At 40.7% G+C, this 72,089-nt stretch overlaps 4 protein-coding genes across 4 annotated transcripts; 2 read left to right on the forward strand and 2 right to left on the reverse strand.

Annotated features, from left to right (window-relative positions):
• Positions 1-5,191: 5,191 nt before the first annotated feature.
• Positions 5,192-6,274, reverse strand: LOC128094925 (speckle-type POZ protein-like). Its single transcript, XM_052713534.1, has one exon. It carries the CDS (start codon positions 6,272-6,274, stop codon positions 5,192-5,194), a length of 1,083 nt encoding a protein of 360 aa, XP_052569494.1.
• Positions 6,275-10,444: 4,170 nt separating this feature from the next.
• Positions 10,445-11,527, forward strand: LOC128094863 (speckle-type POZ protein-like). The gene has a single exon (XM_052713449.1). The coding sequence runs from the start codon at positions 10,445-10,447 to the stop codon at positions 11,525-11,527; it is 1,083 nt and encodes a 360-aa protein (XP_052569409.1).
• A 12,308-nt stretch (positions 11,528-23,835) lies between these two features.
• Positions 23,836-24,918, reverse strand: LOC128094911 (speckle-type POZ protein-like). The gene has a single exon (XM_052713514.1). The coding sequence runs from the start codon at positions 24,916-24,918 to the stop codon at positions 23,836-23,838; it is 1,083 nt and encodes a 360-aa protein (XP_052569474.1).
• A 4,132-nt stretch (positions 24,919-29,050) lies between these two features.
• Positions 29,051-30,133, forward strand: LOC128124047 (speckle-type POZ protein-like). The gene has a single exon (XM_052760283.1). The coding sequence runs from the start codon at positions 29,051-29,053 to the stop codon at positions 30,131-30,133; it is 1,083 nt and encodes a 360-aa protein (XP_052616243.1).
• Positions 30,134-72,089: the final 41,956 nt, after the last annotated feature.

Consider the following 72,089-nt stretch of genomic DNA (forward strand, 5'->3'; position numbering starts at 1 on the left):
TGTAGAACAGTAGAAATGTGAGAGAATTTCAAAACAGCCACCTAGTGTCTGAGGTATGAATCCAGAGAGAAAGAGAGAGAGAGAGAGAGAGAGAGGGAGAGACAGAGACAGAGACAGAGACAGAGAGAGACAGAGAGAGAGAGAGAGAGAGAGAGAGAGAGAGAGAGAGAGAGAGAGAGAGAGAGAGAGAGAGAGAGAGAGAGAGAGAATGCACGAAAGCATAGCCAGACGTTCTGGCCAAAACTTAAATCCAGCCACGTGTTCCATATTGAGCCGAGTCAAGCCTTGGCTCTGGTTCCCTTAAGCTCCCACCACGTGCATTTTTCTTACAGGCAGGGGCCCTGTTTGGCAGGGCAGGCCTGAGTTGTTTGTAGCACAGGCTTTAAGCAAGTAGCTCGAGCTACAGCTAACCGCTTGGGGCTGCGGTCAGTCTGGCCTGAGGCCAAGCCAACCTGGGTACCATGAAAGTTGGGCATAAGATGGAGCATGAATCTTAAATGGTCTTATTAATAAAATCAAACCTAGAGCAATGTATTCGGGTGAATGCTGGAAGATCAGAGAAGCAGAACAAGCCACAGCCACCTCACCTTGCCAATTCCTCAGCTGATCCTGTTTCCTCAGACTGGAAGCCTCTCAGTCCTCATCCAGAATAAATCTCAGCTGAACTGTGCTGCTCAAAGACTAAAAGCTTAACCAATCAAATGCTTCTAGTTTCTGGTCTTCACACTGTAGCATGAGTCTTAAAAGTTCTTATTAATAAAATCAAACCTGGGGCCAGTTATTGGGGTGAAATGCTGGATGGTCAGAGAGACAGAACAAGCCACAGCTAACCTCACCTGGCCAACTTCTCAGCTGGTCTTGTTTCCTCAGACTGGAAGCTTCTGTGTCTTCATCCCAATAGCTCTCAGCTGAACTGTGCTGCTAGAAGCCTGAAAGCTTAACCAGCCAAATGCTTAACCAGGCAAAATGCTTAACCAGCCAAATGCTTCTAGTTTCTGGTCCTCAACGCCTTATAAACCTTTCTGCTTTCTACCACCACTCCCTGGGATTAAAGGCTGCTTTCTGGGATTAAAGGCGTGAGTCACCATGCCTGGCTGTTTCCAATGCGGCCTTGAACTCACACAGATCCAGAGGGATTTCTGTCTCTGGAATGCTAGGATTAAAGGCGTGTGCTAACATTTTCTAGCCTAAGTATCTTGTGGCTTTTCTGTTCTCTGACTTCAGATAAGTTTATTAAGGTACACAATATATTGGGGAACACAATACCACCATATCACGCCTTATATATCTTTCTGCCTTCGACCTGTCTCAACTTAATCTACCAGGCTGGGCTGACTCCCCAGGGAAGAGCTTGCCTTGGAGGAGGTGGCAATGGGGGGTGGGTTGGGGGGTAAGTGTGGGGGGTGAGAGGAGGGAGGACAGGGGAATCCCTAGATGATATTTAAAATTAAATTATAAAATAAAAATATTTATCATGGAAAAGAAAAGAAAATACAAAAGCTTTGGATAGCTAAAACATTCCTGAACAATAAAAGAACTGCTGTAGGTCTCACCATTCCTGATTTCATATTGTACTTCAAAGCAATGGTAATAAAAGAGCATGGTATTGGCATGAACTGAATGGAAGAAACAGACATAAATCTACATACAGGGGCCATGCCATTGTAAGGGGCCTGTGCTGCCATCCAGGTCCATGGGGACATCTGAGCTCTGACTGCTGCTAAAGGCTATCTAGGTCCATGGCCCCTCTGAAGCCTGAGTCTTTGTTCAAACTTGGATCATTGGACAGCTGAGCAACACTAAGTAAACTGACTGGTAATGTGTGCTTTCTGCATGGACCTGGTCTGTACCACGAATCCTAAATAGTCTTATTAATGAATCAAACCTGAAGCCAGTTATTGGGGTGAATGCTGGAAGGTCAGAGAAGCAGAACAAGCCACAGGCAACCTCACCTCGCTAGTTCCTCAGCTGATCCTGTTTCCTCAAACGGGATGCCACTCAGCTGAACGGTGCTGCTCAAAAACCAAAAGCTTAACCAGCTGAAAGCTGGTGTTTCTGGTCATCTCGCGTTATATACCTTTCTGCCTTCTGCCATCACTCCCTGGGATTAGAGGCTCACTCTCTGGGATTAAAGGCGAGAGTCACCCTGCCTGGCTGTTTCTAGTGTAGCCTTGAACTCACAGAGATCCCAGATGGATTTCTGCCTCTGGAATGCAAGGATTAAAGGCTACCTCTGTCTGTCCTCTATGTTTAATATTGTGGCTGTCCTGTTCTCTGATCCCAGATAAGTTTATTAGAGTGCACAATATTTCAGGGAACGCAATACCACAACACTGGTCAGATCCTCTCAAACAACATTTCTATTTGTCATTGGCTCCTGGTGAGAAAGTTCAGCCTAGTTCCTACATTACCAAATTCCTCCGGAACCCCCAACCTTTAGACACCCTTACTCCTGCATTTTTTGGGTTATACAAACCACACTCCTCCTATATTCCTGGCTATCCTCTCAAGCCTGAGATTAGGGAGAAAACCTATCATGGCAGAAAATAAAGCTTATTTAATTTGACTCAAAATATATTGATTGGTGGTTTACTTTCTTTCAGTGGAAATATCATTACAGATCTTGACCACTTTTATGGATTTTTGATATGTTTCCTCATTCCTGGTGTTTCTGTACTTTTTGTCATCTGTCTGCATAGGATGTGACAGTCTCCCATCATATTTAGTCACAGGAAAATGTGGCACCATGAGGACGTCTAAAGGATTTCTTTCCTAAAAGCCATAATCTTTCTTACCTCCATTGTGGAGAAGCCATGCAATTTCCTAATGTTTATCTTGGTCGTTCACCCCTCCTAACACTGTTATTTCCTTCTTGGCCTTGGATTAAGGACATCTGAAGCTCAAAGTGGCTTGGGAGAAGTCTGAGCTTCCAGTTCAATGATCTGTTTGTTGTAGCTCCAGAAGGAACACTGCCCCAAACCACCAATCACAGTGGAATCAAAATTTCCAAGCAAAAAACTTAAGGTCATGTAAAGAGAAAGCAAACTTTTTCCCCAAGAGGTCACTAGGGGTGAGAGTGAGTGGTCCTATTTCCTTTTCTAACACCTGGTTCCTGGGAGCCTTGGATCTGGGTTATGGAGAAATGTGCCTCCTGGAGAATATTACTCCAGCCCTCCAGGTTGCTGTTACTTCATTGGCTACATAACAGTGTCTTATAAACATCATGAGAGAAGTTTCAGGACGTTGGTGAACCTGCACAAACCAGTGCATTCCATGATGGTGGGCCACAGGTTCACCTATCTGTCTGTGAATTTAATCTTGGTCAGAAGCTATACTGTGTGGAATAACATGATGGTTGAAAGACATTCTGTTAGTTCCTGTGTGGTAGTTTTGGTAAAATCATTACAGGTGGGAAATGCAAATCTTTATCTAGAATAAGAATCTGCTCCAGTAAGGATGAAGTATTGTCCATTGCACCGAGAAAGAGGTCCAATGTAGTCATCCTGTCATGACTTTTTTGGATGCTTATCCTGGGGAATGTGACATCTCTGGGTCTCTGTGTTGGTCTTTGCTGTTGGCAGATCTGGCATTCAGCAGCAGCTCTAATCAGGTCAGTCTTGATGAGTGGATATCTATGTTGTTGATCTCAAGGATAACCCCCACCTCAGGTAGAACAGCTACTATGATCATGGGCCCATGGGGTAATACCAAAACTGACTTGGGAAAGAGTCTGACAGTCCATGGTATGGGTCATCACATCTAATTAATTATTGGCCTACTCCTCTGCCTAAAGCACCTTTCATGGCAATTGACAGAGGACAAAGATCTTCACATTCTTTTCTCCTTTTCAGATCTTTCCAAATACTTCTTCCCCAAATATCTTTCTAATTTGTCCTTATTTCCTTATTTGTTGTTATGTTTTCTTCCCTCATACAATGCCATCTGTCCATAGTCTCCCATCCTTCCCTCCACAGAGATGTACTACTTCCCAATTTCCCTTCAGAACAGCACAGGTTTCCTGGGGTTATCAACTGAACACAACATACTAAGATGTAACAATAGTAGTCAGAAACCCTCATATCAAGGCTAGAGAAGCCAACCCAGAAGGAAGAAAAAGTTCCCAAATCAGACAAACATGTCAGAGACTCCTCATACTTCCCCTCTTAGGATTCCCACTAACCACCGAGCTAAACAACCACAGCCTGTATGCAGAGGACTTAATGCAGACCCATGCAGGCTGTGTGATTGCCTCTTCGGTCTCTAGGAGACAAAATGAGCTCTGTTTAGATGAATGTGTGGGCTCTGTTCACCTGATGTCTTTGATCACTCCTACAATCCTGGCTTCCCCTGTTCCCGGAGATTCCCTGAGCTCTGCCTAGTGTTTGGCTGTGAATCTCAGTATCTGCTCCCATCAGCTGCTAGAGAAAGCATAACTGATGTCCATTGGACTAGACAGCAATCTATGAGTGTAACAGAATTTCTGTAGGTATTGTCTAATAGGTTTTGTATGAGTGTGTCAGTAAGACCCTGCACAAACTTCCACGGATGAGCAGAGCTGGATGGACTAAAATGGGATTCTTCAAACAGAAACACCACTGGAATCCACAAACTGAAATTGTTATTCATTTGATATTTTATTTGGGTAGGTATTGTCTACAGAGATGGATGTGACCATGGACACAAGAAGAGGACTGAACAAAGGCTCCTCTGCAAGAGCAAAAATTGCTATTGAAACTGAGTCATCTCTTTAGTCCCACACACTGAGTTAGGAGAAAAAATGTCTTCATTCTCTTCCACTTCTCTTGTAAGCAAATATTCATGATTGTTTTCTCCTTTCCAGAGTCCTTGACCATAAGTTCTGCTCAGTCCAATGCAGAGAGGTTTCTCCAAACAAACCCTGCTGTATCGTGCTTGGGGCCAGCAACTAAAATGAATTCCAGTTTCCAACTCATTGACAAAAATCAAAGGAGAACAGTAACAGGATCGTGTACAACATAGTTCAGCGCTTCTCCTCCCTTAACCTGACAATCAACTCATTTACTGCGGTATTATAATACCCCGAGCCACCATGCTGTCTTTCCCCAGTTCCACTGGAAATGCACCACACATCCCAGAGTCTACCCAGGTGTCATTGGTAACAACACTGGCTGCTGCTTCTGGGTTACAAGTATAAGACAAGGCTGACCAGGTCCTAGGATTGCTTCAAGCGTTTGAAAGGGGGCTCCAAGAAAGGGAGATGAGCCGAAGCCAAGGAACGGTATGCTTCAGCCACTAAATGGGGATAGGAGCCCACCATTGCCTTCCAGCCTGAGGTCTCAGAGACCTCAAAAGCATGAGCTGTAATGAAATCCAGTGCCTGGGTTTTCAGCTGTCCTGAGCTGTGGAGGTCAGCCAGGAAGAGAGTGTGGGCAGCATTCTCCACAGAGAGGACCCTGCAGAGGGCATCCTCACACATGACCTTCAAACGCTCCAGGCCATACTTGTCAGCAGCTGCCAGCAATGTATCTGCCATGCTGTCCAGGTCTGGTGCCTTCCCGGTGTAAATGAAGCCCATCATTGCCTTGAAGACTTGAGGCTCCAGGTCAGGGATCTCAACGCGGTTCTTTCTGCTCTCCTCCATGTCATGTTGAAACATGGCTCTGAAAACTGGAGAGCGAGCTGCTAAGATGGCCTTGTGAGCCCGGAATTCCTGACCAGCTACCACTAGGCAGCAGTCTGTGAATTGGGACTTCTCCCACAGCTCTCCTAGCTCATCTGCCAATGTGCATCTGGGAACTTGAATCCCTGGCTTCCTGTTCTGGTGAGAGATTCTAAAGGAGTCCTGGACGACCCTTACACTGCAGAGCAGATGGAGCTTGTCATCTGGGAGAAGACGAGGGGCATTGGAAAAGAGGAAATCTCGAAGGATGTACTTTTTGAATCCACAGCCACGGCCTGGCACGAACCTAATGGCTCTTGGGCTCCTCATAGTTTGTGTTTTCTCTCCTTTGGCAGTTATGATCCAGAACTGGAACTTTGCCCAAACATGACCCTTTAGACAGCTGAGCAAAACTAGGCTAACTGACAGGTAATCTGCACTGACTTCATCAAATCCATTCGGGTATACTGTCAAACACCATTTGTCATTGGCTCCTGTTGGGATAGTTGGGCTTCTTATGATTTTTGTCCTTTCCTCCACAAAAAATCGGAAGTTGTTGATGGTCCACGTGTAGGAGTAATTCTGAAGGCTGATTTGTGTGTGGTCCCATCTCTGGGCTGTCCCGTCTCCTGACATTTCTTCTCCAGGTAGTTTGAAGGTTCAACTGGATTCAAAATGAAGAACTAGCAATTGATTTCCCTTCACCTTGTGAGACACAATAATAGACATGAATTAGATGTTAAGTTTTTGTTTTTCGTCTATTCCCTTTTTGGTGGGTCTGGGAACTTGGATCTCTGAAATTTTCTATACAGATTTCAATACTAGTTTCAGAGAAGACAGTCAAGGCTTACTTGGGACTCTTACATCACTCCATTTTTGGTCTAGATTGAATCTTAATTCAATAGGTCATTGGTTTTGACAATTATACACAGCTGTTTAAAAATTTGGAAAATTCTAAACACTCATATCAAAAAATGTTGTACTATGGTTCTCTAGAGGAACAGAACATATACAAGGAATCTCTCTGTGTATGAAGGAAGGGGATTTATTAGAATGACTTAGGGCTGCAGTCCTGCTGATCTCACATTGGCTAGCTGTGAAGGGAAAGTCCAAGATTCCAGAACTTACTCAGTCCAGGAGGTTGGAAGTGTCCACTGGTCTTCAGTATGTGCTGGTGTTCCAAATAGTCTCTAACACCAGGGAAGGGATGGACTTGCTGCAAGGCGAGGGCAAGCAGGCATATAGCAAGAGCTTCCTGCTTCCATGTCCTTTTATATGCTTCCAGCAGAGGGTGTGGCCCAACTTAGGGTGTGTCTTCTAGCCTCAAGATCTGGATTAAAGGTGTGTGTCCTCAGGCCCTGAGATCCAGATTAAATGTTTGTGTCTTTCTACACTCCAAGTCTGTCCTTGAAATGAATCTACCCACTTCAACTGAAGCATAACACTTCTCACTGTTGTGTCCTGTTAAATTGGGAATCAAGAATAACCACCACAAGTGTATTTTTCTTATTGTGGCTCATCTTAAATAAATTAGGGATGGTGTCTATTCTTACACAGCTGTCATTTCCTCTTCTCAGGGATTTACACTAAATCCTTCCACTAACATGATCCAGGAAGAGGTATTCCTTTCCCAGTCAGGGTTCTCAGTGTTCACAACTTGGGGATCAGGATGGAAGAATTCATCTATGGTGGTCATGAAGCAGAGACAGCGAGGAACCTGTGAAAGTGGCAGTCCTCTTTCCATCCAGACTCACAGTCTCTGGGATGTCTCCACCAACTTTCATTGGTGGTCTTGCCCCTCCCCATGCCCCGCCCAGATAATCCTCCTTAGAAACACTCTTCCAGATTCTCTTAAGGGTGTGTTATGAGGAGATCCTAAGTACTTCTCAATTTCATCATGCTGACTGCCAAGATTCAGCTTCTCAATACCTCATAATTTTCATGCTTCACTGGTGAGTTCTGTCCTCTTTAAGCTTTGAACTTCCATGCTTACTCTGCTGGGCCTTAAAAGTGAGACACTATTCTGGTTTTCAAAAGGTGCAGAATATGTTCAACGGTTACCAACAATGGGCTTTTGAGACCGTTCCCTTTTTTCTGTAATCAGTAAAACGCTCCCCATATCTCTCTCTCTCCAGTTCATCATGTCTGTAGGGACTCACTAAGCTTATAGTACTTGACAACACCTTCAGTGATTCAATCCACTCAGCAATTCCCAGCTGGTGGCTCTGATGCTGCTCTTCCTTAAATCCAGGATAAATCAATCAACTGGTTTTGATCTCTGAAAGTTTGGTCCCTCATTTAGGAATCTTTGGCAGGTGGCTAACTAGTAGCCTCAGTGCCTCTTCTTTATGTGTTTAGGATCAGGGGAGCAGGTGGAGCTTTTATTTCAGGTAGGTTGTTCTCTGGGAGACCTGGCACAGACAAAAGGACTCCAGTCCCCAACAGGAGAAGGCATGAGTCTTAAACAGCTTGGGTGTCCACACAACAGAGAAAACCAGTGGTCAATACAGCACAATGAGACTGACAGTAACACTGAGAAAGCTTGGAGACACACACACACACACACACACACACACACACACACACAGAGACAGAGAGAGAGAGAGAGAGAGAGAGAGAGAGAGAGAGAGAGAGAGAGACAGACAGACAGAGAGATAGAGAGACAGAGAGACAGAGAGACAGAGAGACAGAGAGAAGAAACAGCTTGAACATGGACTTAAGGTAATATAAAGTTTTTCTAGCCAGCTGGCAACCACAGGAGGTATTCTGGATTCCGATCCAGCAACCAGCCTTTCTCAGGGTGAGCTTTGAAGCACAAAACCATATTCTGGGTTGAGAAACTTCAGTTAACAAGAACATTTAGCCAGAAGTCACACTACAGAAGCCATCATGTTACTGTGTTTCAAGCAAGATTAAAACATTTAGAGGTATTCCCAGACTATGGACTTAGGTGGATTCCTCCTTCGTTTTAGGTGTGGCAGGGTTTTGCTGTGTTTTACAGAAATGCTGATTCTTTCACCTTGAATAGTACTTCTGTCATGGAGACAGTTGTGCTTAGGTATGGGGGCCTGCTAATGCCTGGGCCTTGTTACACAGGAGGGTCTGTGCACCATGTGCATATAGTGTCCTCAGAGGTCAGAAGAGGCTGTTGGATTCCCTGGATAACTGGATAACTGGATAACGGGAGTTACCAACGGTTGTCTGGTACCCTTGAATGCAGTAAATTGGATGCCAGTCTTCTGGAAAGATATTCAGCACCTTTTACTGCTGAACCATTTCTCCAACTCATCACAGTTACTTTCTTAAAGAGGATGGAACTGATCTGAAATACTAGTTCGTAACCTAATGCTTTGGCATCTGAAACGTTTTAGCAGGAATTCAAGAGGTAATCATGATTTCATTTCTACATCTTTCTTTCATTTTTGATGTTTTCCACTCTGCGTGTCTGGCTCTCTTAGAATTTATTCTATGGACCAAGATAGCCTTAGACTGCCATCAGACTACTCTGATCAATGCCATAGACTATCACATCATGCCTGGATCATGAATTTATTCAATCACAGTAACTACACTGGTAGTCTTAGACAAATGATATTGAATGGTTGCCTTTCACATAAATATAATGACTAGCAAGACCGTTTCCTTGTCTCAAAATTAAATAATCTGACTCAAATGCTTTGAGTGGAATTAAATAAGTGTTATTTCCTGCCATGATAAGTTTTCTCCTTAATCCTTGGACTGAGAGAATAGCCAGGAGCATAGGAGAACTGGAATTTTAAAATGAAAGGGTAAGGGTTTTCTGAGGGATGGGGAGAGTGTTTTAGTGTAAAACCCTGAGAAGAGGAAATAACAGCTGGGTAGGAATGGACACCATCCCTATTTTATTTAAGATGAACCACAATAAGCAAAATACACTTGTGGTTGCTATTCTTGGTTCCCAATTTAAGGAGACAAAGAATTAACTAAAACCCTAACATGGAGGGCACAACAGTGAGAAGTGTTATGCTTCAGTTGAAGTGGGTAGATTCATTTCAAGGACAGACTTGGAGTGTAGAAAGACACAAACATTTAATCTGGATCTCAGGGCCTGAGGACAAACACCTTTAATCCATATTTTGAGACTAGAAGACACACCCTAAATTGGGCCACACCCTCTGCTGGAAGCATATAAAAGGACATGGAAGCAGGAAGCCCTTGCTATTTGCCTGCTTGCCCTCACCTTGCAGCAAGTCCATCCCTTCCCTGGTGTTAGAGACTATTTGGAACACCAGCACATACTGAAGACCAGTGGACACTTCCAACCTCCTGGACTGAGTAAGTGCTGGAATCTTGGACTTTCCCTTCACAGCTAGCCAATGTGAGATCAGCAGGACTGCAGCCCTAAGTCATTCTAATAAATCCCCTTCCTTCATACACAGAGAGATTCCTTGTATGTGTTCTGTTCCTCTAGAGAACCATAGTGCAACGTTTTTTGATATGAGTATATAGAATTTTCCAAATTTTTAAACAGCTGTGTATAATTGTCCAAACCAATGACCTATTGAATTAAGATTCAATCTAGACCAAAAATGGAGTGATGTAAGAGTCCCAAGTAAGCCTTGACTGTCTTCTCTGAAACTAGTATTGAAATCTGTATAGAAAATTTCAGAGATCCAAGTTCACAGACCCACCAAAAAGGGAATAGACGAAAAACAAAAACTTAACATCTAATTCATGTCTATTATTGCGTCTCACAAAGTGAAGATAAAACAATTGCTAGTTCTTCATTTTGAATCCAGTTGAACCTTCAAACTACCTGGAGAAGAAATGTCAGGAGACGGGACAGCCCAGAGATGGGACCACACACAAATCTGCCTTCAGAATTACTCCTACATGTGGAACATCAACATGTTGCGTTTTTTTGTGGACGAAAAACCAGAAATCATTAGAAGCCCAACTTTCTCAACAGAAGCCAATGACAAATGGTGTTTGACAGTATACCCGAATGGATTTGATGAAGTCAGTGCAGATTACCTGTCAGTTAACCTAGTTTTGCTCAGCTGTCTAAAGGGTCATGTTTGGGCAAAGTTCCAGTTCTGGATCATAACTGCCGAAGGAGAGAAAACACAAACTATGAGGAGCCCAAAGGCCATTAGGTTCGTGCCAGGCCGTGGCTGTGGATTCAAAAAGTACATCCTTCGAGATTTCCTCTTTTCCAATGCCCCTCGTCTTCTCCCAGATGACAAGCTCCATCTGCTCTGCAGTGTGAGGGTCGTCCAGGACTCCTTTAGAATCTCTCACCAGAACAGGAAGCCAGGGATTCAAGTTCCCAGATGCACATTGGCAGATGAGCTAGGAGAGCTGTGGGAGAAGTCCCAATTCACAGACTGCTGCCTAGTGGTAGCTGGTCAGGAATTCCGGGCTCACAAGGCCATCTTAGCAGCTCGCTCTCCAGTTTTCAGAGCCATGTTTCAACATGACATGGAGGAGAGCAGAAAGAACCGCGTTGAGATCCCTGACCTGGAGCCACAAGTCTTCAAGGAAATGATGGGCTTCATTTACACCGGGAAGGCACCAGACCTGGACAGCATGGCAGATACATTGCTAGCAGCTGCTGACAAGTATGGCCTGGAGTGTTTGAAGGTCATGTGTGAGGATGCCCTCTGCAGGGACCTCTCTGTGGAGAATGCTGCCCACACTCTCTTCCTGGCTGACCTCCACAGCTCAGGACAGCTGAAAACCCAGGCACTGGATTTCATTACAGCTCATGCTTCTGAGGTCTCTGAGACCTCAGGCTGGAAGGCAATGGTGGGCTCCTATCCCCATTTAGTGGCTGAAGCATACCGTTCCTTGGCTTCGGCTCATCTCCCTTTCTTGGAGCCCCCTTTCAAACGCTTGAAGCAATCCTAGGACCTGGTCAGCCTCGTCCTATACTTGTAACCCAGAAGCAGCAGCCAGTGTTGTTACCAATGACACCTGGGTAGACTCTGGGATGTGTGGTGCATTTCCAGTGGAACTGGGGAAAGACAGCATGGTGGCTGAGGCTTAATACAGATGTAAAGCAATCAATGTCAGGTGGAGGGAGGGGGAGCCTTGGACTCTGGTCCAATTTACCCAGCCTCTTGCCTGTTGTTATACTGGTTTGATTTTTGTCCAAGGAGTTAGAATCTGGAATTCATTTTAGTTTCTGGCCCCAAGCACATTACATCCGGGTTTCTTGGGAGAAACCTATCTGGATTGGACTGAGCAGAAGATATGGTCAAGGACTCAGAAATGAGAAAACAAAACATGAATGTTTGCCTACAAGAGAAGGGGTAGAGGAAGATAATATTTTTTCTCCAAACTCAGTGTTTGGGCCTGGAGAGATGACTCAGTTGGCTAAAGCAGTTGTTGCCTTTGCAGAGGACCCTTGTTCAGTCCTCCTCTTGTCTCCATGGGCACATCCATCTATGTAGACAATACCGACCCAAATAAAATATCAAATGAATAAAAATGTTAAAGTCAGTTTGTGGATTCCAGTGGTGTTTCTGTTTGAGCAATCCCATGTTTTTCTATCCAACTCTGCTCAGCTTTTCAAGTTTGTGCGGTCTTCACACACACACACACACACACACACACACACACACACACACACTCACACTCACGTCAATGAGACAATACCTACAGAAATTCTGTTACACTGGTAGATTGGTGCCTTGCCCAATTGCCATCAGTTTGGCTTTCTCTTGCAGCTGATGGGAGCAGACACTGAGATCCACAGCCAAACATTAGGCAGAGCTCAGGGAATCTCAAAGACCAGAGAAAGGCAGGATTGTAGGAGGGTTCAAAGACAGCAGGTGAACAGAGCCCACAGATTCATCTAAACAGAGCTCACTGGGGCTCCCAGAGACCTAAGAGGCAATCACACAGCCTGCATGGGTCTGTCCTAATTCCTCTGTATACATGCAGTGGTTGTTTACCTCTGTGGTGGTATTGTGTTCCCCAAAATATTGTGTACCGTAATAAACTTATCTGAGGTCAGAGAACAGAAAAGCCAGTAGATACTTAGGATAGGCAGTGGTAGCACGTGCTTTTAATCCTAAAATCCCAGAGTCAGAAATCCATGTGTTCAAGCATACAGCCAAGCATGGTGACTCACACTTTTAATCACAGAAAGTGAGCCTTTAATACAGGGAGTGGTGGTAGAGTACAGAAAGGTATATAAGGCGTGAGGACCAGAAACTAGAAGCATTTGGCTGGTTAAGCTTTTAGATTTTGAGCATCACAGTTCATCTGAGCACCATTATGATATGAGGACACGGAGGCTTCCAGTCTGACGAAACATGGTCAGCTGGAAATCCGGCGATGTGAGGTAGCTGTGTCCTGTTCTGTCTGTTTGATCTTCCATTTTCACCCCAATAACTGGCCTCAGGTTTGATTTTATTAATAAGAATTTTTAAGATTCATGCTACATAGCTCAGTAGTTTGTGGGACTCCTAAGAAAGTGAGTATTAGGAGTCTCTTACATACTTGTCTGATTTCAGGAATATTTCGTCCTTCTGGGTTGGCTCCTCTAGGCTTGGTATGAGGATTATTCCTACAATTATTACATCTTGGTATGTTGTGTCCAGTTGATATCCCCAGGAGACCTGTGCTTTTCTGTCGGGAAACAGGAGAGTAGTACATCTATGTGGCATGGAAGGAGGGGAGACTATGGACAGATGGCATTGTGTGAGAGAAGAAAACATAAAACCAAAAAAGGATATAAAGAAAAATTGGAAAGACATTTGGTGAAGAAGTATTTGGAAAGATCTGCAAAGGAGAAAAGAATGTGAAGATATTTTGTCCCCTGAAAATGCCCATGAAAATGCATTCAGCAGAGAGTCAATAACTAAGATATGATGACCCATTCCATGGACTGTCAGACTCTTTCCCAAGTGATTTTGGATATTGCCCCATGGGCCCATGATCACAGTAGCCATTGTAGCTGAGATGGGGGTTGTGCATGAGATCAACAACATAGCTATCCACTCATCAAGACTGACCTGGTTATAGCTGCTGCTGAATGCCAGATCTGCCAACAGCAAAGACCAACACAGAGACCCAGAGATGTCACATTCCCCAGGATAAGCATCCAAAAAAGTCATGACAGGATGACTACATTGGACCTCTTTCTCTGTGCAATGGACAATACTTCATCCTTACTGGAGCAGATTCTTATTCTAGATATAGATTTGCATTTCCCACCTGTAATGATTTTACCAAAACTACCACACAGGAACTAACAGAATGTCTTTTCAACCATCATGTTATTCCACATGGTATTGCTTCTGACCAAGATTAAATTCACAGACAGATAGGTGAACCTGTGGCACACCGTCATGGGATCCACTGGTTGAAGCAGGTTCACCAACACCCTGAAAGCAGCTCTCAGGATGTTTTGAAGAAATAGTTATGGAGCCAATGAAGTAAAAGCAACCAGGAGGGCTGGAGTAGTATTCTCCAGGAGGCAGATTTCTCCCTAACCCAGATCCATGTGTCCAGGCACCAGGTGTTAGAAAAGGGAATAGTACCACTCATTATTACCCCTATTGAACTGATGGAAAAAATTTGCTTTCTGTTTCTATGACTTTAATTTTCTTGCTTGGAAATTTTGATTCCAGTGTGATTGGTGGGCAGAGCTCCTGACTGGAGCTACAACAAACAGATCATTGAACTGGAAGCTCAGACTTCTCCCAAGCCACATTGAGCTTCTGATATTGTTATTCCAATAGGCCAAAAAGAAAATAACAGTGTTAGGAGTTTTGGATGACCAAGATAAACATTAGGAAATTGCGTGGCTTCTCCATAATGGAGGTAAGAAAGCAAATGGCTTGCAGGCAGGAAATCCTTTAGGGCTCCTCATGGTGCCACATTTTCCAATGAATAAAGAGGATCGGAGACTGTAACAGACTGATGCAGGCAGATGACAAAAAATACAGACACACCAGGAATGATGAAATATATCACAACTCCCATAAAGTTACTAAGAAGGATAGTGATATTCCCACTGAAAGAAAGTAAACCACCAATCAATATATTTTGAGTCAAATTAAATAAGCTTTAAATTCTGCCATTATACGTTTTCTCCCAAATCTCAGGTTTGAGAGGATAGCCAGTAATATTGAAGAAGTGGGATTTTTATAACCCTAAAAATGAAAGAGTTAGTTAAACCCAAAACCCATTAAAAAGACCAAAAAAAAATTACCCGCCCCACACCACCTCTTTGGGAATGTGGGCGTTGTATTCTTAAAATTGCTTCCTTCTGGGTATGGGCAAAGTTATCTTTATCCTAAAAGAAAAATTTTAGGTTAATTGTCAAATGCTAGGAAAGGTAACTATATCCTTCGTTATCCAGTCTGTGTATAATGCCAAAGTTCAGGGTTTATCTCAAGTCCTTTTTCAAGTAGAATTTTGAGAATGGATCATGTCAGCTAGCCCTCTCAAAATTGCTCTGAGCACTTTGTAGTTCAAAGCTGATCTGTAGATGATGTTTGTCAGCTTAGTGATATTATTATTGTCCATGTGGAATTGTTGTTGTTGTGGGGCCCCATCTTCTTCCTGGAGACTTCAGTGGATGTTAGGCCTGGCTGTGATTTCCTGCAGAAAACTGATAAGAGACTGGAACACAAAGACATATATATGCAGCTAATTGAAGCCTTTTTTCTAGAATTAATTAGTACCCTATATGACCATTCATATCTTAACAAAGTTTAAAATGTATATATATCTATATACATATTAATCTTGTAAATTTTGATACAAAATTTATACTTTCAGAAAAGTTTATAGAATCAAAAAGTTGAGATTAGTAATAAAATAGTCCCTTAATTAATTTGGTTTTTCTCCTGTCCCAGAGCAGAAGATGGCTCTTTTCTTCTGCATGATACAGGGAGTTTGCATTTTCCTTTTAACAACATGCTTGAGTTTAAAGAAGGAGAGAGCCATTCTCCAACTCCAAAGTCAGCTTTAAATTTTAATTGAACTGGGACTATTAGAAGACCAATAGTGTTAGATTTTTAGAGAAGAGCAGAAACAAACATTTAGGAAGACATAACATTTTTTTTTTTTTTTGGGTTTTCGAGACAGGGTTTCTCTGTGTAGCTTTGCGCCTCTCCTGGAACTCACTTGGTAGCCCAGACTGGCCTCGAACTCACAGAGATCCGCCTGGCTCTGCCTCCCGAGTGCTGGGATTAAAGTCGTGCGCCACCACCGCCCGGCGACATAAAATTTTTTAGATGATATACCCATACGCCATTTCACTCTGTTTCCTGGGATAGATGATTTGTCCCTTTTCTTCAGTTGTCTCATTTGTCCAGTGTTCTTCAGATTCCTTAACCTTCATTCTCCTAAAAGACAAAATCAAAACCTTTCCCCAAGACTAATTTTGGGGATGTTCCTTTTGGTAAGTTATTATCTGATTAAATGAAAAGGCATGTGTTACTGGTATAAGTTAGTTTAAATTGGATGTTCATGCTGGTTGATGAACTATCACCTCTTCTAATTAAGAGGTCTCTCTTGTTCAAATCAAACTTTTATCAATTTTTATGGTACCCACAGCTTATCTTCTCTGTAGAAACAAAAGCAAAACCTCGTCCCCAACATAACACATATCCTGGTTTCCATTCTGAGGTCAGCACATCTTTGAAGTATATAGGCTGATTTAATTCTGTAGTTTTTTCTATTATCCAATGTCTCTGTGTAGCTGTTGTTCCTTCCTCATTGGCATTAAGAAAACTCAAAGTGATCTTGCCCCGGACTTCCCTTTTGGAGCACAGGTGAGTGCCCTAGCTGGGCCTGGACCCCATCCCTGGGCACCAGCCACTCTGGGGAAGACCTGCCCAACTTGCCCCAGGTTCTGGCCACCGGGCAGGTTCCCTTGTAGCCCCACCGGGAAGGATCCCCTTCTCCAAGACCCCTGGCAGACATTGCAATCTCCACGCCCTGCCCCCATGCCCATCTGCCCAGACCCCAGCCACTTCCTGAGACTTAGAGGCCAGCCCCCAGCTCCCATCCTGCCCTGGACTTCCCTTCTGGAGCACAGGTGAGTGCCCTAGCTGGGCCTGGACCCCATCCCTGGGCTCCAGCCACTCCGGGGAAGACCTGCCCAATTTGGCCCCAGGTTCTGGCCACTGGGCAGGTTCCCTTCTAGCCCCACCTGGAAGGATCTCCTTATCCAAGACCCCCAGCAGACCCTGCAATCTCCACACCATGCCCCCATGCCCATCCGCCTGAGCCCCCAGCCTCTTCCTGAGACTTAGAGGCCAGCCCCCAGCTCCCATCTTGCCCCGGACTTCCCTTCTGGAGCACAGGTGAGTGCCCTAGCTTGCCCCGGACCCCATCCCTGGGCACCTGCCACTCTGGGGAAGGCCTGCCCAACTTGGCCCCAGGTTCTGGCCACTGGGCAGTTTCCCTTCTAGTCCCACCAGGAAGGATCCCCTTCTCCAAGACCCCCGGCAGACCCTGCAATCTCCACACCCTGCACCCACACCCATCCGCCTGAGCCCCCAGCCTCTTCCTGAGACTTAGAGGCTGACCCCCAGCTCCCATCCTGTCCCGGACTTCCCTTCTGGAGCACAGAGAGAGGGGGGGGGAGGGAGGGAGGGAGGGAGGGAGGGAGAGAGAGAGAGAGAGAGAGAGAGAGAGAGAGAGAGAGAGAGAGAGAGAGAGAAGAGCTCCCATCCTGCCCCGGACTTCCAATTTGGACAAGAGAGCTCCCATCTGGACAAGAGAGAGAGACTTCCTGAATCTGTCAGCTCTGTCTGAACCAAGTGTGCAGATAAGGCCAAGAACGAACCACAAGGAGATGGGCAGACATCAAGGCAGAAACACATACAACAAAATGAATAGCAATACAGCATCACCAGGACCTAGCCCTCCTCCAACACCTAGACCTGAACATCAGAAATTTTAAGAAGCAGAAGAAAACAGCCTTATGAATGACATCATGAAGAAGCTAGAGGCTTGTGTAGAGGAAAAGGCAAAAAAATGTGAAGAACGCTGTAAACAACTAGAGGAAAGGGCAAACAAATTAGAAGAAATCAATAAAGTCCTGGAAGAAAACAATAAAGTACTGAAAGAAAATCAAGAAAAATCAATGAAACAAATGAAGAAAACAGTCCAAGAGCTGAAAAGGGAAATAGAAAAAATGAAGAAGACAAAAAAAGAGGGAATGCTGGAAATAGAAAATGTGAGTAAGCAAACAGGAACTTCAGATGCAAGTATAATCAACAGAATGCAAGAAATGGAAGAGAGGATCTCTGGCGTTGAAGATACAGTAGAAGAAATAGATTCATCAGTCAAAGAAAACACTAAAGCCAACAAAGTCATGAACCAAAATGTCCAGGAAATTTGGGACACCATGAAAAGACCAAACCTATGAATAATAGGGGTAGAAGAAGGAGAAGAATACCTACTCAAGGGCACAGAAAATATATTCAACAAGATCATAGAAGAAAACTTTCCCAACTTAAAGAAGGAAATGCCTATGAAGATACAAGAAGCCTATAGAACACCAAACAGACTAGACCCCCCCCAAAAGTCCCCTTGCCACATAATAATTAAACAACTAAACGTACAGAATAAAGAAAGAATATTAAGAGCAGCAAAGGAAAAAGGCCATCCTGATATCCAGCAAAATAGACTTCAAACTAAAATCAATCAAAAGAGATCAAGAAGGGCATTACATACTCATCAAAGGAAAGATCCACCAAGATGAAGTCTCAATTCTGAATATTTATACCCCAAACAGAAGGGTACCCACATATGTAAAAGAAACATTACTAAAGCTTAAATCACATATAAAACCCCACACATTAATAGTGGGAGACCTCAACACCCCACTTTCACCACTGGACAGATCTCCCAAATTGAAACTTAACAGAGAAATAAAGTTCTTAACTGATGTCATGACTCAAATGGACTTAATCGATATCTACAGAACATTCCATCCTAACAAAAAAGAATATACCAGCACATTTCCTATCAATAATTTATCAATCTCATCATTGCCTTGTGCTAGAGGGCCTGGCAGACCAGTATGGGATCGGATGTGAGTTATATATAAAGGATGACTCCTTTTCCTGATTGTATCTTGTAATTGAACAAATAGTGAAGTAAATTCTGAAGCATCAGGGATAAATTCTGCGGTCTCCATATGTAATACTACTCTTTCAGCATACTGAGAGTCAGTTACTATGTTGAGAGGTTCTGAAAAATCCACTAATACCAACAGAATAGCATACAATTCTGATTTTTGAACTGAATTATAAGGACTTTGAACCACTTTACTTAAATTTTCAGATTTGTAACCTGCCTTTTCTTGTTTGTTGGCATCTGTATAAAATGTATGAACTCCAGATACAGGTTTTTCCTGTACAATTTGAGGCAAGATCCAATCAACTCTCTTTATAAGATCAATTCTATCGCTTTTGGAATATTTGCTGTTAATTTCTCCCAAATAATTACTGCAAACTCTTTGCCAAAGTTCACTTTCTGTCCATAATTTTTCAATGTCCTCCTTAGTTAAAGGTACAACGGTTTCTGCCAGGTCCATTCCTGCTAATTGATGAAGTCTTAATTTTTCTTTCCAAATCAAGTCAGAGATTTTTTCTACATAAGTTTTTAATTTTTTATTTGGTTTATTTGTTAAAAATATCCATTTCAATATAATATCTTCCCTCTGCATTAATATTCCTGTAGGAGAATGCCTAGAATGTAAAATAACCAAAATGCAATGCAGCTTTGGATTTCTTTGATGGCATATTATGGGACTGCCAATTGCACATATGATAGAAATCCTCAAATTGAAGGAAATTCTTTTCCGTCTTGTAAATGGACGAATTCACCAAATTGATTTTGTATTTTGTTGCATTGTACACGTATGAGTTTCTTGACTTTAATCGACAAATTTGTCCACTGAAAAATCACCAGGCCTCTTTCTTCCATTTCTAATGTTCTACATGCAAAGAATGTGCATGTTATGTGAACATGTGTGAGTGCAAAATTCAATGTGAGTATCAAGTGTGTAAGCACATGGGCCTCTTGTGTATGATTGGCCAAAGCACTGATATCAGTGTGTGCTTAGAGAATTGTGTGAGTGAGTATGTGTATAGTTGTAAGTGTGGGCTGCAATATACATTTGTGTAACTTGGAAAAAAAATGCATTGATCTTTTGTGTGTCACTTCAAGTCACAAACATGTGTGTGTGTACCACTGGGCGGAGGTCTGAGGAAACTTTAGGAGCTTTCTCTCCTTCCCCATTACTAAGATGGAACACAAACCCAGCCAAACTGTTCTTTATCAGCCATTTTTTTCCACTCCTTTCTTCCAAAGAATGGTTCTGACACTGCTACCTGGGCTATGAGACATACCTCAACCAGATACTTTGATTACACCTGAAGGAAATGTATTGCCAATGTTGGATAGAATAAGGAGCTTTTACTGAATGGCCATAGCTGCCTGCAGCAGGAATTTCCCAGTTGACACAGAACAAGCCACAGCTAACCTCACCTGGCCAACTTCCTCAGCTGATCTTGTTTCCTCAGACTGGAAGCCTCTGTGTCCTCATCCAGAATGGCTCTCAGCTGAACTGCTGCTGCTAAAAGCCCTAAAAACCAGCCAAAGCTTAACCAGCCAAATGCTTCTAGTTTCTGGTCCTCACGCCTTATATACCTTTCTGCTTTCTACCCCACTCCCTGGGATTAAAGGCTGCTTTCTGGGATTAAAGGCGTGAGTCACCATGCCTGGCTGTTTCCAATGTGGCCTTGAACTCACAGAGATCCATGGATTTCTGCCTCTGGAATGCTAGGATTAAAGGCGTGTGTGCCACCATTTTCTAGCCTAAGTATCTAGTGGCTTTTCTGTTCTCTGACCCCAGATAAGTTTATTAGGGTACACAATATTGGGTGAGCTGGAAGGTCAGAGAAGCAGAACAAGCCACAGGCAACCTCACCTCGCTAGTTCCTCAGCTGATCCTGTTTCCTCAAACGGGATGCCACTCAGCTGAACGGTGCTGCTCAAAAACCAAAAGCTTAACCAGCTGAAAGCTGGTGTTCCTGGTCTTCACGCTTTATATATCTTTCTGCCTTCTGCCATCACTCCCTGGGATTAAAGGCTCACTCTCTGGGATTAAAGGCGAGAGTCACCCTGTCTGGCTGTTTCTAGTGTAGCCTTGAACTCACAGAGATTCCAGATGGATTTCTGCCTCTGGAATGCAAGGATTAAAGGCATGTGCTACCACTGTCTGTCCTCTATGTTTAATATTGTGGCTGTCCTGTTCTCTGATCCCAGATAAGTTTATTAGAGTGCACAATATTTCAGGGAACACAATACCACAACACTGGTCAGATCCTCTCAAACAACATTTCTATTTGTCATTGGCTCCTGGTGAGAAAGTTCAGCCGAGCTCCTACATTACCAAATTCCTCTGGAACCCCCAACCCTTAGAAAACCCTTACTCCTGCATTTTTTGGGTTATACAAACCCCACTCCTCCTATATTCCTGGCTATCCTCTCAAGCCTGAGATTAGGGAGAAAACCTATCATGGCAGAAAATAAAGCTTATTTAATTTGACTCAAAATATATTGATTGGTGGTTTACTTTCTTTCAGTGGAAATATCATTACAGATCTTGACCACTTTTATGGATTTTTGATATGTTTCCTCATTCCTGGTGTTTCTGTACTTTTTGTCATCTGTCTGCATAGGATGTGACAGTCTCCCATCATATTTAGTCACAGGAAAATATGGCACCATGAGGACGTCTAAAGGATTTCTTTTCTAAAAGCCATAATCTTTCTTACCTCCATTGTGGAGAAGCCATGCAATTTCCTAAAGTTTATCTTGGTCGTTCACCCCTCCTAACACTGTTATTTCCTTCTTGGCCTTGGATTAAGGACATCTGAAGCTCAAAGTGGCTTGGGAGAAGTCTGAGCTTCCAGTTCAATGATCTGTTTGTTGTAGCTCCAGTCAGGAACACTGCCCCAAACCACCAATCACAGTGGAATCAAAATTTCCAAGCAAAAAACTTAAGGTCATGTAAAGAGAAAGCAAACTTTTTCCCCAAGAGGTCACTAGGGGTGAGAGTGAGTGGTCCTATTTCCTTTTCTAACACCTGGTGCCTGGGAGCCTTGGATCTGGGTTATGGAAAAATGTGCCTCCTGGAGAATATTAATCCAGCCCTCCAGGTTGCTGTTACTTCATTGGCTACATAACAGTGTCTTCTAAACATCATGAGAGAAGTTTCAGGATGTTGGTGAACCTGCACAAACCAGTGCATTCCATGATTGTGGGCCACAGGTTCACCTATCTGTCTGTGAATTTAATCTTGGTCAGAAGCTATACTGTGTGGAATAACATGATGGTTGAAAAGACATTCTGTTAGTTCCTGTGTGGTAGTTTTGGTAAAATCATTACAGGTGGGAAATGCAAATCTTTATCTAGAATAAGAATCTGCTCCAGTAAGGATGAAGTATTGTCCATTGCACAGAGAAAGAGGTCCAATGTAGTCATCCTGTCATGACTTTTTTGGATGGTTATCCTGGGGAATGTGACATCTCTGGGTCTCTGTGTTGGTCTTTGCTGTTGGCAGATCTGGCATTCAGCAGCAGGTGCAACCAGGTCAGTCTTGATGAGTGGATATCTATGTTGTTGATCTCAAGGATAACCCCCACCTCAGGTAGAACAGCTACTATGATCATGGGCCCATGGGGTAATACCAAAACTGACTTGGGAAAGAGTCTGACAGTCCATGGTATGGGTCATCATATCTAATTAATTATTGACCTACTCCTCTGCCTCAAGCACCTTTCATGGCAATTTACAGAGGACAAAGATCTTCACATTCTTTTCTCCTTTTCAGATCTTTCCAAATACTTCTTCCCCAAATATCTTTCTAATTTGTCCTTATTTCCTTATTTGTTTTTATGTTTTCTTCCCTCATACAATGCCATCTGTCCATAGTCTCCCATCCTTCCCTCCACAGAGATGTACTACTTCCCAATTTCCCTTCAGAACAGCACAGGTTTCCTGGGGTTATCAACTGAACACAACATACTAAGATGTAACAATAGTAGTCAGAAACCCTCATATCAAGGCTAGAGAAGCCAACCCAGTAGGAAGAAAAAGTTCCCAAATCAGACAAACATGTCAGAGACTCCTCATACTTCCCCTCTTAGGATTCCCACTAACCACCGAGCTAAACAACCACAGCCTGTATGCAGAGGACTTAATACAGACCCATGCAGGCTGTGTGATTGCCTCTTTGGTCTCTAGGAGACAAAATGAGCTCTGTTTAGATGAATGTGTGGGCTCTGTTCACCTGATGTCTTTGATTCCTCTCCTATCCTGCTTTCCCCTGTTCCTGGAGATTCCCTGAGCTCTGCCTAATGTTTGGCTGTGAATCTCAGTATCTGCTCCCATCAGTTGCTAGAGAAAGCATAACTGATGTCCATTGGACTAGACAGCAATCTATGAGTGTAACAGAATTTCTGTAGGTATTGTCTCATAGTTTTTGTATCAGTGTGTCAGTAAGACCCTGCACAAACTTCCACGGATGAGCAGAGCTGGAGGGAATAAAATGGGATTCTTCAAACAGAAACACCACTGGAATCCACAAACTGAAATTGTTATTCATTTGATATTTTATTTGGGTAGGTATTGTCTACAGAGATGGATGTGACCATGGACACAAGAAGAGGACTGAACAAAGGCTCCTCTGCAAGAGCAAAAATTGCTATTGAAACTGAGTCATCTCTTTAGTCCACACACTGAGTTAGGAGAAAAAAATGTCTTCATTCTCTTCCACGTCTCTTATACTCAAATATTCATGATTGTTTTCTCCTTTCCAGAGTCCTTGACCATAAGTTCTGCTCAGTCCAATGCAGAGAGGTTTCTCCAAACAAACCCTGTTGTATCGTGCTTGGGGCCAGCAACTAAAATGAATTCCAGTTTCCAAATCATTGACAAAAATCAAAGGAGGACAGGAACAGGATCGTGTACAATATAGTTCAGCGCTTCTCCTCCCTTAACCTGACAATCAACTCATTTACTGCTGTATTATAATACCCCGAGCCACCATGCTGTCTTTCCCCAGTTCCACTGGAAATGCACCACACATCCCAGAGTCTACCCAGGTGTCATTGGTAACAACACTGGCTGCTGCTTCTGGGTTACAAGTATAAGACAAGGCTGACCAGGTCCTAGGATTGCTTCAAGTGTTTGAAAGGGGGCTCCAAGAAAGGAAGATGAGCAGAAGCCAAGGAACGGAATGCTTCAGCCACTAAATGGGGATAGGAGCCCACCATTGCCTTCCAGCCTGAGGTCTCAGAGACCTCAAAAGCATGAGCTGTAATGAAATCCAGTGCCTGGGTTTTCAGCTGTCCTGAGCTGTGGAGGTCAGCCAGGAAGAGAGTGTGGGCAGCATTCTCCACAGAGAGGTCTCTGCAGAGGGCATCCTCACACATGATCTTCAAACGTTCCAGGCCATACTTGTCAGCAGCTGCCAGCAATGTATCTGCCATGCTGTCCAGGTCTGGTGAATTCCCAGTGTAAATGAAGCCCATCATTGCCTTGAAGACTTGTGGCTCCAGGTCAGGGATCTCAACGCGGTTCTTTCTGCTCTCCTCCATGTCATGTTGAAACATGGCTCTGAAAACTGGAGAGCGAGCTGCTAAGATGGCCTTGTGAGCCCGGAATTCCTGACCAGCTACCACCAGGGAGCAGTCTGTAAAGCAAGAATTCTCCCACAGCTCTCCTAGCTCATCTGCCAATGTGCATCTGGGAACTTGAATCCCTGGCTTCCTGTTCTGGTGAGAGATTCTAAAGGAGTCGTGGACGACCCTCACACTGCAGAGCAGATGGAGCTTGTCATCTGGGAGAAGACGAGGGGCATTGGAAAAGAGGAAATCTCGAAGGACGAACTTTTTGAATCCACTGCCACGGCCTGGCATGAACCTAATGGCCTTTGGGCTCCTCATAGTTTGTGTTTTCTCTCCTTCGGCAGTTATGATCCAGAACTGGAACTTTGCCCAAACATGACTCTTTAGACAGCTGAGCAAAACTAGGCTAACTGACAGGTAATCTGCACTGACTTCATCAAATCCATTTGGGTATACTGTCAAACACCATTTGTCATTGGCTCCTGTTGGGATAGTTGGGCTTCTTATGATTTTTGTCCTTTCCTCCACAAAAAATCGGAAGTTGTTGATGGTCCACGTGTAGGAGTAATTCTGAAGGCATATTTGTGTGTGGTCCCATCTCTGGGCTGTCCCGTCTCCTGACATTTCTTCTCCAGGTAGTTTGAAGGTTCAACTGGATTCAAAATGAAGAACTAGCAATTGATTTCCCTTCACCTTGTGAGACACAATAATAGACATGAATTAGATGTTAAGTTTTTGTTTTTCGTCTATTCCCTTTTTGGTGGGTCTGGGTACTTGTATCTCTGAAATTTTCTATACAGATTTCAATACTAGTTTCAGAGAAGACAGTCTAGGCTTACTTGGGACTCTTACATAACTCCATTTTTGGTCTAGATTGAATCTTAGGTCAATAGGTCATTGGTTTTGAAAATTATACACAGCTGTTTAAAAATTTGGAAAATTCTAAACACTCATATCAAAAAATGTTGCTCTATGGTTCTCTAGAGGAACAGAACATATACAAGGAATCTCTCTGTGTATGAAGGAAGGGGATTTATTAGAATGACTTAGGGCTGCAGTCCTGCTGATCTCACATTGGCTGGCTGTAAAGGGAAAGTCCAAGATTCCAGCACTTACTCAGTCCAGGAGGTTGGGAGTGTCCACTGGTCTTCAGTATGTGCTGGTGTTCCAAATAGTCTCTAACACCAGGGAAGGGATGGACTTGCTGCAAGGGGAGGGCAAGTAGGCAAATAGCAAGAGCTTCCTGCTTCCATGTCCTTTTATATGCTTCCAGCAGAGGGTGTGGCCCAACTTAGGGTGTGTCTTCTAGCCTCAAGATCTGGATTAAAGGTGTGTGTCCTCAGGCCCTGAGATCCAGATTAAATGTTTGTGTCTTTCTACACTCCAAGTCTGTCCTTGAAGTGAATCTACCCACTTCAACTGAAGCATAACACTTCTCACTGTTGTGTCTCGTTAAATTGGTAACCAAGAATAACCACCACAAGTGTATTTTTCTTATTGTGGCTCATCTTAAATAAATTAGGGATGGTGTCCATTCTTACACAGCTGTCATTTCCTCTTCTCAGGGTTTTACACTAAATCCTTCCACTAACATGATCCAGGAAGAGGTATTCCTTTCCCAGTCAGGGTTCTCAGTGTTCACAACTTGGGGATCAGGATGGAAGAATTCATCCATGGTGGTCATGAAGCAGAGACAGGGAGGAACCTGTGAAAGTGGCAGTCTTCTTTCCATCCAGACTCACAGTCTCTGGGATGTCTCCACCAACTTTCCTTGGTTGTCCTGCCCCTTCCCAATGCCCCGCCCAGATAATCCTCCTTAGAAACACTCTTCCAGATTCTCTTAAGGGTGTGTTATGAGGAGATCCTAAGTACTTCTCAATTTCATCATGCTGACTGCCAAGATTCAGCTTCTCAATACCTCATAATTTTCATGCTTCACTGGTGAGTTCTGTCCTCTTTAAGCTTTGAACTTCCATGCTTACTCTGCTGGGCCTTAAAAGTGAGACACTATTCTGGTTTTCAAAAGGTGCAGAATATGTTCAACGGTTACCAACAATGGGCTTTTGAGACCGTTCCCTTTTTTCTGTAATCAGTAAAACGCTCCCCACATCTCTCTCTCTCCAGTTCATCATGTCTGTAGGGACTCACTAAGCTTGTAGTACTTGGCAACACCTTCAGTGATTCAATCCACTCAGCAATTCCCAGCCGGTGGCTCTGATGCTGCTCTTCCTTAAATCCAGGATAAATCAATCAACTGGTTTTGATCTCTGAAAGTTTGGTCCCTCATTTAGGAATCTTTGGCAGGTGGCTAACTAGTAGCCTCAGTGACTCTTCTTTATGTGTTTAGGATCAGGGGAGCAGGTGGAGCTTTTATTTCAGGTAGGTTGTTCTCTGGGAGACCTAGCACAGACAAAAGGACTCCGGTCAGCAACAGGAGAAGGCATGAGTCTTAAACAGCAGGGGTGTCCACACAACAGAGAAAACCAGTGGTCAATACAGCACAATGAGACTGACAGTAACACTGAGAAAGCTTGGAGACACACACACACACACACACACACACACACACAGAGAGAGAGAGAGAGAGAGAGAGAGAGAGAGAGAGAGAGAGAGAGAGAGAGAGAGAGAGAGAGAGAGAGAGAAGAGAGAAGAAACAGCTTGAACATGGACTTAAGGCAATAGAAAGTCTTTCTAGCCAGCTGGCAACCACACGAGGTATTCTGGATTCTGATGCAGCAACCAGCCTTTCTCAGGGTGAGCTTTGAAGCACAAAACCATATTCTGGGTTGAGAAACTTCAGTTAACAAGAACATTTAGCCAGAAGTCACACTACAGAAGCCATCATGTTACTGTGTTTCAAGCAAGATTTAAACATTTAGAGGTATTCCCAGACTATGGACTTAGGTGGATTATGCCTTCGTTTTAGTTGTGGCAGGGTTTTGCTGTGTTTTACAGAAATGCTGACTTTTTCACCTTGAATAGCACTTCTGTCATGGAGACAGTTGTGCTTAGGTATGGGGGCCTGCTAATGTCTGGGCCTTGTTACACAGGAGGGTCTGTGCACCATGTGCATATGGTGGCCTCAGAGGTCAGAAGAGGCTGTTGGATCCCCTGGATAACTGTTTAACTGGGTAACGGGAGTTACCAACGGTTGTCAGGTACCCTTGAATGCAGTAAATTGGATGCCAGTCTTCTGGAAAGGTATTCAGCACCTTTTACTGCTGAACCATTTCTCCATCTCATCACAGTTACTTTCTTAAAGAGGATGGAACTGATCTGAAATACTAGTTAGTAACCTAATGCTTTGGCATCTGAAACATTTTAGCAGGAATTCAAGAGGTAATCATGATTTCATTTCTACATCTTTCTTTCATTTTTGATGTTTTTCCACTCTGCATGTCTGGCTCTCTTAGAATTTATTCTATGGACCAAGTTAGCCTTAGACTGCCATCAGACTACTCTGATCAATGCCATAGACTATCACATCATGCCTGGATCATGAATTTATTTAATCACAGTAACCACACTGGTAGTCTTAGACAAATGATATTGAATGGTTGCCTTTCACATAAATATAATGACTAGCAAGACCTTCTCCTTGTCTCAATATTAAATAATTTGACTCAAATTCTTTGAGTCCAATTAAATAAGTGTTATTTCCTGCCATGATAGGTTTTCTACTTAATCCTTGGACTGAGAGAATAGCCAGGAACATAGGAGAAATGGAGTTTTAAAATGAAATGGTAAGGGTTTTCTGAGGGATGGGGAGAGTGTTTTAGTGTAAAACCCTGAGAAGAGGAAATAACAGCTGTGTAGGAATGGACACCATCCCTATTTTATTTAAGATGAACCACAATAAGCAAAATACCCTTGTGGTGGTTATTCTTGGTTCCCAATTTAACGAGACAAAGAATTAACTAAAACCCTAACATGGAGGGCACAACAGTGAGAAGTGTTATGCTTCAGTTGAAGTGGGTAGATCCACTTCAAGGACAGATTTTGAATGTAGAAAGACACAAACATTTAATCTGGATCTCAGGGCCTGAGGACACACACCTCTAATCCAGATCTTGAGGCTAGAAGACACACCCTAAATTGGGTCACACCCTCTGCTGGAAGCATATAAAAGGACATGGAAGCAGGAAGCTCTTGCTATATGCCTGCTTGCCCTCCCCTTGCAGCAAGTCCATCCCTTCCCTGGTTTTAGAGACTATTTGGAACACCAGCACATACTGAAGACCAGTGGACACTCCCAACCTCCTGGACTGAGTAAGTGCTGGAATCTTGGACTTTCCCTTCACAGCTAGTCAATGTGAGATCAGCAGGACTGCAGCCCTAAGTCATTCTAATAAATCCCCTTCCTTCATACACAGAGAGATTCCTTGTATATGTTCTGTTCCTCTAGAGAACCATAGTATATTTTTATATGAGTATATAGAATTTTCCAGATTTTTAAACAGCTTTGTATAATTGTCGAAACCCTTGACCTATTGACATAAGATTCAATCTAGACCAAAAATGGAGTTATGTAAGAGTCCCAAGTAAGCCTAGACTGTCTTCTCTGAAACTAGTATTGAAATCTGTATAGAAAATTTCAGAGATCCAAGTTCCCAGCCCCATCATAAAGAGAATAGATGAAAAACAAAAACTTAACATCTAATTCATGTCTATTATTGCATCTAACAAGGTGAAGATAAAACAATTGCTAGTTCTTCATTTTGAATCCAGTTGAACCTTCAAACTACCTGGAGGAGAAATGTCAGGAGATGGGACAGCCCAGAGATGGGACCACACACAAATATGCTTTCAGAATTTCTCCAACATGTGGACCATCAACAACTTACGTTTTTTTGTGGAGGAAAGGACAGAAATCATTAGAAGCCCAACATTCTCAACAGAAGCCAATGACAAATGGTGTTTGACAGTATACCCAAATGGATTTGATGAAGTCAGTGCAGATTACCTGTCAGTTAGCCTAGTTTTGCTCAGCTGTCTAAAGAGTCATGTTTGGGCAAAGTTCCAGTTCTGGGTCGTAACTGCCGAAGGAGAGAAAACACAAACTATGAGGAGCCCAAGAGCCATTAGGTTCGTGCCAGGCAGTGGCTGTGGATTCAAAAAGTACATCCTTCGAGATTTCCTCTTTTCCAATGCCCCTCATCTTCTCCCAGATGACAAGCTCCGTCTGCTCTGCAGTGTGAGGGTCGTCCACGACTCCTTTAGAATCTCTTACCAGAACAGGAACCCAGGGATTCAAGTTCCCAGATGCACATTGGCAGATGAGCTAGGAGAGCTGTGGGAGAAGTCCCAGTTCACAGACTGCTCCCTGGTGGTAGCTGGTCAGGAATTCCGGGCTCACAAGGCCATCTTAGCAGCTCGCTCTCCAGTTTTCAGAGCCATGTTTCAACATGACATGGAGGAGAGCAGAAAGAACCGCGTTGAGATCCCTGACCTGGAGTCACAAGTCTTCAAGGCAATGATGGGCTTCATTTACACCGGGAAGGCACCAGACCTGGACAGCATGGCAGATACATTGCTGGCAGCTGCTGACAAGTATGGCCTGGAGCGTTTGAAGGTCATGTGTGAGGATGCCCTCTGCAGGGTCCTCTCTGTGGAGAATGCTGCCCACACTCTCTTCCTGGCTGACCTCCACAGCTCAGGGCAGCTGAAAACCCAGGCACTGGATTTCATTACAGCTCATGCTTCTGAGGTCTCTGAGACCTCAGGCTGGAAGGCAATGGTGGGCTCCTATCCCCATTTAGTGGCTGAAGCATACCGATCCTTGGCTTCTGCTCATCTTCCTTTCTTGGAGCCCCCTTTCAAACGTTTGGAACAATCCTAGGACCTCGTCAGCCTTGTCCTACACTTGTAACCCAGAAGCAGCAGCCAGTGTTGTTACCAATGACACTTGGGTAGACTATGGGATGTGTGGTGCATTTCCAGTGGAACTGGAGAAAGACAGCATGATGGGGGAGGCTTAATACAGATGTAAAGCAATCAATGTCAGGTGGAGGGAGGGGGAGCCTTGGACTCTGGTCCAATCTACCCAGCCTCTTGCCGGTTGTTATACTGCTTTGATTTTTGTCCATGGAGTTAGAATCTGGAATTCATTTTAGTTTCTGCCCCCAAGCACATTACAACAGGGTTTCTTTGGAGAAACCTATCTGGATTGGACTGAACAGAAGATATGGTCAAGGACTCAGAAATGAGAAAACAAAACATGAATGTTTGTCTACAAGAGAAGGGGAAAAGAAGGAAGACATTTTTTCTCCAAACTCAGTGGTTGGGCCTGGAGAGATGACTCAGTTGGCTAAAGCAGTTGTTGCCTTTGCAGAGGACCCTTGTTCAGTCCTCCTCTTGTCTCCATGGGCACATCCATCTCTGTAGACAATGCCTTCCCAAATATAATATCAAATGAATAAAAATGTTAAAGTCAGTTTGTGGATTCCAGTGGTGTTTCTGTTTGAACAATCCCATTTTAGTCCAGTTTGTGCAGGGTCTTACTGAAATACTCATACAGAAACTATGAGACAATACCTACAGAAATTCTGTTACACTGGTAGATTGGTGCCTCACCCAGGTGCCATCAGTTAGGCTTTCTCTAGCAGCTGATGGGAGCTGACACTGAGATCCACAGCCAAACATTAGGCAGATCTCAGGGAATCTCAAAGAACAGAGGAAGGCAGGATTGTAGGAGGGTTCAAAGACACTAGGTGAACAGAGCCCACAGATTCATCTAAACAGAGCTCATTGGGGCTCCCAAAGACCTAAGAGGCAATCACAGAGCCTGCATGGGTCTGTACTAAGTCCTCTGTATACATGCTGTGGTTGTTTTGCTCAGTGGTTAGTGGGACTCCTAAGAAGGTGAGTATGAGGAGTCTATGACATATCTGTCTGACCTCAAGAATATTTCTACCTTCTGGGTTGGCTCCTCAGGTCTTGATATGAGAATTTATGCCTACTATTATTACATCTTGGTATGTTGTGTCCAGTTGATATCCCCAGGAGACCTGTGCTTTTCTTTAGGGAAACAGAGAAGTAATACATCTATGTGGAGTGGAAGGAGGGGAGACTATGGACAGATGGTATTGTGTGAGAGAAGAAAACATTAAATGAAAAAAGGAAATAAAGAAAAATTGGAAAGACATTTGGTGAAGAAGTATTTGGAAAGATCTGCAAAGGAGAACAAAAATGTGAAGATATTTTCTCCCCTGAAAATGCCCATGAAAGTGCATTCAGCAGAGGAGGAGGTCAATAATTAATTAGATATGATGACCCATTGCATGGACTGTCAGACTGTTTCCCAAGTCATTTTTGATATTGCCCCATGGGCCCATGATCACAGTAGCCATTGTAGCTGTGATGGGGGTTATGCATGAGATCAACAACATAGATATCCACTCATCAAGACTGACCTGGTTACTCCTGCTGCTGAATGCCAGATCTGCCAAAAGCAAAGACCAACACAGAGACCCAGAGATGTCACATTCCCCAGGCAACCATCCAACAAAGTCATGACAGGATGACTACATTGGACCTCTTTCTCTATGGAATGGACAATACTTCATCCTTACTGTAGCAGATTGTTATTCTAGATATAGATTTGCATTTCCCACCTGTAATGATTTTACCAAAACTACTACACAGGAACTAACAGAATGTCTTTTCAACCATCATGTTATTCCACATGGTATTGCTTCTGACCCAGATTAAATTCACAGACAGATAAGTGAACCTGTGGCCCACCATCATGGGATCCACTGGTTGGAGCAGGTTCACCAACACCCTGAAAGCAGCTCTCATGATGTTTTGAAGACACAGTTATGGAGCTAATGGAGTAACTGCAACCAGGAGGGCTGGAGTAGTATTGTCCAGGAGGCAGATTTCTCCCTAACCCAGATCCATGGGTCCAGGCACCAGGCGTTAGAAAAGCGAATAGTACCACTCATTATTACCCCTATTCATCTGTTGTAAATAATTTGCTTTCCGTTTCTATGATTTTAATTTTTTGCTTGGAAATTTTGATTCCAGTGTGATTGGTGGGCAGTGCTCCTGACTGGAGCTACAACAAACAGATCATTGAACTGGCAGCTCAGACTTCTCCCAAGCCACATTGAGCTTCTGATATCGTTAATCCAATAGGCCAAAAAGAAAATAACAGTGTTAGGAGGGTTGAATGACCAAGATAAACATTAGGTAATTGCGTGGCATCTCCATAATAAAGGTAATAAGGAAAATGGCTTGCAGGCAGGAAATCCTTTAGGGCTCCTCATGGTGCCACATTTTCCAGTGAATAAAGAGGATCGGAGATTGTAACAGACTGATGCATGCAGATGACAAAAAATACAGACACACCAGGAATGATGAAATATATCACAACTCCCATAAAGTTACTAAGAAGGATAGTGATATTCCCACTGAAAGAAAGTAAACCACCAATCAATGTATTTTGAGTCAAATTAAATAAGCTTTATATTCTGCCATAATAGGTTTTCTCCCAAATCTCAGGCTTGAGAGGATAGCCAGGAATATTGGAGAAGTGGGGCTTTTATAACCCAAAAAATGAAAGAGTTAGGTTTTCCTAGGGTTGGAGGGTTCCAGAGGAATTTTGGTGATGAACGAACTTGGCTGAACTTTCTCACAAGGAGCCAATGACAAATAGAAATGTTTGAGAGTATACCTGACCAAGTCCATGAAGAAAGCAAAGATTATCTGTCAGTTTACTTAGAGTTGCTCAGCTGTCCAAAGATCCAAGTTTGAGCAGAGGCTCTGTTTTTATTGGGCCCTGGACCCAGACATAGTCTCAGCATCAGTCAGGGCTCAGATGTCATCATTGACCTGGGTGGCAGCACAGGCCTCTTACAATGGCATGGCACCTCTATGAAGATTTATATCTGTGTCTTCAATTCAAGTCATGCCAATACCATGCTCTTTTTACACACATTCTGAGAGAGAGAGTCTCATTCCCTTTGTCTGTTCTGGTGTGGGAACTGATACATCTTATAAACATCTTCAGCAACATAGCAGGATACAAGATCAACTCAAAAAAATCAGTAGCCCTCCTATATACAATGGACAAAGAAGCTGAGAAGGAAGTCAGAGATACATCATCCTTTTCAATAGCCACAAATGACATAAAATACCTTGGGGTAACACTAACCAAGCAATTGAAGGACCTATATGACAAGAACTTTAAGTCGCTGAAAAAAGAAATTGAAGAAGATGTCAGAAAATTGAAAGATTTCCCATGCTCATGGATAGGCAGGACTAACATAGTAAAAATGGCAATCTTACCAAAAGCAATCTACAGATTCAATGTAATCCCCATCAAAATCCCAACACAATTCTTCATAGACCTGGAAAGAATAATACTCAACTTCATATGGAAAAACAAAAAACTCAGGATAGCCAAAAGAATCCTGTACAATAACAAAACCTCTGGAGGCATCACGATCCCTGACTTCAAGCTCTACTATAGAGCTACAGTAATAAAAACAGCTTGGTACTGGCATAAAAACAGACATGTGGACCAATGGAATCGAATTGAAGACCCTGACATTAATCCGCACACCTATGAACATATAATTCTTGACAAAGAAGTCAAAACTATACAATGGAAAAAAGAAATCATCTTCAAGAAATGGTGCTGGCATAACTGGATATCAACATGTAGAAGGCTGCAAATAGATCCATAATTATCACCGTGCACAAAACTTAAGTCCAAGTGGATCAAGGACCTCAACATAAATCCAGCTACTCTGAACTTGCTAGAAGAGAAATTAGGAAGTAGTCTTGAACGCATTGGCATAGGAGATCACTTCTTAAATAGAACACAGACACTGAGAGAAACAATCAATCAATGGGACCTCTTGAAACTGAGAAGCTTTTGTAGAGCAAAGGATACGGTCAACAAGGCAAAGCGAGAGCCTACAGAATGGGAAAAGGTCTTCACCAATCCCACATCTGACAGAGGAATGATATCCAGAATTTACAAGGAACTCAAGAAATTAGACATCAAAATGTCCAACAGTCCAATTAAGAAATGGGCTATAGAACTAAACAGAGAATTCTCAACAGAGGAAACTCAAATGGCTGAAAGACATTTAAGGAAATGCTCAACATCCTAATCATCAGGGAAATGCCTGTCAGAATGGCTAAGATCAAAAACACTGAAAACACATTATGCTGGAGAGGATGTGGAGCTAGGTGAACTCTCCTCCACTGCTGGTGGGAATGCAAACTTGTCCAACCACTTTGGAAATCAATATGGCACTTTCTTAGAAAATTGGGAATCCATCTCCCCCAAGATCCAGCTATACCACTCTTGGGCATATGCCCAAGGAATGCTCAATCATACCACAAGAGCACTTGTTCAGCTATGTTCATATCAGCATTGTTTGTAATAGCCAGAACGTGGAAACAACCTAGATGCCCTTCAACTGAAGAATGGATAAACAAAATGTGGTACATATACACAATGGAATACTACTCAGGAGAGAAAAACAATGACATCATGAGGTTTGCAGACAAATTGATGGATCTAGAAAAAATCATCCTGAGTGAGGTAACCCAGACTCAGAAAGACAAACATGGTATGTACTCACTCATAGCAGGATACTAGATGTGGAACAAAGATGACTAGACTGCTACTCACATCACCAGGGAGACTACCTGGAAAACAGGACCCCAAGAAAGACACAGGGATCGCCCAATGACAGAGAAATGGAATGAGATCTACATGAACAGCCTGGACATGAGTGGGGGTAATGAAAGGCGAGGGTTGAGGGAAAGAGAGCTTGAGGGAGCGGGAGATCCCAGCTGGATCAACAACAGAGAGGGAGAACAAGGAATAGGAGACCATGGTAAATGAAGACCTGCCCTGGAGGAGGTGGGAATGGGGGGTGAGTTGGGGGGAAGGTGAGGGGGGCCAGAGTGGGTATAACAGGGGAATCCGTGGCTGATATGTAGAACTGAATTGTATTGCAAAATAAAAATTAAAAGAAAAATTGTCCCACACAATAGAAACAGAAGGAATGTTACCAAACTCCTTCTATGAGGCTACAATTAGCCTGATCCTAAGCCAACAAAGATGCACTACAAACAAAGAGAGCTACAGACCAATATCCCTCATGAATATTGATGCAAAAATACTCAATAAAATATTGGCAAACAGACTCCAAAACAAATCAAAACATTTATTCACTGTAGATGTAACCATCCGTCTCTTTAAATAAGAAACACAGAACCAATGCAAAGAAGAAAGCCAAGAGGTCAGAGTTAAGAGCCTTACCTGTCTGAATGGATGGATCTAGAAAAAATCATCCTGAGTGAGGTAACCCAGACTCAGAAAGACAAACAAGGTATGTACTCACTCATAGGAGGATACTAGATGTGGAACAAAGATGACTAGACTGCTACTCACATCACCAGGGAGGCTACCTGGAAAACAGGACCCCAAGAAAGACACAGGGATCGCCCAATGACAGAGAAATGGAATGAGATCTACATGAACAGCCTGGACATGAGTGGGGGTAATGAAAGGCGAGGGTTGAGGGAAAGAGAGCTTGGGGGATCGGGAGATCCCAGCTGGATCAACAACAGAGAGGGAGAACAAGGAATAGGAGACCATGGTAAATGAAGACCACATGAGAATAGGAAGAAGCAAAGTGCTAGAGAGGCCCACAGAAATCCACAAAGATACCCCCACAACAGACTGCTGGCAATGGTCGAGATACAGCCCGAACTGACCTACTCTGGTGATGGGATGGCCAAACACCCTAATTGTTGTGCTAGAAACCTCATCCAACTACTGAGGGATCTGGATGCAGAGATCCATGACTAGGCCCCGGGTGGATCTCTGGGAGTCCAATTAGCGAGAATGAGGAGGGTTTATATGAGCAAGAATTGTTGAGACCAAGGTTGGATAAAGCACAGGGACAAATAGCCAAATGAATGGAAACACATGAACTATGAACCAATGGCTGAGGGGTCCCCACTGGATCAGGCCCTCCGAATGGGTGAGACAGTTGATTGGCTTGATCTGTTTGGGAGGCATCCAGGCAGTGGGACCAGATCTTGTGCTCATTGCATGAGTTGGCTGTTTGAAACCTGGGGCCTATGCAGGATTGTTTGGCTCGGCCTGGGAGGAGGGGACTAGACCTACCTGGACTGAGTCTACCAGGTTGACCTCAGTCTGTGGGGAAGGCTTTGCCCTGGAGGAGATGGGAATGGGGGTGGGGTGGGGGGAAGGTGAGGGGGACGGGAGGGGGGAGAACAAGGGAATCCGTGGCTGATATGTAGAACTGAGTTGTATTGCAAAATAAATTAAAATAAATTAAAAATAATTGTACTTAAAAAAAAAAGAGCCCTACCTGTCTGATGCAGCTAGCCTCTTCAGCCAAGAGAGACCTACTTCCTGAGTGTTTGTCTTTATATAGGCTTTCTATTCTGCTTTCTCATTGGTTGTAAACCCAACCATATGACCACCTCATCACTTCCTGTTTGTACAGACCTCCAGATCTTCTATGGTTGGTATTGATATTAAAGGTGTGTGTCTCCAATGCTGGCTGTATCCTTGACCACACAGAGATCTACCTAGCTCTGCCTACCAAGTGCTGGGACTAAAGGCATGTGCCACGAATGCCCAACTCTGCTATGGCTTGCTATTAGCTCTGACCCCCAGGAAACTTTATTTATTAACATACAAATAAAATCACATTTCATTACAAATAAAATATTACCATATTTCCCCTTTTCTATTTTAATAAAAAGAAAAAAGGAAAAAGGTTATAACTAATGTAAGAAAAACTATATACAAAAGTACAATAACTATATACAATATATACAAGTAATAAATACCTAAACAATGTCTAGTCCATTTGTATTTGACAAATTCAGAGAAATTATTTCCATTATCTATCCTATTTTGGTGAGTTCAAAATGTACCTAGTTCACTTTCTATTGTAGCAAGTCTTCAACTATAACTAATTTACCTTCAACTGCCTCAGAGACCCAAGAAGGAAATAATATTACCTAACTAAAATAAAAACAGGAAGTGCATGCAAGCAACTTACAAAAAATTTGTGAGTTGACAGAAACAGCCAGCTGTCTGGACAATCACCTGAGGTTTCTCCACAGTGTTGGGGCATCATCTTCAGCCTATAGGCTTAGCACACCTGACAGACTCATTTGTGAAGTAGGATGTACACAAGGTCAACAGTTCAACCTCACATTGGGTGAGAGCAGTCCATGTACCAGAAACACCTGAATTCCACTAGTGTCCTGTCATGATTCAGGATTTTAAATTCTGGAAATTGTTGATGGATTTTGAATTCACCTGTCCATTCTTCTTGGCTGTGTATACATGGCTTCATCTCAGCATCCCATTCTTCTCCACATCCCTCTATTAAATGACATTCTACTATTGAGAGGCGTGAGCTTAGTTACTCTTCAAGAATAACTGTTTCAGCTGCTGTTTCATTGCACATCAGAAGTCATTGGCCCACTGCCTGTTCAGCTGCCTTCGAAGAAAAAGGCACTGTACCTTTTCTGGATTGCAAAGGCCACTTCAGGGATGGTGCCATATTGTCCTGGCCTCAGAAGATGCCTTTTAATAAAGCCATAACCCCACTTGTTTTGGCAAGAATCGGTAGTCCTTTGTTTCATGTCCTGTCTGTCCATTTTGTCCTGTTGATTCGAGGATACTTTGTTGTCCAGTGGCTAACTTTTGCCACAATGAAAGTTAACTCCATATGCAGTTTCTTCAATGCCCATATTTTCTCTGAAGTAGATTGATACTGCCAGGAGCCAACATGTCTCATAGTCATTACAAAAATGAAAAAACTTTCAAAGTTATTAAAACATTTTAAATGCCACATTCTGTAGATCTCTGAAGGGTTTGAAGATGACCTGTCTATCTAAAATATATCTGCTCAATTTTTAAAACGTATCTAATATGACTACAAGTTCTATTGTAATGTCTAACTACTAACTTTCATTACTCTATATCCTAATAGTTGGTAATAATAACATTCAAGGATCAGAAAATTGCATTACATTGTTAAATAAATGGTATAAGTACAATTAGAAATATACATATAGCATTTTCTAACAATATCAATTTCAATATATATAATTTGTATACACTATAAAACAATCCAATCCAATGTAAAGTATTTTAAACTAGTAATTGTCTTTTTCTTTTCTTTTCTTTCTTTCTTTTTTAAACAAGAACCTTAAATCTAATCTCCTTTGCTTAGCCTTTTTCCTAACCCTTGACAACAACTTGTAACCAACCCCCCTAAACAATGAAAATTATCCCAGACCTGAAACCCATTAAAAAGACCAAAAAACCACCTGCCCCACACCACCTCTTTGGGAATGTGGGCATCGTATTCTTGAAATTGCTTCCTGCTGGGTATGGGCAAAGGTATTTTTATCCTGAAAAGAAAAATTTTAGGTTAATAGTCAAATTCTATTAAAGGTAACTATATCCTTCGTTATCCAGTCTATGTATAATGCCAAAGTTCAGGGTTTATCTCAAGTCCTTTTTCAAGTAGAATTTTGAGAATGGATCATGTCAGCTAGCCCTCTCAAAATTGCTCTGAGCACTTTGTAGTTCAAAGCTGATCTGTAGATGATGTTTGTCAGCTTAGTGATATTATTATTGTCCACGTAGAATTGTTGTTGTTGCGGGGCCCCATCTTCTTCCTGGAGACTTCAGTTGATGTTAGGCCTCGCTGTGATTTCATGCAGAAAACTGGTAAGAGACTCGAGCACAAAGACATATATATGCAGCTAATTGAAGCCTTTTTTTCTAGAATTAGTTAGTACTCTATATGACCATTCATATCTTAACAAAGTTTAAAATGTATATATATATATATATGTATATATATATATATTAATCTTGTAAATGTTGATACAAAATTTATTCTTTCAGAAAAGTTTAAAGAATCAGAATAGAATCAAAGAGTTGAAATTAGTAATAGAATAGTCCCTTAATTAATATGGCTTTTCTCCTTTCCCAAAGCAGAAGATGGCTCTTTTCTTCTGGCATGATACAGGGAGTTTGCATTTTCCTTTTAACAACATGCTTGAGTTTAAAGAAGGAGAGAGCCATTCTCCAACTCCAAAGTCAGCTTTAAATTTTAATTGAATTGGGACTATTAGAAGACCAATAGTGTTAGATCTTTAGAGAAGAGCAGAAACAAACATTTAGGAAGACATAAAATTTTTTAGATGATATCCCCATACACCATTTCACTCTGTTTCCTGGGATAGATGATTTGTCCCTTTTCTTCAGTTGTCTCATTTGTCCAGTGTTCTTCAGATTCCTTAACCTTCATTCTCCTAAAAGACAAAATCAAAAACCTTTCCCCAAGACTAATTTTGGGGATGTTCCTTTTGGTAAGTTATTATCTGATTAAACGAAAAGGCATGTGTTACTGGTATAAGTTAGTTTAAATTGGATGCTCCTGCTGGTTGATGAACTATTACCTCCTCTAATTAAGAGGTCTCTCCTGTTCAAATCGAACCTTTATCAATTTTGATGGTACCCACAGCTTATCTTCTTCTGTAGAAATAAAAGCAAAACCTCGTCCCCAACACATATCCTGGTTTCCATTCTGAGGTCAGCACATCCTTAAAGTTTATAGGCTGATTTAATTCTATAGTTTTTTCTATTATCCAATGTCTCTCTGCAGCTGTTGTTCCTTTCTCATTGGCATTAAGAAAATTCAAAGTTAATAGAGCATTATGCAGCCTATTTCTGGGTTCTCTCTGTTTATTTAGCATATCCTTTAGAGTTCTGTTTGATCTTTCTATAAGTGCTTGACCTGTAGGATTATGTGGTATACCTGTAATATGGTTTATATTGTAATAAGTAAAAAACTGTTTCATTTTAACAGAGACATATGCTGGAGCGTTCATTGTCAGTTTTGATTTGTGCAGGTATACCCATGATGGCCATAACTTCTAGCAATGAGTGATTACAGAATCAGCTTTTTCAGAACTCAAAGCAATTGCCCATTGAAATCCTGAATATGTATCAATGGTATGGTGTACATATTTCAATTTTCCAAATTCGGCAAAGTGAAACATGTCCATCTGCCAGATTTCATTGCTCTGAGTACCCTTTGGGTACATTACCTGCTGGTAATGGCATTTGATTGTAGAAGGAACAAGTAGGACATTTCTTTACTATTTCTTTGGCTTGTTGCCAGGTTATGGAAAAATCCTTTTTTAAACCTTTACTATTGACATGATGTTTTTTATGAAATTCTGAGGCCTCCAGCACATTTCCTATCAATAATTTATCAATCTCATCATTGCCTTGTGCTAGAGGGCCTGGCAAACCAGTATGGGATCGGATGTGAGTTATATATAAAGGATGACTCCTTTTCCTGATTGTATCTTGTAATTGAATAAATAGTAAGTTAATTCTGAAGCATCAGGGATAAATTCTGCAGTCTCAATATGTAATACTACTCTTTCAGCATACTGAGTGTCAGCTACTATGTTGAGAGGCTCTGAAAAATCCATTAATACCAACAGAATAGCATACAATTCTGATTTTTGAACTGAATTATAAGGACTTTGAACCACTTTACTTAAATTTTCAGATTTGTAACCTGCCTTTCCTTGTTTGTTGACATCTGTATAAAATGTACGAACTCTAGATATGGGTTTTTCCTGTACAATTCGAGGCAAGATCCAATCAGCTCTCTTTACAAGATCAATTCTATCGCTTTTGGGATATTTGCTGTTAATTTTTCCCAAATAATTACTGCAAGCTCTTTGCCAAGGTTCACTTTCTGTCCATAATTTTTCAATTTCCTCCTTAGCTAAAGGTACAATAATTTCTGCTGGGTCCATTCCTGCTAATTGACGAAGTCTCAATTTTCCTTTCCAAATCAAGTCAGAGATTTTTTCCACACGAGTTTTTAATTTTTTATTTGGTTTATTTGGTAAAAATATCCGTTCTAATATAATATCTTCCCTATGCATTAATATTCCTGTAGGAGAATGCCTAGAATGTAGAATAACCAAAATGCAATCCAGCTTTTGATCAATACAATCCACGTGCCCTTCATGTACTTTCTTTTCTACCAAGGCCAATTCTTTCTCAACTTCAGGTGATAATTCTTTTGGACTATTTAAGTCCTTGTCACCTTCTAAGGTTCTGAGCAAATTATACAGTTCATCATTTTTTACCCCAACAATAGTTCATAGATGAGAAATATCTCCAAATAATCTTTGAAATTCATTAAGAGTCTGTAGTCTATCTCTCCTAATTTGCTCCTTTTGGGTCTAATATTTGTAGCTCTATTTTATATCCTAAATAATTAATAGAATCTCCTCTTTGTATCTTTTCAGGAGCAATTTGTAATCCCCAGCAAGGCAAAATTCTCTTTACTTCTTCAAACATTCTTTCTAAAGTATCTGCATTTGAGTCAGCTAGTAAAATATCATCTATATAATGATAAATTATAGATTTAGGAAATTTTTTACGTGTCACTTCCAATGGCTGTTGTACAAAATATTGGCACAGAGTTGGGCTATTCAACATTCCCTGTGGGAGGACCCTCCATTGAAATCTTTTAACCGGTCGAGAATTATTATAAGTAGGCACTGTGAAAGCATATCTTTCTCTGTCTTTTTCTTGTAAGGGTATTGAAAAGAAACAGTCTTTTAAATCAATATCTATGAGAGGCCATCCTTTTGGTAACAGAGTAGGCAAAGGAATTCCAGATTGTAGAGAGCCCACTGGCTGAATTACTTTGTTAATTGCTCTAAAGTCTGTTACCATTCTCCATTTAATAGATTTCTTTTTAGTAACAAATATAGGAGAATTACAAGGGCTGGTTGATTCTTCAATATGCTGAGCATTGAACTGTTCTTCTACCAGCTCCTCTAAAGGCTGGAGTTTCTCTGTTGTTAAAGGCCATTGCTGGACCCATATAGGCTTGTCTGTTAACCATTTTTTTTTTTTGGTTTTTCGAGACAGGGTTTCTCTGTGTAGCTTTGCGCCTTTCCTGGAACTCACTTGGCAGTCCAGGCTGGCCTCGAACTCACAGAGATCCGCCTGGCTCTGCCTCCCGAGTGCTGGGATTAAAGGTGTGCATCACCACCGCCCGGCTTTGTTAACCATTTTAAAGGTAGAGCTGTTGGTGTCTTTGGAAGATCATCAGTTGTTGTGCCCTGTTCTTGTATAATATGGATGGCTGGTGACCACTCAGAATAATGCCTTCTAATATTTCTCTCAGAAACATGTACTAGTTTATGATTTGTTTCTGAGATTGGAGGGATGTTAATCTGAGTATTCCATTGTTGCAACAAGTCTCGACCCCACAGGTTCATAGCTATGTTAGCCACATATGGTTTTGATTTTCCTCTCTGTCCTTCTGGACCTATACATTTGAGCCATCTTGCACTCTGTTTCACCTGAGATAATGTCCCAATTCCTAACAGTTAAACGTTTACCTCCTGAAGAGGCCAAGTTGGATGCCAAAATTCTGGTGCAATTATGGTTACGTCCGCACCTGTGTCTACCAGACCAGACAGCAAAACACCATTTATTTTTATCGTTAATTTTGGTCTTTGTTCATTAATAGAAGTTTGCCAAAAAATTTTCTCTATGTTTTCTCCTGAATTTTCTATTCTCTCTGTTTCATCATCCTGACCAGCATGATTTCTTCCAATAGGCATTTGGTTATTTAATTGCTCTGAGTAGGGGTTTCCTCTACAACTTCAGGAAAGGTTTGAACTGGATTTGCTATTGGGGCCTGCATGAGGCCCCTCTGGGAGTTTCCCGAAGACTGAGGCAAAGGATTACCCTGTCTGTCCCTTGTTGATCTACATTCATTGGTCCAGTGTTTTCCCTTACCACACCTTCTGCATACTCCAGAAGGAAGGGGCATTCTGTTGCCATTGTTCCTTGAAGAAACATTGTTTTTAGGAATGGCCTGTTTACAGTCCTGTAGCTAGAGTTTCCTTGCCTGGCCCACAGTCAGGGCAAATCTCTCTCACCTGCCAGTCCCACAGCCGCTCAGACCCGACCAAGTAAACACAGAGACTTATACTGGTTACAAACTGTATGGCTGTGGCAGGTTTCTTGCTAACTGTTCTTACAGGTTAAATTAATCCATTTCCATAAATCTATACCTTGCCACATGGCTTGTGGCTTACCGGCATCTTCACACGCTGTTTCTCATCGTGGCAGCTGGCAGTGTCTCTCTGACTCAGCCTTCCACTTCCCAGCTTTATTCTCCTCCTTGTCCTGACTATACTTCCTAACTAGCCAATGGCCAATCAGTGTTTTATTTATTGACTAATCAGCAACACAGTTGCCATACAGAACATCCCACAGCACAGTCCCATTTTAAATGTCCTTGCTTTCCACATCCAAAACATCTGAATTCCTCAAACCTTTTGAAATTGCTTCTCCTACCCACATATCATCATGCTCATGAGCTTCAACATTAACCATGTCTCTAATCCAATCTTCCAAAGGTGCAGATCTTGCCTTTAATGGCCTGATTATTGTTTTTCATGCTGCATTCACATTCTCAAAGGCCAAAGATTCAATTATTATCTGACTAGCTTATGTATCCGGGACCATTCTCTTTACTGCTGAAGCCAGTCTTTGTAAAAAATCTGTGAAAGATTCTTTTGGGCCTTGTATAACCTTTGTAAATGACTCAGTTTTTTTTCCTGGTTCCTCAACTCTGTCCCATGCATTCAAGGCTGCCATTCGACCTAAAATTAGGGTTTGGACATCATATAAACATTGTGTTTGTGCTGAAGCATATTGATCTTCTCCAATAAGCTGATCCTGGCAGACTTGTATTCCTTTAACCCTCCATTGTTTTTCTATGTTTTTAGCTTCATCCTTGAACCAAGTTAGTCACTGAAGCCTTTGGCTGGGTTCAAGAACAGCTTTTGCCAGCTCCCGCCAGTCCTGTGGTACAATCCTATTATATGTTGACGAAGAGTTTAACATTTGCTTTACATATGGGGAATGCATGCCATAAGATACTATTGCCTCCTTAAACCTGCGTAAATCTAACATTTCAATTGGAGCCCAAATATTTTGTGCAGTCATTTGATTAGGCAACTGCTGTACGGTTACTGGACAAATTAAGGGTGATTGTGTGAAAACAGGCTTTCTTTCTGTAACCTTATGACCCAATCTTGAAGCAACTTCACTCTTAATTTCTTCTGTCTGAATTTTTACAGGTTTAACAAGTTTTTCTAAAGCCGTCATCCTGGCACTTAAATTGACTATCTTTTTAAATAGTAAAATGAGGATAAGCATAGTAATAAACTGCATAATTCGATCAACATTAATCTTCTCATATAATTGTTCCATTGTCAGACTGCCTAAAATTGCAAACGAAGCCCAATTTTCTTCCAATGTACACAGAAAACCCATTTTTTTTAATGTGGAAAAAATTTCTCTTTTAAATAGTTTCCTTTAAAATATCTGATATGTTAAGTGACTTACCAAGTCTGTGTAGAACAGTAGAAATCCGAGAGAATTTCCAAACAGCCACCTAGTGTCCAAGGTGTGAATCCAGAGAGAGAGAGAGAGAGAAAGAGAGAGAGAGAGAGAGAGAGAGAGAGAGAGAGAGAGAGAGAGAGAGAGAGAAAGCGCAGCCACAAGTTCTACCTACGAGCTTGAATCCAGCCATGTGTTCCCACTTGAGCGGAGTCAAGTCTTGGTTCTGGCTTCCTTAAGCTCCAACCACGTGTGTTGGCTTTACAGGCAGGGACCCTGTTCGGCAGGGCAGGCCTGAGTTGTTTGTAGCACCAGCTTTAAGCAAGTAGCTCAAGGTTAGTCAGGACTGAGGCCAAGCTGATCTGGGCTGGGGCTAGGGAGTCGGCTGCCCGGGGCAGGAAACCAGACCTGCCGCCAAGCCAAGTTAAGCGGTTTTTAGTGGATTCTTGTCACATTGGGCACCAAATGTAGATGTAACCAACCATCTTATTAAATAAGAAACACGGAGCTGATTCAGAGAAGAAAGCCAAGAGTTCAGAGCTAAGAGCCTCACCCTTCCTGCTTCAGCGATTCTCTTTGGAAAAGGAGCTACTTCCTGTGTGTTTTTCTTTATAGCCTTTCTGTTTTGCCTTCTCATTGGTTGTAAACCCAAACACATGACTGCACTCGTCACTGCCTGTCTGTAGAGACTTCCAGGTCTTCTACAGTTGGTATTGAGATTAAAGGCGTGTGTCTCCAATGCTGGCTGTATTCTTGAACACACAGAAATCTACCTAGCTCTTACTACCAAGGGCTGGGATTAAAGGTGTTCGCCACCATCGCCACGTTCTTACTATGGCTCTAATAGCTCTGACCCCCAGGCAACTTTATTTATTAACATACAATTAAAATCACATTTCAGTACAAATAAAATACCACCATAAACCTGTCTTGAAAAACCAAAGGGGGAAAAAAAAGAAAAGAAATACAGTCTTTTGTGTCTGTAATCCCATTATGCCTATAGGCTAAGGGGAGGTAGAGACAGGCTAATAACCAAACTCTGGATGAGCTGTATGAAGCAGCAAATGATACTATCTCTATGTCTAGGAAGAGGACTGACACTTGAGATCATGGCCTTCACATGCACACTGGGGCAAGTGAACCCCTTCATTCAAAGATGAAAAACCATCTTAGCATTTCCATAATGCTCAGTTTTTTGATTCTTTGATTTTTTTAAGATTACAATGCAGTTATTTTCAATAAAGAAAAATAGCCTTTTCTTTATGTACAAAATGTATAAATGTAGATTGATTTTGTGAAATGAAAATGGCCAATTCTTTATGAGAAGTGTTTGCTCATTATAAAAAATGTAAGTAATTATACTGCCAACTTTATAACTATGTTATTATAAGACAGGGATTGCTTAGAAAGACATCATTTTTAAAGTTGCTACATCTTGGGCAGGACTATCCAAAAGGAACAGACAATATTTAAATTCATGTGAAGAATATTTTCCTTAAAAAAATAAGAATGTGAAGGACCCAGAGAATATCAAAGAGGTTATTTCATAAGGAGAATTTGTAAATAGGAAGTTAGAGGCCTTATATTCCCATAGAAAGTACAGAGCTATGAAGCGATTCTACTCCAAGATACCAAAAACTGACTGTCACCACCAATACCTGCCCAACGAGCAGTGTGGCCCCTTGGGATGTACCAACTGATATAATACAATTTAATTTAAAATGGCAAGATACATATTTAATAAATCCTGAAATTCCCCAGTGCACTAAGACAGGTTACAATCTCTGTGATACTGAGAGCTTTACCTATAACCTTTCATGCTCAAATTTTTTTTTACTGAAAAAATAAGTCTATACTATTCATGAGAATACAAATTTGAAAGAAAATGACAGAACTGTATGTATGTAAGATTGAAAACATGCCATGGTGGCAAAGGTCTTAGATAACCTATAAATTTTTTTTTTCTTTTTTTGGGCTCCCGAGACAGGGTCTCTTGGCACAGCCCTGGTGCCCATCATGGGTCCCGCTCCGCAGACCAGGCTAGCCCCAAACCCACAAAGATGCACTTGGCTCTGCGGATCTTTGATCACGTGCGGTGGGATCAAAGGCACACGCCACCACTGCCCGGCAATATTAAAAGCTTAAAAAACATTAAAAAATATAAAATTCAAACCACTTGGAGGTAACCACTGTAGGCTTTTAGATTGACTCATTAGCCATGTGAATGATAACAAGTACTATTATCTAAAACTATACTTACCAAATGATCTAGTAGTCTAATTTCTGTGCATTCTAAGAACTACAAGTCATCATGTTCAAGATTTAGAATTCCTTTATTCACTGCAGTTTTATCTGCAAGTCAAAATTATGAACTCAACATAAATATCCATCACAGGATGGTCGATGAGTGAATTAAAAAATACACGTTGTACTTGATAAAAAAAATTATTTAGCTGGGCAGCAGTGTTGCACATCCTAAACCCCAGCACTCAGGAGGCAGAGCCAGGAGGACCTCCATGAGCTTGAGACCAGTCTGGTCCACAGAGCGAGCTCCAGGACAGGCACCAAAGCCACACGGAGAAACCCTGCCCCGAAAAACACACAAACAAACAAAAAACCAAAAAAAAAAAATTATCTAGACTTAAAATTGGGAGGAAACATATCATTTCTTATATGTGTGAATCAAGAAGACATTATGCTAAGTAAAATAAGCCGGGAACAGAAGGATCCTCTATCTCATGACTGACATGTATATTTCAAAACAAATGATCTAATAACAGAAGAGGGTAGTTAGTATTTTTTTAACCATGGAAATGCTAGTGGTGGAGAGAAGGTAACCTATAAAATTGAGATATTAATTCCTATTTTGATTGACTCAGTCAATAAAGATTAGAATCCCTGAATGAAAATACTAAATTTTACTTGTCTGCTCTATTCTTCCCACAAACATGCTAATGTCAAAATATGTAATTTAGCATTGGTTTTCAACTTCAACAAAGATTTTAAGTTGGCAGTAACTAGATAACATTTTTATTTGTTTCTAGAATTCACTTCTTTTTTTAAAAAAACATTTATTTATTTATTTATCTATTTATTTATTTATCTATTTATTTACTTATTTATTTATTTATTTGTTTGTTTGTTTGTTTATTTATATGTATAGTGTTCTGCCTGCATGTACCCCTGCAGGCCAGAAGAGGGCACCAGATCTCATTATAGATGGTTGTGAGCCACCATGTGGTTGCTGGGAATTTGGGGTCCTCTGGAAGAGTAGTCAGTGCTCTTATCCTCCGAGCAATCTCTCCAGCCCTGAATTCTCTTCTTTTAAAAGTTCTTTACAAAATTTTTCTTACCAAAGTCTAACACAATTCAAAATTTACATAACAATAATTACCACTGCTTCAAAACACATTGCCTAAAAATTTTAAAATATTCAACAGTCTTTGTTAAATATCTGAGCATGCACTGCAGCTCCTGATACACACATGATCCTTTCTACTGAATGAGAGGTACTATGAACTGCATTAAGACTTAATAACTATTGAAGAATGTTCTATGGTCATGTATAGTTTCAGAAAACATCACACAAATGATACTGATTTAGTTTCTTTATTTGCAAATAAACTTAGCTTCCTGTTTACCTGTAACCAAATAAAACAAGTTAAGAAGCCAATACTTAAATTTCAGAAGCCTTTTAATTACTTATATTTTGAAAAAAAGTAGTTTAGGGAATTACTATTGCTTGAGACAAATAAAATATTTATATAAAGTAGCTTAATTAAACAGTTGCATTGGTAATACTGCAAACACTTCTTTCTGAACTAAAAGAAAATTGTTGTAGTCTAAACCCCTCTCTGAAAAACTGAATTCAAAGATCCCATAATTTCTACATCATGTGCCATATGCTTGACTAAGGTATTATAGACCACTCTACCTTCCACTGCCCAACGATTGTGTCCTGTCTTTGGGGATAAAACATTCCCAGTGCCTTTTGTTGTGCCTACCATACGACAAACACTGAAAAAAGGATGAGTAAATTCTGGTTTTAAAAATTAAGCATTATGACTGAAATTTTAAAGTGTTTTTCAGCATTAGGTTGTATTTATTAAAAGAACGGAATCTATCCCTTATTAGGGATATGTATTTGAATTTGAATATACATAAAGATCAATTTCTCTTTCCACTGGATAGTGTTTCACTAACTTTGAAAATACTACCAATGAACTGTGAAGTCATGATGAAGTCCAAAGGATCAAGTTTAAATTGCTGTGCTGGCCACCTGAAAATGAACTATTAGTTCAAATCCCACTATGGTTATCTGTTGGATCATTTTGAGCCTTGGGGAAGAAATTAATAGGGCAGTTTTGATGTATCTACATTAGTGGGCAACCTTCATGAAAGTTGTGCAAAGCAGAAATAAAATGACACCAAGTCAGGGGCTTGTGGGAGACAGACAAGTTAGTATAATATTGGAGCAGAGTCCTGAGTTTCAACAAGTGATATTGAAATGTAAACGTTACCTTTTGCACAGTTTTGCTCAAGATTTGCCAAAATTTGTCAGGGAAGACAATAATCCAGGTAAATGTGTTACAGAATGTGCTGAGTTGACAACTAGTTGTAACACTGTGTAAACAGACTATAAATCACACAGCTGTGCAGCTAGAGTCTTTGAAATGATATATTAAGTAGAAGTGATTTGCCTAAAATCATACTTATAAATGACAGACATACTGTATCCCTAGTCCAGTGACATTTTAGCTTAATTTCAAAACTTTGAATGAATACTTTAAGTCCATTGCAGCTAATTTTTTTCTGTTATCTATTCTTTAGATATTAGATATCTAAATACCATTAGATATTTTTGAAGATGTATCAAATTTAGGAAGTACTTCAGGACATGGTAGAGTTGAATGAAAGGAAATTCCATAAATTGATAATCCTCCAGTCTTAATAGAACTAACCATAAATTGTCAACTAAAGGCACAGTTACTGATTAATCAATTTAGTGACTAGATGAAATATGAAACCAGGATATTTCAAAACTTCATTATTCATGTTCACACCAACATTCACAGTTGGTAACAGAATTATCAAGGTATCAACTGCATGACTTGGGATATAAATATCTTGTATTCTAGATATCTGATTTGAGGCTCTTATGATCAAAGGGGTCATGATCCACAGTTTGAGAACCACTGGTCTAATGCCTATTTTTAAGATTTTATTTTTATTACAGGTGTCTGTGTGTGTGTGTGTGTATGTGTGTGTGTGCGTGTGCGATTAGATTATTGGAAGTTAAAATGAGTGCAGTTGTCTCCACAGCCAGAGGCATATGATCCTTGGCATTAAAATTAGAAGAGTCTCTGAACTGTCTGGTGTATGCACCGCAAACAGTTCATAAGTTCATCAGCAAGAGTAGCATGCACACTGAAATGCTCAAATATCTTTCCAGCTCCATTTCTCTTTGTTTCAATAACCCCTGAAATTTCAACAAAATGACTGCCTAAAGAAGATCTTCATGATGACAACACTGGTTGATGGTCAAATGTGTAGGGTAAATCTCAGAAGATGGCACCTCGAAGTTAATTGATATAGGCAAGTAAGGACTGAATACTTTGATTCATGTCTTCTCAATGGCTTATTAAATCTCTAGGCACTAATTCTGATAATTTCTGTTTGAAATCTGTTGCTTGGTGCTGTAATCAAAATATGATGAGATCGTTTTGATTGATCGAGATACGACTAGAAATCTAGAATATGCAGAACATGTGAAGACATGGCTGAAACAGTGTAAGGCTGCAGCTGTACTCGGAGGGGGTGTAAAATGGCTCTCAGTGTATTCTTACTTTTTTTTTGAGGTTTTTAAAAATTGTTTTTGCCTTTTAATAAATTTTAGTTTTTCATAGTTTTGCAATTATACAATTGTATCATTTACTCCTTCCCTTATTCAATTCCAACTATATAGTGTGTGTATATATGTATATATATATATATATATATATATATATATATATATCTTTGCTGTTTAAAATGTATGGGCTGTTTTCCGGTAATTTTTGCTACATGCACATGCCTAAATGTATGTACAAATATATCCCTAAATATGGAAAACTAAGTTTACATAATGTTTCTTGTATGTGTATTTTCAGGGTGAAATCTTTGGTATTGGATAACTAAAGGAACATTTTTCCTGTGAAAGATTATTTCTTAATTGTATTTTTTGGACACAAAAATTTTAGAAAAAGAAACTTAACTGTTTCTGGAGTGTTGAGGCCTCCTTGTCTGCCCAGTCCACCCTGGCATGGCAATTGTTTTCCTTCTTCACATCATATTTAGCTAGTATTTAGACTAGATGAGTGTAACTTTCTAATCAGAAGATACATCACAGCATTCTCCCTCTTCCTGTCTCCTACAACCTTTCTACACAATCTGCAGCAATTTTCCCTGAGCACCAGGTATGGGAGTTGCTTGGTAGATGTATCCATTTCGATTGTTTTCCCAAACTCTGCATTTTCAGTGGCTTTGGTTTCATTTAATGGTTTCCATCTGTTGCCATGTGAAGTTTGCTTGATATGGAGTCCACCTATCTATCGATATAAGGAATTTTTAAAAAGTTAGACATTGTGCTGCTTTAAAAAAGTGGTGGTTGTATGTATTTCTAAAGGCTTATATACCCTGGTAGTTGACGTTACTAATCTTCAAAGTGTCTCTAGTGCAGTTACAGAGCTCTTAGTGATGTTAGCCACTATGTATCCTTTGGGTTATTGTGCCATGGTTATCTTCATGGTTGATGGGAATCATAGCTTGGTGGGACATTTTATTGCTTACCTCCTTTGAACTTTGTAGGTTGCATCTGGGATCATGAAACCTTGTCCTCAAGGAGGAAAATGTTCAGGACAGTTCAAGCTGAGAGACCTTGGGGCCCTTCTCTTGAAGTGCATGGCATGTTCAGAAATAGGGAATTGTACTGTACTGGTTGGATGGAGCCAAGCAAGGCAGTAGCATTGGTTTCTAATGTTTTGGTAGTCTCTTCAACAGCCCTGACTCCAAACTCAAAAAAGGGTCTCTTATGGCTGATGTTGCAGCCTTTTTCAGGTGGCCCTTGTCTCTTGGATGGAGCATTGTTAACACAGATCAGAAGATGTTGTTTAAGTTACATATGTGGATTTATATGCAGACTTACATATATCATCACATGGTGGGGTAGTTAATAGTGTGATTCCTTATGATTTACTCTTTTGGTATTTAATCCAAACATAGAGCACCTCTTTCCCATTTCCTTGACCTTACAGCTTACTATTCCCCTTTCTATTAATGCCTGATCCTTACCCCAGAAATCATGTTTTTACTTTTCTGGTGTTTGCAATTACTCAAGAATATGTGCTCATGTCTGAAGATTTAGAGCTAGAAGAATAAGAGGAAAGAGAACTTTTGACCTCTGTCTTTTTGGGCTGGGGGTTGCTACATTCAATTTATTTAATGCAACTCCATCCATTTACCTGTAAAGTTCATGATTTCACTTTCTTTACACCTACATAATATTTCACACTGGTTTTTATCAAATTTTTTTTAATTATCTATTCCTCAGTTCAGGGGCATTTAGGGTGTTTCCCAATTGCATGTGTTCCCACCACCAAACCAAGGACTACAGGCACTGCCAGATGAAAAATTAGCTGTTGATGTAAGGCCAGCTTCCAGCAGCTCAGGAACTGAAGAGAAGGCATGGAGTAGATGACGGCACACAACTGAGATTTTTATCTAAGGGAGTCAAACTTAATACTCTGGGGCCATTGAAAAAGGAAACACAAAGACACACGCACACATACACATCTTCAAAATGTCAGGGTCTCTCTTCATTGTATTTTCCCTTACCTTTTTCCTGATGTCTTGCTTCAGACTCTTTCATGGTTATTTCCTTGTAACACTTTCCTGATATCTTCCTTCCCTCATTCTTTATTTTTCCCCCGATAGCTTACATAAACCCCTCAAAATCTTTCAAGCAGTATTAAAATTACAATGTGGGTACATTCTATGGTTCAAGTGAATGGTTACAATGAATACAGGTAAGAAAACAACATGTTTCTCTTTTCCCTGATATGATTATACATTTTATATATTACAGGTGAAAAAACTAATTATTCCCAAAGACCCACACATATTAATGTCTCAGCAACTGGCTATAGATTAACAAAGTGTAAGGAAGGTATCTTCCTCAGCCAGTTTTCTTTTTACTAGCAGGCTTCATTTCATGGTTACAAAGAAAAGATCAATTGGTAATCTTTTAAAAAATCTGAAAAAAAAAATCACAAACCTAATCTTTTATATATGTAAGGCAACCACTCATCTCTATTTTAAATCCCTAGGGTGCATACTCACTCATTAACATTTTTATTAAATCATATCAGAAGATGAGAGCATAAATGGGTACAAGGAATTAATCACCTCTCACCAAATCTGAAAGTTGCTTTTCCAGCCTTTAAATTGTCCCCCAAGACTTTCTACATTAAAGCCATTAACAAAAACAACTTAACCTAACTTTACTAACAATCTACTTGTCTAAGTTCTTTCTAAGAGTGGTGGTTGAATCATTCACTATTATTTTAAGTACCAGTGATGCTGCCCAATGAGGTGAGAAGCCTTGAGAGTTTTCATACAACTCAGAGGTTATGAGGGACATTGTGACAAGGAGGATAATAAGTGGAGCTGTGATCTGTAAACAGGCTGAGGTCCTCAGTATGCAGTCCTCGGGGCTCTGCCTCTCCAAGCTCATTTGGCATGAATTTGCTAGTGGCCAGTCTGTGGTCTGAGTTCCAGGTTGCTTACTGTTCCTCTCACATGGCCACCAACAATTAGCATCTCACAGGGATGAGCTCGCTTCATGGTTTTCCAATAGAACAGAACAGTCTTCTTGATGGCATATATACACAAATGACAAAAAATCAGATTCATAGATAAAAGCATTTCAAAATAATGATAGAAAAAATGCTACCAACTTGAGTGTGAAGGGGACACAAACTGGGCTCAAGGTGTGGTATCTGAGAGGTGATGGGAAGAAGGAGGCGAGGGGAGATTACATGATGTAATTCTAATTCAATCAAAATATTTTAAAAATTAAAAACATTTAAGCCAGGTGGTGGTGGCGCACGCCTTTAATCCCAGCACTTGGGAGGCAGAACCAGGTGGATCTCTTTAAGTTTGAGGCCAGCCTGGGCTACAGGTGAGACCCAGGAAGGGCACAAAGCTACACAGAGAAACCCTGTCTCGAAAAACCAGAAACAACAACAAAAACCCCAAAAAACAAAATAAAACAAAAAAACATTTAAGCTAAAAAAAGACAAATCCTATGGTAAGGACCACTATTGAAACTGCAAGGGAGAATTTATGGATTAAAAAACAAAATTTTGAGACTTAATAGCTACATTCCAGAAAATCAAAAATCAAAAATTTAAAAGAGGTTCCTGTTGTAGGTTAACCATGAAACAATTTTGACATTTCAATAATTCCAATACTGTCAATAAACATATTTCTAAAAAAGGTTTCACAGTCACTCAAAAAGAATTCTCATTCACTGTAATATGTCAGAATTTCATATGTTGCATTTGATCCTTAAATGTCTGAGTATTAGTTTTCTGATGTATAGCAATTTGGGAAGAACTATTAATGAGGTCTGCTCTTGTTATATGATAGATCTTTCCTGGTAAGACGTGAATCTACTCACTCAAAATGTGGATTGAAAACAGAACCAAGAATAGATAGCAATGAAGTGTGTCTTGTTAAATCAATAAACCTATTTGGGTTACCTTAAGGAATATGGAAACAAGTTGGTAACAGGAGCAAATCAGACTACAAAATAGTTGTCATCGTGAAACTCCAGCCCTGCATGGGATAGGGCTTATTAAGCCTAGACACACAGAATGCACTGCATACCTGGAGGTATATCTAGAGGTTGTAGGACATCCATTCTTGGAGATTTAGTTCATCAATACCTCCGCTGAGGAGCATGGCTGATCTCCATTTCTTTAGGAGAATTTAGGACAGTGAATCCTGTCAGTTTTTTGACTTCCTGAAATGAATTAGAGGTGCTTATTTCCTGATTAATCAGCTTCTATTCAGAATGGAAGGTTTAAGTCTCCAGGAACTGATATAACACAGTACAGTCTAGAGGCTTCATTTTTCATTTGTATACAATTTTTGAGATTGAAAAGTAAAAGTAACATGTTTCAATGAGAATTGTCCTACATTGTCACATTTTCAAAATTTTTCCTCAGTATAAACTCTCAATGTTTTGCAAAATTTGTAAATTATTAAAGGTTTCCACAAATATCCCATGTTTCTTTTGTATGAAGATGCAGTGGCCTTTAAGAACAGAACTTTGGATAAATCATATGCCACACTATTTACTATGGAAACTTTCCATTCCAGTATGTTTTTCAAGTATTCTTAGAAGCTAGAGGAAGACAGTCTTTTCCACATTCACTACTCACAATTTTCTCTCCTGTATGAATGATCTGATGTTGTTTAAGGCTTGAACCCTGTGTAAAGGATTTTTCACATTCACTACATTTCTAAAGCTTCTTTCCTGTATGAATTCTTTGGTGATTTCTAAGACTTGCCATATGTACAAAGGATTTCTCACATTCACTACACTTATGAGGTTTCTTTCCTGTATGAACGATCCGATGTTGTGTAAGATTTGAAAACAGTCTAAAGAATTTCCCACATTTACTACATTTGTAAGGTTTCTCTCCTGTATGAATTCTCTGATGTACCTTAAGAGAAAAGGAACGTGTAAAGGTTTTCTCACAATCACTACATTTGAATGGTTTCTCTTCTTCATGATTTCTCTGATGTACTTTGAGATGTGAGGCACATGTATAGGATTTCTCACAATCAGTGCATTTGAAAGGTCTCTCTCCGGTATGAATTCTCTGATGTGTTCTAAGTCGATCAGCACGTATAAAGGATTTCTCACAAAGATTACATTTGAAATGTTTCTGATTTCTGTGAATTCTCTGATGTGTCACAAGTTGCTCTTTCTGGATAAAGCATTGTTCACATTTACTACATTTGTAAGGGGCCTCTCTACCATGGGTTTTACTATGGTTTTTAACCTGATGTAACAGGGAAAAGCACATTCCACATTCTTTACACTTGTAGTATTTCTTTCTAAAATGAGATCTATGATGTTTACTGAGACTCCAGCATGATGTGAAACGTTTTCCACATTTCCTGCATTGGTATTCTTTCTGTACAATAGAGATTTGTTTCGGCATGAGTGTAAGTTTAGAGTCGAATGATTCATCATAATCTGTAGTATTGTGTAGTTCCTTTGTAGTGTGACTTCTTTGACTTATCGCGGGACACAAATTCAAATGCTTCCTGCTGTCTTTATGTGTGCCAGTTTCTTCTCCAGTGTTCCCACTTTTATGATTCTTTGGGTTTGTTGATTCAATAGAAGCATTCCTGTGGTTACTGCATCCATACTTGTTGCAGTTCTTTGTAAGATTACTTGTGTTTTGGGCCATTTTGCCAATCTCCTTAAATCTGTGAGACTTCTCTTGGATATTCACAGGATGATAGGCAATGGACTTTGATCCTTGATTCAAGATATTCATATATTTCCCCCATATATGGTATTTCTCTAGAAAATGAGCATAAATATGGCTTATAGGGGTTGATGCATATTTACAGATTCAAATACTGATATTTTGTTAAGTTCTATAAGACAAGTTACCGAGAAATTCTTAAAAACAGAGCTCTCAGCAGAGGCCATTTGTGTTTCACTATTATTACATGCATGCTCAGAACCAATCTAATTGTCATCAAACACTGAGGACTGATAGTAGCCACCTCATTTTTATATAAAATGCAAACCTTGCAGAAGTTGGGACAAATAGATTATTGAGCAATAGTGCATTAAAAATGGAGCTCTCTGTAAGATATGTGGGTGGGTTTTTATTTTCTTACTGTTTATGTTTTTGAGAGGGTCACACTGTACAGACTGGGTCATCTTAGAACACATTATGTAACCAGATGGGCCAGTAACTTACCATATCCTCTTACCTCATCCCCCCTAGGGCTAAGATTAAAATTATGCTGTCCTGTGCTCCCAGGATTAAATATAGAGACTATACCTCAAAAATAAATAAACAAATGAAATGAACAAAACCAGCAAAATATTCATTAAAACCATTTTCCTCTATTTAAAAATCTCTACATTTCTTAAAATTCAGAAAGAAGTTTAATCTGATATTAATATCAATGCATTCTAATCACTAAGTATATTATAACGCATTTCCTTGCTCTGAAAATTCAACATTCTTAAAATTTGTAGTATTCATTAAATACTAGGTAAGAGGACTGTACAGACCACACAATATGTAGCATTGGTTGTGTTTTCAGAGAACAAAGAAAAGTATAATGGAAAAAATATCACAAAGTTATGTTTATTACCAAAATTTTCCCCATTTCTGGTAGTCTCTAGATTGTTTACAAAGCAAGTAAATACCGTGGATGAGGCAGATATTACTAAAGAAGAGAATTCTTAGCAACAAAAAAAAATAGATTGCTGTAACTCTCAAATATCACATCAATGCACAAGTCCCTCCAATAGGACCCCAGACATTCCCATTCCTCCTGGGAGAAGTCCACAGCCACATCCCTGCATTTCCACAGACCCTCTAATGGAAAATTATTCATTAACCATGTGCTACTGGTTAATACATTCCTAAGAAAAAGAGACCTAAGGAAAAAGATTGTTTTGGGATGTAAAAGATCCCTGCCCATTTAATCATTTAGATAAACATTTTCTGGAGATGGTTTAAAAATGGTTTCAGAAGGTAAGAGTACTAATTGCTCTTCTAGAGGTCACCCATTCAGATCCCAGCACCCACAGGACAACACACAACTGATTCTACTTCCAGTTCCTTGGAATCTTTGATGGTTTGAATGAAATGGCTCCAAAGCGAATAGCACTATTAGGCAGTGTGATATTGTTGGAGTCGTTGTGGCCTTGTAGGAGGAACTGTGTTACTGTTGGGGTGGCTTTGAGGTCTCCTATGCTCAGGTTGTGCTCAGTGTGGTAAACCGTTCATTTCCTGTCTCCTGCAGATCATGATGTACAACTCTCAGCATCTTCTCTAGTACTATGCCTACCTGGATGCCATCTTTCCTGCCATGATGATAACAAACTAAAACTCTGAAATTGCAAGCTGGATTCAATTAAGTGTTTTCCTTTCTAAAAGTTGTTGTGGTCATGATGTGTCTTCACACCATTTGAAACCCTCACTAGGATAGCAGTTGCTACCAGGGACTGAGGTATTACTGTGATAGGCCTGACCATGTTTTTGTATAGAAGAACTTGGACTTTTGTTTCTCTGGGTTAGGAAAGCAGTGGAATGCCTTAAGCTTGTTTAAATCAGCCATATAAGTAGGAACATTGGAAGACAGTGGTACTGAGGGTGATTTGAACCGGGGAGCCTGGCTCAAGAGGTTTCAGTAGCAGAGACGTTTAGATGCTGCCTAGCAATCACTCTTGTGATATTTTCATGTATAATGTGGCTGCTTTTAGACCTTGTCCAAAAGTTCTGCTGGTGAAGAACTTTGCATTAATTCTATTGTCTAAGGGAATCTCAAAACAACTTAGGATAGACTTGGTATTGTATGGTTAACTAGTGTTAAGCCTAATGAAGTTTTATATTGAAAAGAGGCAAGTTGAGGAAGGAAAAGACACAATGTATAATTTAGAGAGAAAATGAACACCAGGAAGTAGAATAGAGCAAAGTGCTGTGTTCAGTGAGATGCACAGACACAGACACACACAGCCACACAGACACACAGACACCAAGAAATGAAATAACTAGTGAGATGACCTTGGGACAAGAGCCCACCAAGCTATTTCCAACTTGTGAAAAAGAATTAAAGGAAAGTTTTAGAGCAAGGTGTGGTGGTATATGCCTTTAATCCCAGTAGTCTGGAGAAAGAGGCAAGCAGTACTCTAGGTTCGAGGCCAGTGTGGTCTACAGATCCAGTTCCAGGACAGCCGTCTAAGACAGTGAAGGAAACCATAGAAAACAAAGAAAATTGACAAAGGTGTAATTGAGCAAAGGGGCCATGTTCCAGCCCTAGCAAGCAGGAGAAGTTGGCAGTTTGAGCCACATAGTTAAGTTTTTAGGGTCATGAATAGAAGTAAAGGGTTATGGGATTTTCACCCACAATTAAGAAAAACAACTGAGGTCAGGCATGTGTCAGTATTGTCCCTGCATGGAGACCCAAAAGGCCACTGTATGAAGCTGTGCCTGTGAAGCCTGGATTGTCTTTAAAACCCTAAGATGTTGGAGCTGCCAGAACCACGGAATACCTGCCAAGGAGAAAGTGGAACCTGGCCAAGGGGGAGAAAGGTATTTGCAGTCAACCAAGCTAAAAGGAGTTGGAGGTCTGAGGAGATTTGTTATCAGACATCGAGATGCAGAGTTTGGAGTTTGTCTAGCTGTTTTTCAGTCTTGCCTTGGTCCATTTTTTCCCCTCACTATTCTCCCTTCCCCACATATTTGGATGGTAATGTATAGTCCGTGTCAGTGTATGTTGGAAGTATGTGATTGGCTTTTTTAGTTTGATTTTACAGGGGATTACATTTAAGAGATTGATTGAATCTCAGAAGAGATTCTGAACTTTAGTATTTTAAATAAGTGTGAGGCTTCTTATAGCCTATGGGAACATTTGAAATTGGACTGAATATATTTTTGCATTATTATATGGCTACAAATATTAGGAGTGAGGGAGTGGAATGTGGTTGTTTGAAAGAAAATAGTCCCCAAAGAGAATGGTGCTATTAGGAGATATTCCCTCTTCAGGAATATATAAAGACAGAAGTCTATCCTCTATAGGATCTGGTCATCAATACATTTCTTGGATAATCATTTACAATGGAATCTCTTTGAGAATTGCAGGTTTTAAGTCCATGAAAATATATCTTGGCTATTAGGGAAGAAAAAGAGTAAAATCATAAGAAATAAATACTTTAGAAGACATTACCAGATGCAGAAAATTAAAAGCTTATACGGTTTCAATATAAAAAACAATTTTCAAAGTAATGTTGAGAGTACACTGACCTGGGGCACAGCTAAGGGAGAGAGAGCCATTGTCTCCGACAACTCTTCTCTAAGTTTCTGATGCAGGAACAAAGACCAGAACTTCAGTTGACATTTCCCATCAAGGTATCAAAAACACAAACCTAAAATTAATAAACAATTATTATGGACATTGCCAAACCACATAATAGGACAAAGCCATCAGAATGACATTAGAGGTCTTGTCAGAATTTATCCAGAAAACAAGGGCACAAGAGAATATATTTAGAGTCCTGAAAGAATATAACAGCCAACCATATCATCACATACTAATCATTGGCTCTTATAATTAATTCATGGAGAAGGGAGCATACTTAAAGAAAATTATGAACTGACACAAGTCATTCAGTCAAGCAGCACTGCAGAACACAATGGGAAGCAAAGTATACACAGAAATCTCAGAGTGAAATAATCCATGGGAACACAGGAAATAGGACATTTTAAACGTGAAGTAGTTGAATAGAGGGGACCTGGAGAGTAATTGACCATATCCAAAACACTAAGCCCCAAACCCACTGTTTCCAAGTAGAGGGAAGAAAAATCCTGCTAGTAATTTATCCAACCAGAATATATTTTTTTAAAAAATAAAAAACCCCAAAAACACCCAACACTCATAACAAATAGAGCCCAGTGATGATGAAAATCTTAGCAGAAAATACAAATGTATGAGACACAGTTGAGCAAGATTTCTGTAGGGGTCTAGGAAGAAATGGAATATAACTCAACAGAGAAAAGGGCGTGTGTGTCACACCTAGAACAACAGTACAGAACAGAGACAAAATGCAGTATCCGCAGGAACACACTGAGGAAAGGAAGACATATATTCTCTCTGGTCTTATTTATTCTAGAGTGAACTAGAGAAATCTGAGTAAGAAAAAAGATGTGATGGAGTTACTGGTAGGTCAAGAAGACAGCAAACTCCCCTGTAATGATGATGTGATCACACAAAGAATTTACAACAGCCGCCATGGGAGTCTCTCAGAATTCAGAAGGGATTTAAGTGAAATTGAAAAATACAAAATACCACACACACACACACACACACACACACACACACACCAAAAAAAAAAAAAAAATCACTAGTTTCCCTAGATATCAATACTGACAACTTCAAAAACAAATTATAAAATTAACCTATTCAGGTTGTTTCAAAAATATTTAGGAATAAGCCTAAGTAAAGAGGTATATGTCATCTGCAAAAATCAACCAGTGCTCTTAATGGCTGAAACATTTCTACAACTACTCAAAAATATGTTTTTTTTTTCTCAAAAAAAAAATTAAATTTAATTAAGAATACATTAAGAATTCATAATAGCAGCCAGTACATTCTTGGTGGACTAGAGGTTAAAAGCAAGGGAAAAGAACATTGTTCTAACTAAGTATATAAAATATCTTGAAATATACCAGTAAACGTAGATATGGCTATGTGAAGGAATAGTTCTAAAATACTCATCCTTAGTACTGAAATTACAATGTCAAAACCAAAGTTCAGTGATTCTTAGCTTGGTAGGAATGTTTCATATGAAATTCTGGTGAAGCTGGTCATGGTACGCATGTCTTGCGGGCCGTAAGAACATATATTCAGCTGTGTATTAAAGCTGAACTTTGACTGACCAAGGGTCTGTGATAAGGCAAGCTACTTATTATGAATATTTGGTGTTACCCAGCCTTTAATATTTCAGCTGTCTTCTGCTATGAAATCCTTGTGTGCCCAGACCAATTGGTTAACAGTTCAGCTCCCCAGGCCTGCTGAACCTACTGAGTTACTAACTGCCCTGCTGAGCTTAGGAGACAAGCTGGCGGAGAAGCATAGCTTTGTTTCCTCTGCTAATGAAGCTCAGACCATGCCCTGGCCTTGAGGAGGCCTAGTGGTTCTCCAGAGCACTTTGACTGAAAACAAAAGAGGTTTTTACATATCAAGGTGAGAGATCAAACAACATTCCTGAGGAGGCAGGGAACCACATGCCTAGGGAAAGAAAGGACAGGCATTTTCTGTAGAAACGGACAGAACAGTGTGGCCAGGGAGAAGAGAGGATGACAGAGGTTCCATAGAGGGTAAGCAGATCTGCAGATCTCCAGTAGAGTTTTCTGGGTGCCAGGAGTAGAGAGCAGCAGAGATGGAGAAAGAGGATGAAGAGGACGAAGATGAGGCTGGAAACATAGGAGAGCTAGGAAACTGGACAGAACTGCAGTTATGGAGACAAGATTTCATCCCAGAGAAATAAAGTAGACAGATATAGAGCTTGGTATGTCTAGAGTTGTTCCTGCCTTGAATGCCTTGTGGAGCTATAGCTGAATTGATAGAATTTTTTCTTGTAGGAATAAAGTTAACAGACATAAGAACATAGTGTACATAGATTTTTTTTCCCCTAATATCCCACGCCAGACATAGCAAAGCCCCCTTGGACCCTGGGGAATCGATATCTTGCGCCTGAACAGGATTCCCATAGGAATAGGGCTTCAGCTATGTTGCGGATCTCCCCAAGGGTGATGACTGGTGAGTAAAACCCCAGATAGAATTAGTTTAGAAGAATAAAGTAAATGGACTAGAAAAAGCTCTATAGAAAAAAATGGCTTAGAGGAATAAACTGAATGGACTAAAGATAGATTCATTCCCATGCCGGGTGGTAGTGTCTCTTCTGGGCTGGGCCCACAGGGACAGTATAATACTAAGGCTGGACCTTCAATATTGTACATAACCTGGGGCTCAGAAGGGTAATCACCCAAGCACATCCAGGATAAGAGGTGCTGCTTGGATGGAGGCTGTCCAGAGATGAGGCAGTCTCCCTGGGGAGTTGTAAAGGTGACCACCAAAGTCCCAGCTACCACACGGATCTCACCAAAGGTGCTGCAGACCATAGGGGCTATGGGCCTCTTGAGTGGTGAGTAATCTGAATTCCCCTTTCCCTATCAAGAATCTTTCTTAAACAAATCCAAACAAAAACAGCTTTTAATAAAAACAAAAAAACCAAAAAAACAAAACAAAAAAACTGTAGGACACAGGCTAAGACAAAAGACATATATATATCAGTCAGCTCCGGTCAGTTTACAGGCTTTACCATCAGACTGTGATAAATGGCAGAGATTCTACCCCTCCCTTCGAGGGAGAAGCCTGCCATTATTTCATTCAGGGTTTTACATAGAGATTACACTATAAGACCTCCTGAGAACATATACTAGAGTCAATGAAGTTTGCTATTTTCTCTGAGATGACAACCTATGTTACGAACAATTTTTTCCCTCTAAAACTCGCCGTAAAACTAAAAAATTAACTTGAGCTGTAAACTTTACAACTGCCCCACTGCTAGCTAGGAGCTTGGCTCCGGCAACCTTCATGTAAATAAGCCTTGCAACACCACCAGAAGCAGTTTTAAAACTATGGCGACCTCCAGCTCTCCCATCTCTCCCATTGCTGTATTAAAAAACTGTCCTTTACTCTATCTTTTTCTTTCTAATGGACCATTTTCTACAAAATTCTTAGTTAAAAAACTTGGCCAAGTAAGAACTTCTAATTATTCAGATATGAAGGAAGGGACGCCTTCTGACTATCTGAATTCTTATGGGTTTTTCGGACATCTGGAGACTGAAAAATCCTACCTGAATAAATACTTCTTTTGAAATATTTGCCTTCCTTTTCCTCCTTGAATCTAACTCAATTGCTCACCTAGGCCTGCGTCTCCAACCCTCCTCTACCTCGCCATTATGGGCGACTGGTGGTAAACTATAGTCAGGCTACAACTTTTACAAATGGGTCCTCTTGGGGCTGGAGAGATAGCTCAGAGGTTAAGAACACTGGCTGCTCTTCAAGAGGACCCAAATTCAATTCTCGGTACCCACATGGAAGCTCACAACTGTTTGCCAGTGCCAGCTCCTCTAGAACTGTCTGTAACTACAATTATTTTGAGATTTTATTGCACTTATCTTAATTCATGTTACACCATACAGTATTTATTGACTTGCTGCTCTCCTGACATGCTATATTTCTGTATAAGAGCTCTTGTTTCTATATTAAAGTAACTTAAGAACAAACAGTATTGTTAAGGCTAACCTGCAGGTATAAAACTTAAAATTCTAAGTTTATAAGGACAGCTGACTTATAAACTGTTAAGAATAAGTTTATTTTAATTATAAACTATTAAATATAATTAAGAAATACAACTTACTGATTAATTGGTCAACTTAACTGTAAACTGTTAAGGATCAATTGAACTTAAATTATAAGCTATTAAAGATAATTCTTAAGATACAAGTTAAACTTGATCATCTTAATAATGATTAAGTTCTCTAATGTATAAAAATCATATTTATATACATGCTAAGTATGTCAAATATAATCGATTCATTACTTGCCCCCTAGCATTTTCTTTTATTTTTTTTATTTTTTTATTTTTTTTTGGTTTTTCGAGACAGGGTTTCTCTGTGTAGTTTTGCGCCTGTCCTGGAACTCACTTGGTAGCCCAGGCTGGCCTCGAACTCACAGAGATCCGCCTGGCTCTGCCTCCCGAGTGCTGGGATTAAAGGCGTGCACCACCACCGCCCGGCGCCCCCTAGCATTTTAAAAATGATTTAAGCTTTCCACTTTAAACCATGCCAGGATTTAGTCCAATTACACATTGAGATCATTTAGATATTATCCCCATTTACCAAGCCTAGAGATAATTTACCTTGCTATCCAATTTCAAATAAAAGATAGCTCACCAAACAGACTTCAAAATGTTTTACTGTTCCTTTGATTAAAAGAAATTCACTTTACATGACAAATTAAATATATAAATGCTTTTGGATGTAAAGTTTTTATAAGGATATAAAGGTTTAGATATACAGAATATTGAGGAAGGTTAAAAAATAACTTATGATATATGAACTGCCAGTTATTGGTATAGATAAATGTAACACATAAACATCTGGATATGTTATAAATGGCACATAAATCTCAGTATATAACCTAGAGATACTGAGAATATATACCTAAGTTAGATCTATGCATAGTTTTTATTGAGGTCTGAGATATATACATATAGGCTTTAAGAATGGACTTATGTATGCCTTAATACAAGAGTCTATGGACCTCCCCAGGAGGGACACTGGGGCTAATAATAGGCCATAGCTCCTATGCTGTACAAAATATTAAGGTCCTCCCTAGAGAGATTGATTCCTAACCTTACTAAGGGATTGAAATTATTGTACAACCCCCTACAAAAACAACTCAGATCCATACAGAGCAATGCCTAAGAAGCTCCAGTTTGGATTCTAATGACATGGCTTTCTGAGTTCAGAAATTAAATATTCCAGGCCAACTAAATGCTTAAAATATAGGGAAAGAAAATAATTAAAGTGCTAGACATAAACACAAACATTTCTTACATTTCAGGAAAAAGGTGGCCAAATACCTAAGACAATTATTACTCCTTTGTCTCTTAGAGGCCTAGGTCAAACTAATATTATAACCAAAAGCTCAGGAATACTAGAATGGTCAGATGAAAAAAATTATGACATATTCTGCCCATATGTCATCCTCCACACCTAACACACTATGGAGAAGAGACATGCTGTAACAATTGGATATTTCATTAATCTCCACCATGGAATAATGTCAGCTCAAATGCTAAAGAGGGGTTTTAAGCTTAAAAGAACTTGGGTAAACAAATCCAAGGGCATAATTGAGCCTGTTATTCCAAAAATTATAAATAACAGACATGACCTGGGATATCAAAATTTATCCTAGGACCCACTGTCCACTGCTGACCCCATTACTTGTAGATCTGATGCTCCTATCTGGGTTAAGCAATGACCTTTAAATGTTAAAAAAAAAAAAAAAAAGAATTATAATTGCCACCTGTCTGGTAGAGGAAAAAACTGAAATATTGGGCATTTAAAGCCCCTCACCAGCCCTTAAATCACCCCAATATTTTTTATTTAGGAAAATCAGACTTATAGACTACTACAAGACCTCAACAAATTAAAGTTCATTGAAGCCAAGGAGAATCTCATAGTCTGGCTTGCCATCTCCACCGGCCATCTCTATATGTACATATATATTAAAATACATTTATTGCATGGATGATATTATATTTATATCAAACTATAAAACTTATAAGTCTATAGATTGACAGATAGGTCTATAGGATATCCTTATACTTTCTTATGCCTGACTAACAGTTACAAATTCTCTCCCTGTCTATATCCTTATGATTTATGGCCATGTTACAAAGGTAATACAATATTTTTTCACTGCTTTTCAATTTTAGGCATGTCTAGAGCTCATATTTGGACAAAGGCCTTACATATACTCCAAGAGCTCCTAAGAATTGGTGCTTATCTTCTCATATCTCCTACTAAAGGCATTCCTTACTACCCCCAGACCAAGCCACAAACTTGCATCTAAGCCTCTAGGACCGTCTTACTGATATTTTTCAAGGTCCTGATGTTTTCATAATGTCAAATAGAGAATATGCTTACATGTTTCACAGGGCACTGACCCACCTTTATGAATCCTGGATCGCCTAGCTATGCCATATACTAGGCTGCTGCAGGACAGAGGTGCTCTATAGCGCCTTTAATTACTGACTGTTAATTACTCAGATTCTTAACATTGAGCTTTAACTTTATGAACAAAGTAATACAATTTCAGGTGATGAACTCTGCTCATCGATGGTATCAAACTTATAGGAATAAAATTACAAAGATGTATTTTAGCAATTCTGATCCCAAAATAAACAAGATCTAATGTGTGTGTGTGTGTGTGTGTGTGTGTGTGTGTGTGTGTGTGTGTGTGTGTGTAATTTAAGATTTAATTCTCAGACTATCCTGCTGTTTTGTTAAGACTCCAAGGATTCATAATTTTGCACTGACAAAATTTACCACTGTTATGTTGCTAATATGTCTAAAGATTTTTTGTCTTTTAAGAAGGTTCTTATAAGCTTTAGGAGATTAAAATTCACCAATGCTCACAAGCCAAGAAGGACCACTAATAAGGCAAGATGGACCAGGAGAAATGTAACCTCACTTACAAATTTTCTTTTTCTTCTATGGGAAGGGGGGAGCCTCACCTCCCCTGACCTAGAATCTGCTAACCATGCATTTAATATTCCATAGGTATACCTACAAGAAAAAGTTTCCTCAACAGCATGTCTTACCATTAACACTTATGTTTACTCCCAGCAGAAATTCTAATCATCTAAAGAGTTACAGGTCGTCATCCTCTGGACCACAGACATGCTGTCTAGCTGCAGGTCTGCACCCCACCCTCCAGCCCACATGGATGTGCTGTTCAGCTCAACCCTGCACCCCACCTTCCAGCCCATGGGACAAGAAATGCTGCTCCACATGTCCCACAGAGCCTGAAACAGCCTGTGCTTCCTGGGTTTCCACTGTATTCCAGCCCTCAAGACTCGCAGCTTCGCCCCCATTATCAGCAGGAAATAACCATGAGAGACCTCTACAGCCCCTTTGCTACCCTTTTCTGAGCTGAACTCTCCAGCCCAGGGACTGAACTGCCCTTAAACAGTATTCTATTACTAATTGTATAAATTCTGCCCATGATCCTGAAATGTATGTGCTACCAGATATTTATTTCCCCATGTACTTTTCACAATTGTTCTATATGTAAGTCTTGCTGTATATACCCTGACATAGGTTACTACTGTCCTCTTATAGCTTATGGTTTAATATTGCATTGATTACAAATTTAAATTAGGTAAACTTCAGCAACAGCCTTGGTCCCATAGGTGATTTTATCTAACTATACCTCCTTAAAATACAGTTTAAACAAATTTATACCTGAGACTAATAGATAGAGTCAATGTTCAAGACTAATCATTTCTTTCTGATAAGTCAGAATCATAGTATTTAGACATATTTAACTGTATTATGATATACCAGCTAATGATAGATTTTTTATGTTATTCCTCTGCACCCCTTATTGGGATAGAGATATTTTAATTATATACAAATATACCTATTAGATGGTTAAACTAATTCTCAGCTTGCCATCTATATAGATTATTGATTATAAATGTATTTTATAGATTATAAGTATATATTACTGATACAAATATTGATCATATATCAATATTTACTGGCCGTTACTTATTATTTATTCCAGTCATCTCCAAAATCAATATTCCTCCACATCATTCATTGCCCTAGAGAGAATTAAATTTCCCTTTTTTAAATTCGAAGCTGAGGCCCAAACCCAGGGCCTTGTGCTTGCTAGGCAAGTACTCTACCACTGAGCTAAATCCTCAACCCCAACTTCCCTTTTTTACTATACAAGAAAACGAGAACTCTTGTGGGCCACAAGAATATATCATAGAGATTCAGCTGTGTATTAAAGCTGAACTTTGACCGGCCAAGGGTCAAATGGATAGGCATGCCTTCAGTTCTACCATGCTAGAGGCAGAAGACAGGGATTTCATTGCTTCCATGACAGCCTTGACTATCTAATCAGTTCCAGGTCAGCTAGATCTACACAGTGAGTTCCTGTCTCAAAAATACAAGGAAAAATAAAATGAATGGGAACACAAACAGGCAAGGGAATGGAAATGTGGGATCTTACTTATTACTGGTGGGGATGTCAACTGCTGCAAGAGTGAAATCATTTTGGAGGTTTCAAACCACATTGTTTGTTACCTACCACAGTTCACCTGAGTTTTCACTCACAGCTCCTAAAGTCTCTCACACACAGACTTACACACACAGGGTTACTGATACATTATTCACAAGAGTCAGTTAGTAGAAAAAGCCCAGAATCAAAATGAACAATTTCAAGGTAAAAATGACAATCATGAACTTAGTATTCAAATAAAAATAGTGAAAATGACATTGAGTGAATAACCAATGAAAAAGTGAAATCCTCCATGTTTTCTTAGGACAAATCCCATATTTCATTTTGTCAGTGTGCCTGTGGTGATAGTCCATGACTCTATACAGAAGAGTATGTGATGGGAACAAGGTCTCACAATGGAAGTAGGAACAAACAAAGTAGTGAGTATTGGAGGACTGGCAATGGCTGCATCATGAAAGGCAGGTGACACACATTTGACCTTCAGGAGTGAAGTATACAGAGGAAGCACATGGTAACCAGGCTGTGGCCTTGAAGCAGAAGAACATCACTGTGTTCTTCATATGGCTTATGAAAGGCAAGAGTGCACAGTTTAATGACAGTGTCTCAAGCTCATAGCTCAGGAAAAACAAGACTACCATCCTGATAAAGGCCAGGGTAAGACTGTGTATCCTCAGGATAAATACAGGAAATTATTTCCAACATGAACACAGTTGTAATCTCTGATCAGTCACTTCCTGAAAAAAGAAGGTAGAGGCTCTGAAATTTTCCACCATTGCATATTGATGGTGGTAGAAATTACTGTCTGCGTATGACCAAACTCCCTTTAATTCTAGATGGCAGAGCCAGGACATACATTTACAATGTTTTTCAGACCCTCTTGGAGAACTGAGCAATCATGTCATGATGTAGTCTATCTTGCAAATAAATATCATGCTTTTCTTAATGTGGCCAACTTACTGTCAATCCAGTTAGAGCCGTCCCCAGCATTATCCAAGTAGACCACAGATCTTTCACTGAGGTAAAGTGTACTCTTCTGAGTTCCCAATACTCACGCAGGAGGATCAAGCACAAGGCCTACATTTGAGAGCCGAACTCTGATCTTAACTGCTGTTTTGTCTTCAGACTGGAACGGAAGTAGGGATGTCTGATGCTGCACCTAGGGACCCAGTGTATTTAGGAGGAGTGCGAAGAGCCGAACAAAATGAAGTCACACAGGCTGGATCTCTGTGCCCTAACCTGGTTTTCAGACAATAAGGTAGATGTGGAGGGAAAACAAAAGGGGGAGGTGGTGGTGTTTGTGGCCTACTTGGAAAAGTGATTATAGCACACCGGGTACAGTGCTTGTAGCTGAGTAATTTTTGTGCTTCCAGCTCAGTGGGTGGAGAACATTTGTCTCAATGAGTAGAGTGTCTGTAGTTCTGTAGCGAGAGTGCCTGCAGCTCCATGGACAGAGTGCTTAGAGCTAACTGGGTATGTTGCTTGGAGCTCAAAGTTGAGTTATTACAGTGGTTGTAGCTTGATGGGTAACTGCTTTAAAGAGTCCCCATTCCGGGCTGGAGAGATGGCTCAGCCGTTAAAGGCTAGGCTCACAACCACAAATAAGAGTCCCCATTCCAGCTGAGGAAAAAAAAAAAAAAAACACGCCAAGAAATAATCAAGATACAAAGTAGACTGCAGGTGCTATCATAAAGACACAAAATCGCAGAAACCACTCTGTTACAGCCATGCTACAGTGTTGCTTTATCCTCCCTTTCACTAGTTTTGCTGTGTCCACCTTCAACCACCTCCCTTTGTGACCTGAGACTGGGCCATCTCCTGGGTTCCATGTTATGAGTGCCCCGTCCCCTTCTCTGTGAAGGGTGTGTGTGTGTGTTGGTCTTTTGTCCACATTTACCCATAAATCACTATGGAACAGCATTAATCTTTCCCCCCCTCTCCAGATCTCAGTCCTGGCCTGGCTATTTCCCTCCCTTCAACTTCAGAGTCACTGTCTCTGTTAGGGTTACTCTTACTGTGAGCAAACACCATGACTAAAAACAACCAGGAGGAAAGGGTTTATTTGGCTTACACTTCCTATCACTGCTCATCAGTGAAGGAAGTCAGGATGGGAACTCAACTCAAACAGGGCAGGAGCTGATCCCTAGGCCATAGAGTGGTGGTTCACAACCTGTGAGTCACGAACCCTCTGGGGTGCTGTTGAGGTCCCCTTTCATAGGGCCACATGTCAGATATCATGCATATTGGATATTCATATCAGTATCAAAATTAAAGTTATGAGTAGTGACGGAGGTAATTTTCTGGTTGGGGACACCACAACTTGAGCAACTGTATTACTGGGTCCCAGTATTAGAGAAGTTGAGAACCATTTCCATGGAGGAATGCTGCTGACTGGTTTGGTACCCATGTCTTGCTCAGTCTGCTTTCTTACAGAATCCAGTACCTCCATCCCTGGATGGTACTACCCACAAGGAGCTAGAACCTCTCATATAAATCCCCAACTAAGAAAATGCTCTACAGGCTTGCCTACAACATGATCTTATGGAGGCATCTTCTTAACTGAAGTTCCCTCTTCTCAGATGACTTAAGCTTGTGTGACACAAAAATCCAGCATAGTCACTACGGCCTCGGTCCCTGCTGTGAAGGCTGAAGTTGAATCAGCATAGCAGGCACCAGTACCTGGATTCAGACTTCCACAGCTTCCAGGGACAACAATAGTCTAGAGTGGGAACAAGAGTGGAGTGTGGGGAACACAGGGAACCTTCTGCCCAGCTGGATCTTCATGGCCCTATTCACCCTGCCCCTGGCTGGAAACTTCTCTTCTCTTTTACAGTGGAGCAGCTAAGACCCAGAGAGGACCACGTGTTAGGTCTAAGTCTCTCTTCTCTCTTACAGGAAGCTAGGTCATTCCTGTGTCTTTTATTTTTTAATTTCAACGTCTTTAGCTAGGACTGAGCCTCACAGAGGTTTTCATGTGGAATAGTACGGGAGAGGGTACAGACCTGTGGTATCAAACAGGTCTAAGGGGAACACCAAGAAAGTATACTGGTGGGGCTGGGTAGGTGGCTGTGGTAGAGTGACGGGAGCCATAAGCCTAAGCGACCCTTTACACACATGCTGCCGTATTTGGGCTTCTCTCCTCTTTTCTTAGATCGAGGCCTTGCTTAAGTCTCCATAGCACCAGAACCTCTTCCCACAGACACCAGAACCTCTTTTCAGATATCAGGTGAATGAGCTGCAGTTCGGCAATTGGGCAGTTAGACAAGAGTAGATAGATAACCCCCAGAGCAACATTTCCTGCTGGCCGAACAGCCCACAGCTAAGTCCCTTCCCGCTTGCAACCCCCATAATTAAGTCCCTTCCTGCTTGCAACCCCCATTACTAAGCCCCTTCCTGCTTGCAACCCCCACAATTAAGTCCCTTCCTGCTCACAACCCCCTTTGCCTACCTATATATGCCTTGTGAGAAAAATAAAATTTTGGAGCTTGATCAGACGTCCTGTCTTGCTCTCATTCTTTGTGTCTCTTGTCCCTCTCAATCACCGGCCCTCCCTTCAGGTCCCCGGTGAAGAACCCGCTGGCCGGGGCAGTAGACAACTGACGAGTCC

Source organism: Peromyscus californicus, unplaced genomic scaffold (assembly GCF_007827085.1).
Source record: "Peromyscus californicus insignis strain IS unplaced genomic scaffold, ASM782708v3 Scaffold_4__1_contigs__length_199733344, whole genome shotgun sequence".
Classification (NCBI taxonomy): Eukaryota; Metazoa; Chordata; class Mammalia; order Rodentia; family Cricetidae; genus Peromyscus; species Peromyscus californicus.

Bases quoted from the DNA above. Each gene is read 5' to 3' on its own strand.
- LOC128094925 (XM_052713534.1), bottom strand. From the start codon at position 6,274: ATGTCAGGAGACGGGACAGCCCAGAGATGGGACCACACACAAATCAGC.
- LOC128094863 (XM_052713449.1), top strand. From the start codon at position 10,445: ATGTCAGGAGACGGGACAGCCCAGAGATGGGACCACACACAAATCTGC.
- LOC128094911 (XM_052713514.1), bottom strand. From the start codon at position 24,918: ATGTCAGGAGACGGGACAGCCCAGAGATGGGACCACACACAAATATGC.
- LOC128124047 (XM_052760283.1), top strand. From the start codon at position 29,051: ATGTCAGGAGATGGGACAGCCCAGAGATGGGACCACACACAAATATGC.